Genomic DNA, 71,759 nt, shown 5'->3' with positions numbered 1-71,759 from the left:
GCAACCCAGTAAAACAAATGCCCAATAGGATTTTGCCCCTTTCTCTCCAACTGCTATAGCAGCTCCAAAATCTGCAGCTCCTCCTACTGAACAAGGATCTTTGGGATGCACCACTCTCTCTCTAGGCTAGAGGCTGCACCGAGCTACTCATGCTACCACCAGGCTCTACTGCCAAGCTCTGATACCAGTTGTGAGGACACAATGGAAGCTGAGAGGGAGAGAGGGAGCTTGAGAGACACAAGTTTTTGGTGGGTGCAGGACACCCTAATCTTCTATTTCATCCATATATATGTGTTTGAGTATTGTACATAACTGGGGTTAAGGTACAGTGGCCTTTAACCCCCACAGAAAGAACTAAACAAATCTCTGAAGGAATCAAAGAAAACCACATCTACATAAGTAGAAAATTTGGTAGAGGAAAAATTAAAGAGTTTTGGCATCACAAAGCAGTTTGTTGTCTCTGTTTTTGAGAGAGACGGAGGATGGTGATGGAGATGGCGATGTTGACCTGTGTCCCTCCCAATCTAGGCTTCCTCTCCCTCCTCTCAAACCCGAGTATGGATCTCTCCCTTCGAGCTTTTTGTCTCACTCAACATCCACTTCGCTGCATATGACACTCAGAGAGAATCCATCATTTCTCATGCATGATGTGAAAATGTCCTCTCCCCTCATCATTTTTTGTTCTACTTTTGGAAAGGATTACATGGTCCCTGGCCTCACTGATCTTGCCTCCTTCCCCCCCTAGTAGACAACTTTCCAGCTCCACCTTTGCAACATGTCGGAGACTCCCAAAGTAGAAAAAGCTGCTCAGCCCCTGCTAATTCCCAAGGAAGAACCTTCGAATGAGGAAGCTCTTTTTCCATCTCAGGTCGTGGAGGAAGCACGTTGGGCAATCCCACAGTAGGTCGTGGTGCTTTCTACTCTAGAACATTGATTGTTGGCTATGTTAGACAAATTCTAGCATCCTGCTCATCATACACGAGGGCTCTTCAACAAAGTAGAGGGGGCTTCTTCTCTGATCCCTTCAGAGAAAGACAAAACTTTCTGGCGACTCCCATACAAGAGGGAATACAAGAAGAAAAACAGGGGTCCCAAACCAATCCTACGAAGCCAGCCCAAGAGAATGGTGCAGTTCCCTCCAAGACCCCCCACAGAGGCAACTCAGACACCTCGAACCTTGATAGCCCAGCAGCTGGAGAATGAACAACTGAAGCTCCATGAGAATTTGAAGATGTGAGCCTAGGGCTTTCAGGAGAGAGGGTGCCTTCTGGATCAAGCAAAACATTATTTGCCCAGATTGACAAAGGCCTTCTTGAAGAGTCTATTGAATGGCCTAATTCTCATGCACTAATCAGATACCTGCTTTCCTTGAGAATTGGTTTCACACCAACTAGAGTCGTACAGGTCTAATAGTCACGAATGCCCATTTCCTTAGATGAGGGTACTTTATTTTCGTGATTGAAAGAGTTGATTTTGCATCAAGAGTGCTACACCATGGGCTATGGACACAGTTCACAACAATCAACCTCTGTATTTTGATAGATGGTCATTGTCTTTCAGCCCGAACAATCCTAGGTCCACTATTCTTTCGGTTTGGGTAGAGTTGCTTGACTTACCTTTCCCTGTGCAACCAAGCCGTGTCGCTATGTAGCAGCTTAGGAGAGGTGGTAAGCATTGAACACGAGCAGTTTCCTTAGATGAGGATACTTCATCTTCCTATTTGAAAGAGCTGATTTTGCATCGAGTGCTACACCATGGGCTATGGACAATTAGCAATCAACCTCTGTATCTTGATAAATGGTCACCATCCTTCAACCTGGATAATCCTAGGTCCACTGTTCTTTCAATTTGGGTAGAGTTTCTTGACTTACCTTTTTCACTATGCAACCAAGCCGCGTCGCTATGTAGTAGCTTAGGAGAGGTGGTAAGCATTGAACACGAGCAATTTATCAATCCTAGAGAAACCTGTAGGTGTGTGTTTAACTAGATTTAGTAGAAGACCTCCCAAAAACTATAGTAATCCTCAACCATAGGGGTGGGGTGATCAGGGAACAAAAAGTTATGTATAAGAACCTACCTAATTCTTGCTTCCTATGTGGGCTATCTGATCACATTGTAAAAAATATTCCTTTGAAGAAAATAAGGCCTAAGGTGAACTCTCAACCTCCTTAGGTTCCTAAGGAGAAATGGGTACCCAAATAGCATGAAGCTCTTAAGCGTCCAGCTAACTTGACAAAAATGAAAGGAGACAAAAGTACTCGGCTTGAGTCTAGGCTAGCACCGGATATTCCCATGAAGAATTCCTTCGAGGCATTGTCAAAGCTGCTCTCGAAACCAAACCTTCAACTCATTCCCAAGCACGAATCGGGAGATGAAGGGGCCAAGGATTTCAAAGACGAAGTCAAAAAGAGTGATGATATGTTGACTGAGGATTTTGATGACTCTGAATGAATTTAATATTATTTTCAACCAGCTTCAAGCTCAAAAGATGAATTTTGATGTGGAGACTAAGGCAATATCTCTCTTATGTTCATTGCCATCCTCATGGGATACCTTCTATATAGCTATCAGTAACTCTGCACCTGGTGGAGTACTGAAGTTTGATGATGCTGTGGGTAACTTATTGGCCGAGGAGATTGGATGGAAATCTATGGATGGCAACAAGTAGGATGTAGCCATAAATGTGCAAAGGAGCAGATCACAGTTCAGGGGGAAGTCCCAAGAAAGAGGGAAGTCTCGTAGCAAATCCAGGGCACAGAACATTGAGTGTTACCACTGTGGCAAGAAGGGCCATATGAAAAAGGACTGCTACAAGCTGAAAAAAGAGCAAAAGTATAAGAAAAAGAATGCAAATTGGGGTGCAAATAAGAAGGAAGAGAGTCCAAGGGAGGACTAAGGAAAAATGAAGATTGAGGAGATTAATGTAGTCATTGATGATAGTGACAATGACATTCTCTTCATGTCTACTCTACCTGTAGACTTGCTTACCACTTCAGATGATGCATATTCCCATGATTGAATTTTGGATTCTGGTGCTTCATTCCATGTTACTCCTCGTAGGGAATGGTTCTCCACTTATGACAATGGAAAGACAAGTCATGTGCATCTTGGAAATAACTATGCATGTGACATAGTGGGAGCAGGTGACATAAAGTTTTCTTTTGCAAATGGGTCTGCATTTGTTTTGAAAAATGTGAGACATGTGCCTAAGTTGACCAAGAGTCTTATTTCAGTGGGTCAGCTAGATGACGCTGGTTTTTAGACCACTTTTGGCTTTCAGAGTTGGAAAATTCAGAAGGGTTCTATGGTGTTGTCCAGGGGTGCCAAGTGTGGGACTTTATATCCCTTACATGTATCAAGGGTGTCTGATTATGTTGTTGCAATAACCGAGAAGCCAAGTACTTCTTTGTGGCATTGCAAGTTGGGGCACATGAGCCGGAATGGAATGAAACTCTTATGCCGTTTGGGTTATGTACCGCATTTGAGTTTTTCTGATTTTGAATTTTGTGAGCACTGTCTCTATGGGAAGCAAACTAAATCAGCCCATAAAAGAAGGGGAAAGAAAGAGCCTGAAAGGCTTGATTTGGTGCATTCAGACGTATGTGATCCCATGCCTACACGGTCATTAGGCGGCGGGGCTGAATACTGTGACATTCATTAATGATGCAACTAGGAAAGTGTGGGCTTATGCTATAGATTGGAAGAGCGATGTGTTCCAAGTATTTCAACAATGGTTGGCTTTGGCTGAAAATCAGTTAGGTAGAACGCTTAAATGCCTACGGATTGATAATGGTGGAGAGTATATCTCTCATGGCTTTCAACATTTCTGTGATACACGTGGGATTAAGAGGGAGCTCATGTCCCCTCGTACTCTAGAGCAGAATCCAATTGCAGAACAGATGAACCGCACCATTCAGGAAAGGTTGCAATGTATGCTTTCCAATGCAAGTCATTCTAGTGGTTTTTGGGCTGAGGCAATGAAGACTGTAGTGCATGTGATCAATAGATCACCTTGCAAGAGTTTGGATGGTGGTATTCCTAAAGAGGCATGGAGTGGCAAGAAGCCCTCTTACTCTCATTTGCATTTATTTGGGTGTGAGGCATATGCACATGTGCCAAAAGAGCTTCGGAAGAAGCTAGATCGTAAGTCTAGGAAATGCATTTTCTGGGTTATGGTGAAAGTGGAGAGATGGGCTATCGTCTCTAGGATTCAAAAGCAAAGAAGATCATACAAAGCCATGATGTGGTCTTCAATGAGAAGAAGATCATAAGACACCCATGAGGGATGTGGAAATGACGAGAATCACTTTCTAAGATGTGAATCCACCCACATATGTTGATAGATAGCAAGCTACCAATGCACCAAATGTGCAAGAAATGGTACCACTAGGTACTCCCACAGGTACACAATCAAGGGTAGATGATGGATCATCTATTGGTGGCAATGATGAGCCAAATGTGGCTGATATGTAGGTGGGATAGCAAGCTGAAATGCCCTTGAGAAGAACATCTAGAGTGTCTAGACCGCCTGAGAGATTTGTTCCAGGGGTAGACTATGTGATGCTTACTGATTGCGGGGAGCTTTCTTGCTATAGAGAGGCTATAATGCGCCAGGATTAGCACAAGTGGGAGTATGCTATGCAATCAAAAATGAGATCCCTGATAAAGAATAAAACTTGGGACTTAGTTTCTTTGCCACATGAAAAGAAAGCATTGCCATGTAAATGGGTCTACAAGATGAAGGTCACAGGTGATGATGTGCCTAAGTACAAGGCCCGTTTGGTTGCTAAAGTGTTCAAGCAAGAGAAGGGTGTGGACTTTGATGAGATATTCTCTTCGATGGTGAAGATGACCACACTTAGATGTGTACTTGGACTTGTAGCAATAGAGGATATGGAGCTTATGCAGATGGATGTCAAGACAACTTTCTTGCATGGGGATTTGCATGAGGAACTTTACATGATACAACTAGAAGGCTTTGAAGAAAAGGGCAAAGAGCATTTGGTTTGCAGCTGAAAAAGAGTTTCTATGGCCTTAAGCAAGCGCCTAGAGAATGGTATCACAAGTTTGATGTTTTCATTCGGTCCCAAGGTTTTAGAAGAAGTGAGATTGATCACTCCCTCTACACTAAAAGGGCTCAAGATAATAGCCTGATGCTCCTGGCACTTTATGTGGATGATATGTTATTGGCTAGCAAGAACACTTATGAGCTTGATGCATTAAAGGCCAAGTTGCATGAGGCTTTTGACATAAAGGATTTGGGACCTGCAGGTCATATTCTTGGTGTGCGCATCACGCATGACCGGAGTAGGAAACTTCTTTGGCTTTCACAGAAGGAGTATGTTACAAAAGTGTTGCAGTGTTTCAATATGGAGAGGGGGAAGGCAGTAAGTACTCCATTGCCTCCATATGTGAAATTGAGTCAAGAAATAGTCCCAAATCAGATGAGGAGAGGGCCATGATGACCAAGGTTCCTTATGCGTTAGCGATTGGGAGTTTTATTCATGCTATGATAGCTACTAGACCGGACATTGCATTTGCAGTGGGAGTTGTTAGCCAATATATGGCTAATCTAGGAAAGAGGCATTGGGAGGAGGTCAAGTGCATCATGAGGTACATGAAGGGTACCAAGGAGGTGTGTATCTTCTTTGGTAGAGAAGAGATGCGTGTATTTGGGTACACAGATTCCAACTATGCAGGGCATGTGGATAGCAAGAGATCCACTTTTGGTTATGTGTTCACCTTTGCAAGTGGTGCAATGTCATGGATGTCTCACGCACAGAATTGCATTGCTTTGTCTACCACGGAGGCCGAGTATGTTGCAGCCACAGAGGGTTGCAAGGAGGCTATATGGCTTGATCGGCTAGTGAGAGATTTGGGGATTGATACAGGTGTACTGACATTGCTAGTGATTCCATGAGTGCTATTCAACTAGCACGGAATCTAGTCTTTGATGCAAAGACCAAACACATTGAGGTCAGGTACCATTTTATCAGCATGAAGGTACTTGAGGACAAGCGCATAGAGCTTGTCAAGGTTCATACAGATGACAACCCTGCAGATATGCTGACAAAGAGTCTACCTAGTCAATGATTTGAGTATTGTCATGTATTGAGGGGCATTGGATAGTATGCTCATTGTGGTTGTTCTCCCTTAAAGGCACATTGGTCTTTAAGTGGGAGGTTGTGGGGTTAAAGGCCACTGTACCTTAACCCCGGTTATGTATAATACTCAAACACATATATATCGATGAAATAAAAGATTAGGGTGACCTACACCCACCAAAAACTTGTCTCTCAAGCTCTCTCTCTCCCTCTCAGCTTTCATTGTGTCCTCACACTTTCTTCTACAACTTCTATTTCTTATTTTGTTTCTTTTTCTTTTCCTTCTTCTTAGCATTCTTAGGATTGCTATTAGATGTTCCATTGTTTGAATTTGAATCTTCCTTGCATTCAAAATCTAAATCCTTCATATCAAAATCTAAGCCACTTATGGAATCAAAATTCTCCTTTCTTGACTTTCTTTTAAAAGATCCACATCCTCTTTTGGCTCGTTTTGTAGAGTCGATCAAGACATTAAAGTTGTCTACTCTAGTTGGGATATCTAGTTCCACTTATTGCACTACAAATTTTAGGTCTAAATACTATACCAAAATCTTATACCAACATTTTGATTATCTACTGTTGGATCCAATCATGCATTAGGATTTTGGAATTTCCATACATAGTTTTTACCAATAACTTTTCCTCCCTCAAATCTCTCAATTTCTTATGGGCATCTTTTGAGGTTTTCTCTTTCTAAAACCATGACAAAATTGTTATGTTCAAAGCATTGTAAGTTATAAAATATGCTAATTCTATAGGGGCTAAACTAGCTCATGGCCTTGCTACTCAATGTACCTATGAACTATTTCATCTTCTCCCGAACGTAGTCTAGAAGCACTTGTCTACCATTGTGTCTCAAAAGGGTCTCAAATTGGGCTACATGGCTATCTGAGTCTTCTTTCTTTTTACCCTTGAACTTTGTGAATTTACACTTCAAACTTGTTGCACTAGGATACATTGAAGGGGGGGCTTCTAGTAATACAGGTGGAACTACTCCTTGTGCTAGAACTTCTCCATGTGGTGGAACTACTCCTTGTGGTAAAAGTGGTGGTACTTGCACTCCTCACAATACAACGGGTGCTACTTGCACTCCTTGTGCAAAACTTGGTGGTACGTACACTCGTTGTGATACAATGGGTGGTACTTGGACCCCTTGTGGTAAAATTGGTGGTCCTTGCACTCCTTGAGATGCTTGTGATTGATTCATCTATACTGAATTTCTTGTTCTTGTATTGCCGATGGTGATTCCAACCCTCTTTGTGGGTTTGGGCTTACCTCTCGAGCTGTTGTGTGTGCTGTTATTTTCCTCCTCTTCATCAAATTCCACTCCCAAATCATCTGCTATAGCTTCCAATGTTCTAATGTAACTCTTTTGTCATTCTTCTAGTCATCAAGATCTGCTCTTGTGTTCATTATTCATCTCTCATCACTTGGAGGGGATCAAACTGCATTTGGCAATCGATCGTCCATTCTACCAATGCTAGCATTCCAATGATACCTATGAAATTCGGATCTCTTATAAACTTGCCTCCATAACTCATTGTATCTTTCTCATTTTGGTTCACTTATTCATCCACCAATGCTAGTTCATCAAATTTGAATTTGATAGTTACTGTTGATACAAAACTATGTTCTTGCCATATTTGCTCCTATAAGAGGTGCACTTGATGTTTTGTTCAAAGGATATATAATCAAGCCCATCTAGTTTGTCTAACATGCAGTCTCTTGCATTTCACTATCCATGTCACTATCTCCTCAAAAAATGCTTCAGACTGCGATGAGATTCAAAACATCACCCATTTTGACACTGTAATTGTTGAGCATTGTTTTGTTCCAAACCTTTGGATGTAGGAACTAATAGCCAATCATTCAACAAGCAACATCGATACTTTCAATTAGTGATTTTATCATTCCATTCATGAAAATGTGTGCCTTCCATTGCATTAAAAAATGGTCACCCCATATTTCATGGTTTGCAAACCGTATTGTCTCATGATTATCATGCTGACAGTAGAACCAAATTCATCGGTCCATGTCCTGAATATTCAAAGGAAACACCACTATCAAATTTGATGGAGTCTTGGAACACGTGGGATCACCAATGTCTATGCGGTACTAGGACTCCGAGATTATGAATAGAGAGAATACGTGTCAGAATGAATATGTTCATTCTTACATGTTGAGTAGCATAACTTTCAAGGAATTCATAGGAACTTATTAGAACTACATTACATTGGTTATAAAAAGATACAAGATAAAGAACAGTAACAATCAATTGCCATAAACAAAAATTGCATATTTGATTCAGAATAGTCAAAAAAATACATAATCAATAATCATTGCTTATCAATCATCAGAAGATAACTCTCTCTCACAACAATCCAATCATGAGACTTGTATCTGAGATATAATCCAAAAAGCATGTAAAACTAAGAGGTATACCTGACACATCGGTGGCTCTCCATATCTATAACTATGTAAGATATGCTTTATGGATTATTATCCAAACATTGGATATGTATTCGGCCTATGTATTAGCCATGCCCTTGAACATGGTGGCCAATAGCAACATCATGCAAAATTGTCTTAGAAATATAATCAACACCATAATTCCATCCACAAAAAACATTATGGTAATGCCTCAAAAATTCAGACACTTTAGCAGCATTAATAGCACACCTCAACACTCCATCAATTCCTTGTCGATATAGCTCTACATCAAATAGGGTGTAACATCTTCTATCCTTTTAAACCTTATTACAACTATAACTGTGTGTCTAGGTGGGAGAGAAAAGGTAGTCAAGAGTATGTTACCTTTATAGAAGCCAAGAAAGAGATAGTAGCCAAGATTGCTGTTACTATGGCAAATTAGGGCATGTGGCCAAGACCTACTACCAAAAGTAAGATTACAAAAGAGTGGAAAGATGTAGCAAGACAACTACATGTCATCAAGTAAACATAATGATGATCGAAATGAACAACACTTTATGATGCAGCGCATGGTTAACTCCATGACAAGAGATGCAACAAATTGCAAAAATGTTTGGTATGTAACTCTAGTGCCTCTAACCACATGACTAGTCATGGTGATTAGTTTGAGAAGTAAGAGTTTTTTTAAAAACTAGGTCAATATGTGGAAATAGTTAATGATATTGTGCATCCTATTGCATATGTCGTAAAATGTCACTATCTATTCAAGATGGAAAAACAAAGTACCTGGCTAACGTATTTCATGTTCTTTACATCACAAAGAACTTGGTTTTTGTTGGCTAGATGGTTGAGCAGGGTCTACAAGTGAGTTTTCATCCTCAAGCAAGATATGAAGGATCAGTGCCTCTTTGTTGCAAAAGGCAACAAAAATGGCAGGAATTCACCTTGAATGTTGGAATGCTTGAGGTGAATGATACAATCTTGCACATAGTATAGGTGTTATTGCAAATATAGATGTATGGAAGAAGTCCATTGGGCATGTTAAATACACGGCTAAAGTCAATGCAGACTAAGAACATTGTTGTAGTTTTGCCTAAGTTCAAAGTTGATGGCATGCATAAGGTATGTGAGGAATGCCAACTATGCAAGTAGGCCAAGCATGTATTTTTAGAGCATGATTATGTAAGCAAAAGATATTTGCAAGATATCTACTCAAATGTTGGTCTACCAAAGAAGCATCCATTGGAGGATGCCATTACTATGACTAGATTTATTGATGATCATAGAAAAAAGATGGGGGTCTACTATATGAAACGAAGGTGTGTTTGCCACTTCCTAAGCTTCAAGGATATGGTTGAAAAGTAGAAAGATATGCTCATAAAGCTACTAAGACTTGATGGAGAAGGAGAACATGTTTTATATGATTTAGCGATTACTTAGAGAACAAGGAATTGAAAGAACAAACTCATGCAAACCCTCAATAAAGTGGGATACAAAAAGAACTAATGGGTATATTGTACAGATAGCATGAGCAATTGTGAATGAAAAGAATATGCTAGATTAGTATTGGATTGAAGCAGTAGGAATTGTTGTTTACATTATGAACAAAACCCCCACTACAACAATTCATGGTATGAGACATGAAGAAAAGTTTACAAGCAAGAAATGAGATATTTCACATCTAAAAGTATTTTGTTGTATTGCTTTTGTGCATCTCAATGCTGAGAGGAGAAAGAAGCTACATCCAAAAGGGAAAAAGTGCATTTTCATTGGCTTTTGCTTGCAATAGAGACGGTAGAGATGCTAACCCTACTGCTCACAAAATGCATCGGTGAGAAAAAATGTATTGTTTGATGAGAACTAATGAAGGTAGCAAAAGATGTAGAGACAAGAAATAATGATGTTGCACCACATGTAGTACAGGAATCACAAGAACTTAGTGGATCAAAAGAGTCCTTTACTAATGGATCTTATTCTAGTCCATGAACGGGAAGCATAAGATTATATGCTTCATCACATGGCACTCTAGATGGTGGTACACATGTATCAAGCAAGGGAGCGAGAAAGAAAATTAGTTTTTTATGTTTGATGTGCCTATAAGGCATCCTCATGTGGATGGTGAGTTGAGTGCCTTAAAATAAAGCGTTGATGAGGGACTTGGAATTCCTTCAGTTGTTACTCCTGGTGGAAGAGAAAGCAAGAATGCATGCCTGGCAAGGATTGAGGTGCATGCAAGCCCACTCTTGTGGGATATCCAATTGATAGAATGAGATATGATTGGTAATTATGCATAAATGATCAAGGTTATACAAGAGAACGAGACCACATGCTTTGAGCAAGAACTTGGAAACTAGAAATGGGAAGATGATGTGGATGAGGAGATGGCAACATTGGATGAAAATGCAACATGGGGTTAGTTTCCTTGCCTAAGGATAAGAAAGAAATTGGATGCAAGTAGCTATATAATATGAAGCATATTGCTTGTGAGCAAGATTGGTTGGCAAGGGTTATGCATAGATGTGTGGCATAGACTATGAGGAAACATTTAACCCAATTGCAAGAATGACAATTGTGAGAGCAGTCATAGCTATGGTTGGTGTGTGATCAGTCATTTACTCGCTTGCAAGAATGGCAACTGTGAAAGTAGTCAGCAGTGAGAGAATTGCTATGGATACAACTAAGTGATGGACTTTTCAGCAGATGGATGCAAAGAATCCCTTCTTGCATGTTGATTTGCAAAAAGAGGTATACATGATGAAACCATCAAAATATGAAGTTGATGTCACCCCAATTTTGTATGCAGCTTGTAGTATTGCTTGAAGTAGGAATCACTCAAGATAGGGTAGTATCTTGTCACTATGGGCATTCAGGTTTGGGAAAGTAGATTTCTCACATTATGTGAGAAAGGCAGAGAAGGGGATCATCTTGTTGGTTGTATATGTTTGATGCTCTAATTATGATAAAATTTAGTGATGAGGACATCCTTGATGTGAATATGCTTTTGAATTAAAAAATTGAGTTGAAGGCTTTGGGAGGGTGCATTATTTCTTGGATTTTAGGTGATTAGATTATCAAGTGGGGTATGTATGGATGTTGCAGAGGTAATATGGTTTGGACATGCTAAATATGGAATGTCAATGTATAAGCCTATTTCGATTCCATTGGAGCAGAATGTGAAGCTCAATGAAGAGAAAAGAGACAAGTGAACTTTTGGAGAATCTTATTATGTACAAATACATAGTAGAAAGTATGATTTGTAAGATTATCACTAGGACAAATTTGAGTAATTATATGGCATTGGTGAGGTAAGTTCCAAGGAAGATGCCTTTGGATCCAACTAGGTGCATATTGAGGTTCGTAAAGTCCACATTGCACTACAAACATTTTGATAAGACTAAGAGACAGATACATAGATGCTAGGTAGGTTGGTAGTGTCTGGAATAGAGACCTACCAGGGCTTATGTTTACCTTGATAGTGCTATAGTTGGTTGGAGTGTAGATTGGTAGTTGGCTTGTCAAGCATTGAGGCTAAGTATGAGGGTGCAACTCTGGCTATCTATGAGCTTGATTATTACAGCTACTTGACATAGATATGGGTTAGCTAGTAGAGGATTCATTTGTTAGTTATTGTAAAAACATTAGTAGCATACAACTGCTAATCACCAAGCCTATTACGATAAAAAAATCACATTGAGTTGCATTATGACTTTGTGAGGGAGAAGGCTATAACAAAGATATTGACCTCATTTATGTCAGTACTAAGGCTCACACTTTCAAGACGGCATTCAATATAGAGAAGATTTGTAGACTCGGAAGCTCTATAGGATATAAATTTAAGCTTGAAGGGGATTTTTGAGACATCAACCTCAACTAGTGTTCACATTAATAAACCACTTTGGTGACCATTCTTCATTTATGTCATTGGCATGGTTGGTAGATGTGGAGGTGCCACTTGATTATATGGAGCTTGCAACTTTCTCGGTAGCTTTAATCCTCTCTGCATCTTTTTCTCCATCTTGATTTGAGATATCAAAAAATTTCACCTCTATTGAAGTTGAAGGAGAGCTATATACTACTAGTTGGTGATGCTTGCTATGCCGGCCACCTGGCTAACCACAACTGCTTGGGATAAAGACCTGCTATTAATTGGATATGGCCTATGGGCACACCTTCTTGTTTTATTGGCCTTAGCATGATACAAAACTCTTCAATGTATCAGTAATTTGAAGTCTAGGGTCTACATATATATAGGATCCTTGACTACTAAGAATATCACAACCTAGCCTAAAGCGCCCACTGATTACATATGATTATAGGACATTACTTAGAACTAGAGGACTTACCTAATGTGCATACTCTTGCACCAATTGATGAGATAGAATTCAACAAAGCCAAAGAGTGTAGATAAAATGTTATAGGATTGTTGATAGTGTAAGGTAGTATATGGTAATTAAGACCATTCTAAATTTTACATGAAACATGTTTCTGCCCACAATGTCAAAATAGTAAAAATTACCATGTTTCAATGCACCACCATCATGTACCGCCTCATAAAGCTCTAAAAATAAGATGATTTAATTATTAATTCCGAACATATCATTTCCTATACACCATGTTGTCACCTTTTAAAACAATACTAGAAAACAATAAACCAACATTTTTAAAAATAAGCATTGAGATACTTTGCAATGTATCCAATCATAAAAATGATAATAAGCAATGATTATGAAATTTATTACGTTGAACTTGGAACACAAACAAGCCATGTGATTTAACATTCCTCTCTAAAAGAATAAGGCATGTGATGGTATATGTTAGCATTATATATGAAGTTTGTAGGCTAGCCATTTATGCATACAACTTTGATAGAAAGGGGTCTCGTTTGCACATAACAAATCAAATCTATCCTTCCTATCTATGAGCTACCCACATCGAGCTGAAAGTGTTTACAACAGAAATAGGGAGGTGAGTTTCAAGAATCTCGCTACACATTATGTCACCTTGTCCATACATGAGATGAATTTGCAAGATGGTAATTGGCCTTTTGACATGAGGAAAGTCATTAGCTTTTTGCAACTAATGAAGTCTTCTTTGCCTTGTTTTTTTCTATCAAAACACCCAAAATTTCTTGCAACAAGATGCAACTTTTAAATAGGAGCTAGCAAAGGGCATTGAGAGAGAAACAATTGGCAAAAAAAGCCTTTCCACAATCTTAGGTGGTCTCTCTATCATGTTGTCTCACCCTCACTCTATCCTATGTTGGAAGAGATGAAGGTCAAGTTTATTAAAGTCTTCAAAAGACAAAAGTATCTATCAGACCAAGAAGACAAGGAGGCTTAGATATGATCCTACTCAAGGTGCTTTCCTTAGGATACTTCTTTGTTCATTGTTTTGAGAGACATTCATTATTCATTTGTGAAGATGAATTAAGCTTCAAAGCATGTTTTCATGGGGCGAGAACCTTCTCCTCTCTTGCTGTTCCAATCCACTTAAAAAATTTCCATTGTAACTTTCAAAATCGATGCTACTCCTTTACATTGAATATTATCATATCAAATAAGTGTAAGATCAAAATTACCTATAGTGATAGTAGCACTATGCCTTTCTTCTATATACACCCTGGCCAGGCAAATATAGGAGGCCAACAACTTTCATAGGATGATGAGACGATTACAAGATATTGGAACATCTACTAGAGTTGGGATCTAAACATTGTCTTGCTATTTATAATGCAATGACATGATGTCCACCTTCAAGAGGGATTCCTTGCTTTTTGCATGGTGAGGACAAGTCTATTCACCATTGGAGAGGAGGGATGACAATGATGGTCCACCATCGAAATCTAGCGAATGCTCCTAGAAGATTGCCTAGCTACTCTCGGTGTAAGCTAAAGAATGCCATGAAGGAAGAATGCATGTATGGCTTATACCTTAGGGTCAAGACTCTAACAAGAAGCTTAACTAGAAGTGCCTAACTTGCAACTCTAGTGGCCCAAGATACTCTTGCCATGGTGTCCACTGAACCATCTCCTCCATAGCAACTCCACAAGAAGTTTCTTTACCTATATGATGCTGTCAACATGAAAGCACCAACAACAAGCCACACACCATATAGTGGCAAAAAATACCTGGTTGAGAGCATAAGTGTTGTACCTTCCTCCGCAAGGGGGCGGAGGGTAAGGTGTACGTCCTTGCCCCTCACGATGGTCCTAGCTATTCCTTCACTATCTCTAGTGAAGGGAATGAGAAATGGACGAATGAAAATGTTTGGGAGACGATACGAGATCAGTCCCAGGAGCAAGTGCAGGACTGGATCAGTAGTAGAGCAGCGGAGCTTCTTCAGCAGCAGTGGAAGGAGGGTGACGTTCGTCTGCAATGGTGCCACATTGCCAAACGTTTTCGACTCTTGGTCATTATTCAGCCACCTCTGGAGTGGGCCTACGTGGAAGGGCTCTGCCCATGGAGGACCTCAGAGGTAGCAGGCTTCTACAGTATTTCCCTGGCAGAGGCGTCGAGCTGGTTAGAGAGAGCCTACCACCACGGGACGAAGGGCCTCTCCCCGTTGCTGAAGGTTTTAGAGGATGGGTTCGATGATCCGGCCTCTCCTTCGAAACCCTCACAGAAGCGCCTTCATCTACACACTGGACATCCTTCGACCACTTCGACTTCGTCCGCAAGCAGACAGCAGTTTGTGGCCCACCTTCCCTCCTCATGAGTATACGCATTATCTCTTGGAACGTCAACAGGTTCCACTCATCAGAAGCCCGCGGCCCTAGGAATATGGTGCTCAGACAGGAGCTCCAGCCAGCCTTGGTGGGAAGGGTAGATGTGCTCCTACTGCAGGAACACAAGCTTTCGGCTTCTCAGACCAGTATTTGTGGGAAGGTCCTCACAGGACACTCCCACACCTACTGGGAACCTTCGATTGGCAAGCAGGGGAGGAGCGGGGGTGTATGTACCTCCATCGACGCTTCTTTAGTTCAGCATGTGTGTGGTTTTGGCACTTTGATCCCAGGACGTGCGCTTTGGGTGGGCTTGAATATTGAGGGATCCCATATCGGCATCCTCAATATCTATGCCCCGACCGATCTCAGACGGAGAGCCGCTTTTTGGAGATTGTGACAGACTTGTTGCCAGAGATGGACTCTTGGATTGTAGGAGGGGACTTCAACAACCTTGAGACCCTAGAGGATCAGCAAGGACGGGGCCCAGAGTTCCTCGGTATAGCTCAGGCAGAGCAGGCAGATTGGGACTCCTTCCTTTTCGCAGTGGGAGGTCGGGACAACTGGAGGGAGCCTTCCTTTCGCAGGTGGACAGGGAGTCTAGACTTCTCTTGGGGTTATAGGAGGGAGGGAGGCAGACTTTTGGAGCGGCTGGACCATTTCTATGTCAGCAATTGGGCGCTTGGCAGAGGTGGAGAGTCAGGAGTGGTTCCAGGGACGACACTCTCAGACCATTCCCCAGTCATCCTAGTCCTGGACTCAGCCTCTCACTCCTCACCTCCATGCTCATGCCGGATCCTAGACTCTATCTACTCTCTAGAGCAGCAGCTCACAGCAGGATAGTGGACCTGTGGGAGCAGGATTGGGACCCCACCGGGGATATGGCAGTGTAGGTAGCTCAGGCGCTTGCTGAGTCTAGCCTCATTTGTCAGCAGGAGGCGATTCAGATCAGGTAGTAGTGTTGGGCAAAGGAGGGGTCTCAAACGAGATCTCGCTTCGATTCAGCGGATGCAGCAGTCTTCTCCAGGCTCTGAGGAGCTCAGACAGCAGGAAGTTCGGGCCCGAGCCATGCTAGAGGAGATCACCCAGTGCCGCTCAGAGTTCTCATTTCATGCTTCCAAGTCCTCCTGGGCTAGGAAAGGCGACAGGATGTGCAGAGAGTTCTTCAAGACTCATGGACAGAGGTCAGCAGGGGAGCAGCTCCATTCTCTTAGGGCGCAGGATGGTAGTGTCAGGATAGATCCAGACGAGGTCCGGGACTTGGCGATAGATTTCTACAGATCATTGTTCCAGCAAGAGCCCCCAGACTCTCGTGGCCACCTATGCAGGGAGGAGGTGTGGAGGTCTACACCACGGCTCGTGCAGCCTAGCATGAGTGACTCCCTTCTCGCCCCTTTCACCGTGGTGGAGATGCAGGATGCGTTGAGTGCTATTGATGGGCAGAAATGCCCAGGTGAGGATGGCCTCTCCAGAGCTTTCTTCACCACCTTTTGGGAGCAGATCCACCGGCCCTTGCTCGCAGGCTTCCAGCATATCTTCTCCAGCGGGCAGATGCCAGAGAGCCTTGCGACAGGCTTGATTTGCCTCATCCCCAAAGGGGTTGACTGTCAGGAGATCAGACAGTGGCACCCTATCACCCTCCTCCCGACCGCCTACAAAATCCTTGCCAAGATGATCAGCAGCCGCATCCGCCCCCTGTTACATGACTTGATTCATGACACCCAGAATGATTTTGTCCAAGATCATAGCATTTTGGACAATATTTTCACTTTCTGAGAGGCGACGGAATGGGCCCAGCACAGTGGCCAACACCTTGCCATACTCCTTCTCGACTTTGAGAAGGCGTACGACATGGTAGACTGGTCCTTCTTGGAAGGTACACTCTCTCGGTTCGGTTTCCCAGACGAGTGGATCAGAGATATTGCTAGCCTCTACAGGTCGGCCTCCAGTTGGGTTATCATCAGCGGCAGGATGGGGGAGATATTCACACTCGAGCGCTCGGTGCGTCAGGGCTTTCCGCTAGCACCCTACCTCTTCCTTTTTTTTGCGGAGGCCATGACCCACTTCCTTCGAGCCCGTACCACTGGTCTTCGCGGGATGTGTCTCCTGATTCGAGATGATGCAGAACTTCTGGACTCCGAGTATGCAGACGACACATCCCTATATGTGCAGGATGATGTCGAGTCACTGGAGCGAGTGAGACTGTCCCTAGAGATTTTTTGCCTTGTGGCTGGGGCGAAAATCAACTAGCATAAATCAACTGATTTTCTTACGGATCCGGGAGCCAGCTCACAGTGGGGTATTTTCCTGGGTTTCGCTGGATCTCTAGAGGACAGATGACACGTTACCTAGGATTCCAAGTAGGCCTAGACATCACGCCGGTTCAGCAGTTCTTGTCGGTCCTAGCCTCCATACGACGGAAGCTTGCTTTTTGGAGCATGGCTCGGCTATCCTTGGCAGGCAGGGCCCTTGTGGTCAACCAGGTCCTTCTTGCCACTCTTGGTATGTGGCCTTGCTGGTGTTTCTCGAGATCATGTGTAGCCCAGTTGAGGAGACTGGTGCAAAACTTCCTATGGTCTGGTTCAGACGGTTCCGACACCACCAGAGCCAGGGTCGCCTGGCAGACGGTCATTCTCCCCCAGACAGAGGGCAGCCTTGGCATCATAGATCCAGAACTGCATAGTCAGGCACTACTTGGCAAGTTAGTCATCTGCGGTCTGACCCCAGGAGGGCAGACGTGGAAGCTCTTGCTACAGCATGGTCTCAGCGCGTGTACCCCCTAGAGAGGGGGTGTTTGGCAGCCATCTATCCGGTAGATCTTCACTTCTGCCCCTTTGACTCAACCCCACTCCCCCTTCCTCCGTAGCCTCGTCTCGGTCTGGAGGAAGTTGTGACACAGCCTCTCCCAAGTTCCCCCCAGCTACCAAGAGGAGATAGACAGACAGCCCCTGATCTAGAGCAACCAGGTGACAGATGATACAGGTCGCCAGCTTGGAGAGAGATCCCATATCCCTTGGGCGCTTTGGGTGCGTGGACCCGTGTGCTCGCTCCGGGTTTGGAGGGACGTCTACAGCCAGCTGAGCCCAGTCGAGCTGGCAGCAGTAGTAGGTACGACGCGTGGGATCCAGGTTCGACGAGCGGAGATTGATGCTGCCATTCCTGTAGGTTAGAGGATTCCCATGGTCACCGGACATCTCTTCCCGGGAGATGAGAGGTGGCTAGAACAGTTCACTCCACGGGGCATTCCTTTGGTGGTTGCAGGCCTTTTCTCGAACTCCTCGATACACTTCTTTTCCGTCGCCAATGATAGAGCAGAGAGGCCGTTATCGACCCCCAGCTTCCTTGGTAGTGCCTTCGCATTGTAGGGTTGCAAGGGAAGACGTGGCATATAGACCCCCTGATTGTGCAGGACCAGGATTGGAGACTCTGGATATGGGAGGGCCGTTCCTTGACAGAGGTGGAGTGGGACCCAGGGGAGTGGCGCTGGCCACCATTGGAGACCTCAGAGAACCCTACCCCCTTCTTCTCTTACAGTGCGCGTACGGGTAGGCGTGCTCTTGGGGCTCTCCAGCACGGGCTGCCCACACAGGCACATAGTTGGTATGCCCAGGGGATATCTCTGGTGTTTCTTCGCACTTTCTGGAAGACTCTTTGGGCTAGCTGGCGGCCGAGGAAGATCTCCTACTTCCTTTGGATGGTCGCACACAAGGGGCTATCAGTTGGCAGCTGGTTGAGGCAGATGGGGCAGAAGGGGCATTGCCAGATGTGTTTTCAGGAGGAGTCGTCCCTGAAACACTGCCTTTGGAGCTGCTTGCATGCGCAGACAGTTTGGAAGGGAGTCATGGGGATCTTAGCGAGGGCTGCACCCGAGCTAGGACCGATCACTTGGGGAGCCGTTTGCTAGTGCAGCACTGAGATGGGACATCACTTGGCTTATGAGTTCTCTAGACAGGACCCCGTCTTCTTCATCACGCAGGCCACCTGGGCATACATGGACAGCTTCCCTTGGCATTTGACAGAGACAGATGCAGGAGCGATGACTCGGCACCCAGTTTGGGAGATCATAGGGAGCATTGCAGGCTGGCATATCTGGACTTCCAGATGCGCGCAGACCGTAGGAGATCAAACTTCTTCTGCTACCCAGACCCTAGCAGACATTTGGAGCACGATCGTTCATACGCTCAAGGGTCAGTGGGATCGGATTCAGGGGGAGTCCCGGGCAGGGAAGGAAAAGAGACGGCGCTTCCTTCGTGACTGGGACCACCGGGAGTTGTTCTTCCAGCACTCTACTCAGAGTCTTCAGTGGCATTACGCCCCCCCATCGTGGCTGTTTGTCCACTCTCCGACGATTATGCCCTGAGAGGCTTGTAATTAGCATTTTGGCTCTTTTCTCTCGGGCTGTATCCATTTTGTGATTACAGCCCGCTGGCCTTTAGGCCTTCTTGTATTCTCGCTTTCAAGTAATATAACTAGCACTACTTTTTGCACAAATAAGTGTTGTACCATTCAAAGAAATCCTAGCAATGCTTGGATATGGTATAGCTTTCTTTGTATGCTCTCCAACCCAAGAGAAAATAGACACATCAACACTAACCTAAAAGCCAAGATACATGGTGGAAGTATTTCTAGGAACCTAGATGAAGCCTCTGTGAGCACTCCAATCTGGAGTGTCTTGCTCAACACTTGTGTAGATACCTTTTGAGTTATCCCACGTGACAAGTCCCCCTGAGGCTACACAAAACTTCTCAATGGATATGGTAGTGATGGATATGGTAGTGATAGTAAGATACATTGATCTCCACAAATTGTCACAAGCATACCATCTGCAAACTCTATATCCAATAGCTCCTACTCCAATCTGATAGGAAGAGATAGCCCCAAGGCCAACTGGTAGCTCTTGTTCTTGTCTTGCTTGTCATTTCAACTTTAATTGGGAAGCCTATTATAGCAAACAACGAGGCACAACCTTAATCAACAAGCCTATGATTGCAAACAACTAGCACAACTTAATCAACAAGCCTATGATCACAAACATCTAGGCACAACTTTTTCACACTCAGTTCACACTTGCCCTACCAAAAACTCTTCAATGTGGAGGAATAAGAAATACGGTATATCACCAACAAGGAGGGGTGTGATTGGATGCTACTAGGTATATTGAGTTAAAAAGGAAAGACTTGAAGATCGTGAGTCCAAAAAACTATAGTGCTCTAATCCATGTCGAGAGGAGACATGGATGCTTGATAAGAAATATGATGCATGTGGGGATAGTATTGGGGCTGTTTTGCACAAGATGGTCATGTGGTTGCATATGAGAGTAGCTAATGCACAATGTTGAAACACATCTACGAGTATGAAAAAAGAACTAAGTGCAATCATCCATGCACTAACAACATGGAAGCACCATCTCATTAGGGAAGATTTCATGGTAAAGATTGATCACCAAAGTCTTGGGGCATCCCCCTATGTTTTGCATGTGAGTTCTTGAGACTCACTGTTGTACATGGAACCTGATCTTTTTTCAGAGATTCTTTTTGGCCGTGTTTCAAACCTAGGCATGCTTATACCCATTCCATGAAGGGGGGCTAGGAAGGGCAATGCCCCCTCTAGGACGTCACCAAGGGGTTCCAAGGAGGGCAAAAAATACATGAAAATTAACACAAACAAAGCTATAAGAAAAACACATTAGGTGGGAAATTTTTCTTTTTACGTTCCAATTGCAAATTTTACATACTCTTTGGAAAGCAGAATCTGGTGGCAGACCTCAAATATATAATGTCACTATCGCTTATCATAAAGAATTGGATGCCATGTGAGAACAATATTCTTTGGATAAAGACTTTAGCGAAATAGTGAGGAATGATATGTCATGACGGATGCATGATTATGTGTTACCAATTACTTAAAATGTAGGGATGTCATGCATCACCCTATGCAAGACACGGAGGAATTACCTCTACCACACAAGCATTATAATAGTATTTCTATAGGCTATGTGATTGAATGCTTGACTATTGAAAGGTCAAGTACGATCAAGAAAAAACTCCAAGGCTGCCTATGTTGCTTCTTATTCTCGGAGCACCATGGGAAAGTATTGCAATGGATCTTATATTTGACTTACCAAATCCAAGTTTGGGAATAATGGCATTTGGACCATCATTGACCAAAAGACTCTGAAGGATGATTGATGTCATTGCTCATTGTCTACAAGAATTTTATAAATATGGACCCTTTTGTTTTGTGGTGTGGATAGGAAAAAGGCATCAAACTATTAAGGTGAAGATGCGGCTCAACTATAGTGATGATTGTGAATCGTAATTTTGGTTAGTGTTGTTTGTATGCTTATATTGCACTTGTCCCAGGTGCAAATGCCCGCTTATGTTCACAAGACCAGAGGCATGGCCAACAGGTGTGACAGTGGCACTTGTCCGACGCAAGCCCACAACAAGGAAACCACAGCAAACCACACATACTGGCTCTCGCCAATGCTATCATGGGTTCTATGCCACTGCAGTCCCATACATCATCGGGACCTCCCGTGGACTTGACTCCTCTACCATCATTTAGAGGACCACCATAGTGATGCCACACCATAATTGATGGCTATAGTTATACAAGCTATGAGGTCATGGAATATGGCCTTGAGGAGAAGGTTATGATGTTTCGAGCCTACTAGACTTGTTGCTCTTGGGTATAAGGTAGGTTCAAGGTGAGTAAGCATCTAGTAGGGATATTACCTTACGCTAAAACTGACTCTAAGAGCAAGAGGAAACATAGAAGATAACCTCACAAGAGTGTAAGTTTTTCTTTAGAAGGGTTTCCGCTTAGACATGCAAAAGGAAAAGATCACGATTCTTTAAAACTGCCTCTCGCTACATGTTTCCATAATTCTGATTAGCTATAGATCTTGGTGTGCCTCCTACTTCAAGGGAACCGTTTTTACAACATTGCTCATTCACAAGTATGAGTCGTATCAGACATGAGGCAAATCTAGAAGCAGCTGATGAAACGCCAGTAATACCCTTCCCTCTCTTACTTTAAAGTTTGCTAAAGCTGACACAAACGTTGCACACAGAAAGCATGCACCCTAAAAGCCATGCCAGCAGAAGTAATAGTTCTTTACCTAATTAGTAGTATTGCCTCGTCCCTTCACTTGGCTTGATTCTGGTTTGGATAGCCTTTAGAAAAGACAAAAGTGTTGGCCTGTGTGCATCTATAAACCTTAAAAACCAAAAATATTTTCGCATCACTATCCACGACACACCCCCATTTTATAAAAAGTTATTTTCAGCTAAAACAAAGTTGTTTTGGCAATGTATTCAAGCATTAAAACTTGTCCATTCAAGGACACATCAATATCCTGTTTTATTGCGGTGGGGGCTGCTTATAATAAAGATCACAAGATAGTGATCTTCTTACAATTTAACATTGGGAGCTTCTCAACAAGCAGTTGATATAACTCCCATTTTAACACTCATCCATTATAACTATTGTAGATATTACATGATTTCACTCAACTGTGATTTTGGGTTGTTTGAATCATCCCCACATAAATATATAGATAATTTCTCCTGCAACACCCATGCAAAGTGTACCTACATAACAGCTCTCACATGAAAACAATGATGCATGTCAAGGTTGATAGTGACCTGTCACAAGGTAGTAAAAATTGTGGCTTATTAGAAAATATCATAGATGTCTCCTGTAAGAGCAATGATACTTGACCCCACCGCCAATATGACCATAAACCATGCTGTCCACTTATTACTTCTTGTAGCAATTCCATACGCATCTCTGCAAAACATAATTTGTGTATCAATACCTAAACATCAATTAAGCCCAGGTGAAACGTGCAGAATATATGTGCATTCATATATATTTGTATGTGGCTATAGCGTCCAAAATCAAGTGCTAAAAACAAAACAAATAGTGCAATTTTAAGCTTATGACAGTCAACCACAACATTGAAACCATAAAATCTATCATGCATAGGAAGAACTGACTACTAGGACATCCCCACCTCCATGATCAGCACCCAACGGTGGGTGTAGACCATGAATAAACATTTACTTTAACACATACACACTTGGCCAGACACAGAGTTACATCCATCCATACAGACATTTTTGTATCAAAGCTCCATGAAGGACAGACTCAGCCAAGATGAAGACTACCACTGAAGGAGAAGGATAATGAAAAACACAATCTGCATTCTCTTCATCCAAGTTACACCTTCTGTCAAGCTAAGATTGTTTCATTTAGTCTCCCAAAGTAGCATTTCTAAGCAAAAATTATTAAAGAGGAAAGCCGATAGGGCAACTCACCGCTAAATACAGTAAGAAATACCGCATCATTATTACTAATAACTGTAATCAATAGACAAACGACCTAAGATTTCTCATATAGAGGTTCTAATAATCCTTGAACACTAAACAGAAGGTCACAAGTGGTAAAACTAGCCCTCGTATACATGTTTTATTGAGATGTAACTTCAACCTCATGGGAAAAGGCTTGAAAATAAGCAAATTGCAAAATTTGCAAGCCCCCCTTCTTTTCCATTTTGAAAGAATGAAAAAGAAAAACAGGCGCACCAAATTACAAAGAAGCCTGACATCCAATCATGCTCTACTAAACAAATACTTGTGCAGAGTATAGTTAGACAACCATCAAACCCCAGGAAACACCTAGTAGCTGAAGTCCACAGTGTAGGTAGAAAGAACAGCCAAGCATAGCCATCCGTGCAGTCACAAATCAAATTCAAGAATTGCATGCTCCAATATTCCAGAATATCAAGCATGCCTAAAAAACAAAAAGAAGCGTAGATACCTTAGCACAAGAATTCCAGGAAAGATATAACCAAGGCAGACAGCTGAGGTAGACCCTGTGATTTGAAAGGCATCCCAAATATCCGGCACAAAGGATGCACCAAGAAAGGATAACAGAACAAGGCATGCAGTCAGCAAGAAAAATCTCCGTCTGTCCTTTGAAAGAGGTGCAGCCCTTGGAAAGACAAGCCCATCAAGATTAAGACGGAGTGAGAAATGCAGCAAGGGGAAAACGAGCATGAGATGAACAGCATATCCCACGCGGGTAATGTCTGACAATACACTGCTATAAGGCACACCAAGGTCAACATCAAAGTTGGATAGTATGTCACTCAATGTGTCATCTCCAAACAAGAGATAACCAAACAAGCTTGTTGCCAAGTATATGCTTGTACATAGAACGAGAGATGCTCGGATAACATTCTGAGAATGAGATGCCTTCTCCAGTTCATTGAGTATTGGGTGAACTGTCAAAACAGCACAAATGAAAATCAGCCATTTTGCTCTACAGAATTGTCCTTCAGACTAAAATATCAAAAAATCAATTTCTTTGCTATTCCTAAAAGATATACCGGAATGATGACAAATGTATGCTGTCACCACAACTGGAACCACTGCGAAATAATTGAAGATGGTGGATACATTAGTGTCAAGCTCTGGAAACAGTTTGGGCATACTGACACTTCCAGCAGCCAGTTTGTAGATTGCGATTGCCACCAAAATAATGACAAACAGGACAGCCAGGGCAACCGACACAGCTGATGAGAGCCTCAATGAATCTGGAAAACACAACGGCAACACATTAAAAGAGTACTTCGAGCATCCATTAACAACCGACATTAAATTAACACATGACTGAGAACAATGGCAATGAGTAAGAAAGGGTTAGAGAGATGGTAGTACATTCATAACAAAAAATATAAAATTAACACACTACCAAACAACATTATCCTGCTCTTCCAGGTAGTACTGGGGTAGACAGCATTGACATGAGGACACATTTGTTGCCAAGAAAGCTTGTACTTAAATAGGGGTAGGAAGTGTGAGAAGTCCCCAATGTACTCAGTGTTATTCTCAAAAAATAAGATAGCATATGGCCCTCAAACAGTCAAATACAATTGATTTCACTAAATTAGATTTTAGCAAAGGGCTTAGGGTGGTAAAATCTATGAACCTTATTGATCTACTGGAAAAAGCATTTGCGGGAGGGCTGATGGGGGAGGGGGAAGGAAGCATTTGTGGAGAGAAACATAAAAGAAACTTTCAGGGAGGGGGAGGAGCAAAATTAGAAATGTGCTCATACAATTGGGGCTGATGGGGACCCTACCAATTGCCATTGCTTGTCATTGAATTTTACGAAGGCACTTTGGCAAATGGCGTAGCACCAACTCTGCATGCAGGAAGAGTACGAGTAGTCATAGAACAAGGAAGAGTACGAGGAGTCAATAGAACGAGGATTCAGGAAGAGTACAAGTCATAGAATTTAGTATTTCTCTGGCAGCTTCTTTACTTATGAACCTTCAACGAGCCAAAGGGAAGCCTTCCAAAAATGTTGGCCATAGAACAGTCTCAAGTGGTCAATTGGTGGAATAATCTCAGCAGTAACAGGGACACTCTGGACAGCAAGCACGGCAGAACAAGCAGTGGCTAATGCACAAATGAATGCAGTGGACGGTGGCAATTCGTGGCATGGTCAGATTCAGCATGAGGCAGCAGTTCGTCAACCTTGTGCAATGGTGGGGAGGGGCCAGCTGGTTGGAAGTAAGAAAGCAGGTCAGATAGAGCAGGCACGTGAGACCAGGTGGGTGGTTGCATAATCCCGTCCTTGCATACAATTGGTTGAATGATGTAGTGCTAATTTTCAGGTACTTTTCTTTCCAAATTATTGGCTCTCATAAATTGGCATTCCACTGCATTTCGTGGCATGGTCAGATTCAGCATGAGGATTTGTCAAAGACATGCTCTTCTAACGAGGTAGGCAGCAGCTGACAGAGGCTGGTCGGCACTGGCAGTTCATCAACCTTGTGCAACGGTGGGGAGGGGCCAGCTGGTTGGAAGTAAGAAAGCAGGTCAGATAGAGCAGGCACGTGAGACCAGGTGGCTTGTTGCATAATCCTGTCCTTGCATACAATTGGTTGAATGATGTAAAGCTAATTTTCAGGTACTTTTCTTTCCAAATGATTGGCTCTCATAAATGGGCATTTCAAGTCTTCTCCTGAGATTTTACATTGAATGCCATTTAATCATTTTTTCCAGAAAAGAACATTGTATAAATGCTTGAGAAAAAAACATACAAATCAGCAATCCATGTGGTGCTGATCATGGAAGAGGTACTTCACCTGTAGCCAAGTCCAACATGCCAAATAAGTCTACCTCTAGTTCCATCCCACGTTCAACTATACCTTAGGGATCTATACTATCTAAAACTTCATCCTCTAATGGTGACGATGGTCTAGAGGATGCACTAGAAGGTGTACTAGCCATGGTTCTCTTAAAAGACATGAATTGGGATCTCCATCTTCTTCTACAATGTTTGATGCATCAAACAAAAGCATTGGCATCTCGGTCTCCACATCTCCAAAGGGCAGTTTATTTACCACAATAACGTGAACCACATATCGCCATCTTCTATTAAAATGATTTGACCACCTAAAAAATGCAATTATATCAAATCAGGTACTTATACATCCAGCGAATACCTTGCTTTGTGCATACATAGAAGACACATACAAGACAAGCCTTGCAAAAATGCACCCACCTCTCAATGGTCATACGAGATCCCATCGTCCCTTACTCCCATATGGCATGCAAGGTGTAGGTAATATCTTGCCCAATGGCGATGAGGGTGGCTATCCTGTCCCAAAGTGATTGTGTTGGGTTGATGGATCAACCCCCCTTGCCCAAAGGGCCCACTACTCATTTGCCCCCTATCCAAGTCTAGTAACCAATTGACCTTGGTAGGGTACGAATTCGAACCAGAGTCCACACAAGCCACGAGATGCACCCGCAAACAATCCATAAGGGTTGGAGCTAACAGCTCGCCTCCTAGCCGTAGGCTAATCATGTCAAGCACTCCCCGAGCTTGAGGTTTAGACCATTGAGAGAGCCAGATGGCTTTGAGGTCCAAGCAAGTGTCCCCTACCACATGCCCTTCACTCTAGCTACTGCTCCCAGCTATGTCCCAAGGAGAGTCACTCCTCAGGACCCCTGACACTGAGCCCCTGGGCCATACTTAAAGACTAGGCATTGGCTATCCTTAAAAGTGAGTAGCCTAAACTTTAGCATGCATGCCCAAAATAGCTTTACTTTACTTGGGAGTCATGCTTTGCCTTACTCAGCTCAGCTATGCCAAGATTAGCCATGCCATTCATAGGCTAGCTCTATTTAGCCAAGCCCTTAGCAAGCTATTTTAACCTACGGGATCTAAATCGCATCCATGCTAGCTCTAGTCTCAACCCTAGGTTATCTCAAACCCTGGGTTGGACCACGGTCACTAACCTTAGATCCAATTCATGATCCCAAGTTAGTCTAGCCTAGGCTTCAACATAGTTTAGTTAAGCCTAGGCCCTTGTTAGTCCTGTTATGGACCTAACACCATCCAATTCTAGGTCTCCGTCTGTTGTTGGCTGAAGAAGACCCCCCAGCCCCACTTTGTAATGCATGAGCAAAAGGAGACGAGGGATCAGTGCAAATATGAATCCTTAGGGACACCCCTGTACTAAAAAATTATCCATACTAGCGCATGGGAGCTAAGACTCTCTGTAAACCAACCTTCCAAGACCCAGGGATGGTGGAGTCTATCTGTAGCTGACGGCTCTTGCCCATGCCTTTGTCTCAATGTGGAGACAACTCCATGCTCCAAAAGAAATGGCCGGGCCACTGTCCCACTATGCCTAGCCAATGTGCCTCTGTTGCCCTAGCATGAAGCCCTCCGGAAGCCAAAGAAGGGTCTAGCGCTCAAACTCCTCACGACACCAAGGGCTGGCCCGGATGAGTCCCCCCACAGAGATGCTGCCAAGCTCGATGTCCTCATTAGTGGTGAACCCTTGCGGGGGGCGGGCCTTCAAGAAAATTCACCAATGAAAGACTTCTTTTGCAGGGCAAAGTTGCACGAAACGTTTCCATGTAGGAAACGTGGTAGTTTTGAAATGTGTTTGAAACGTCATTTGAATTATTAGGAAAAGGCAGAGGTAGGATGAATAACGTATGTTTGTGCTCACATACACAAGCTAACAATTAAACAAAACATGCACCATATAGGCTAGACGTGTGTGCAAGGGGAGTGTGCATGCAAGGTCACCAAGAAATTGTAGAAAGCACATGCCATCCAATTGTTGATGGATTGAGACAGCAAATACAATTATTGGAGAGCACCGATCAATCAATGGTCAAGCAATTGGATCTTGGAGGGCATGGAGCAAATGATCCTTGAAGATAAGATTCGTATAGTGCATCAAGGAATTAATTGTCACCCATGTAGATCGTCTACTCCAAGTCTTGTGTTACTTCTTAAGCGTTCGCTATGCACCCGATACATGTTTACATGCGTCACCATCGTAGAGCAGAGCTTCATTAATGCAATAGCCTGCAATCATCTCTTGTCGATACTTGCCTCGTTGCCTTTTCTTCTGGCGCACTTGTAGATTAGGTGTTTCCAAAATATTTCCAAATTTCAAAAACGCCCCAATTTCGAAAACGTAGGAAATGGGGTTTCCCAGGTTTTTGGGACATTTCTTGCAACTAAGGTGCAGGGGGATGTTCTTGAGAAGCCCCCTCTAAACCAAGAGCTTCCAAGGCTCCGAACTTGGGGTGACCTCGCACTACCAGCTTGCCCAAAAGGGCTCTGCTGAGCATCTCCGGGTCTATGATGCTGCCGAGTCCTCCCTATCCCTGGGGCATGATCACCATTTCCCAACAACCTTGACCTAGTGTTCCTTGTGCCATCCGATCCTACCCACAAGAAGTTGCACACCAAGTGCCTGGTCTGTCCTATCAACCCTATGAAAACACCAGCACGAGGCTATATAATAGGCCATGGCCAGTGGACCTAGTGGCCACAATTTCTCGTCTCGCTAGGGTTAGGCGGAACTCCAATACAACAACTTGTGAGACACTCTCAAAAGCATCTGGACAATTTGTTGCTCCGCTAAGATGTCAATGCCTACCTAGCAGCCTAAGCACCTCGTTGTCTGACCCCACGGGATCTAATGGAAGTCAAGAGAGACCCCCAAATCCAAGGAGATCTTGTGCATGAGATTTGCAGCTCATCAATATTTCTCTGAATTGATGCTACTATCCAACTGACCTAATCGTCCTATGGGGGCAAGTCTGACTATTGCCAGATCTTCGCGATGGCTTGTTGTACCCCCTCATCCTATAACAAAGCATCGAGGATCCACACCCAGGACGGGGCTGCTCCAAGTGAAGCACGATCGGGGAGTGATTTGACATCGTTGTCCCACCTAGAATACACGTGGCTCACCTCATTAATCTCCCACGTAGAATCTTCCGAGTCTCTCTATAGCAAGCCAATGTCCCATCTACTTGCATCAAATAAATTGTCCTAGGAAGTTGAAAACCTCATCCCTTTGACGAAACTCATCCCCATCCAATGTCTCAAGAAGGATCTCCTCCGGGCATGGACTCTGGGTACTCTACAATCACCCTGAGCTAGGAACGCCATCGTGTGCAAGAACCGAGGCTATTGTAGTAGGCGAGGACTCCAACACTGTACCAAAGCAACCTCCTATGGAGGACAAGATGGAGTGATACTCTGTGGACAGCCCCGGAGATGGGAACCATGGTACATGGTGTGTCATATCCATATCATCAATTGTAAATCATGATACCATAGTATGAAGGTGAGCTCCCTCGATACTACCCAAGCCCTAGTGCATCATAATTTGATTTTCCTCAACCCGCATCTGGTATTCTAATGAACGGATAGATGGTGGTGACCTTCTAAATGTGGTCACCCTCTAACGCCAAGCTTTCTTGGATCCAATCACAAACTTGGTGTGAGGCCAACCATGTAGATGGCAATCTTCACCTGCAGCTGGTTCTTTGGGAGAGAAAAATCCAAATGCCTGTGGGAGCCGAGGGAGCCGCCGTAAGAGCCCCTATAGCCAAACCAGAAGAAAGGTCACTATTAGGACTACGGTCCCTAGGATCAAAACAAAAATATGCTTCTGCTAACTGGAAGCTCCCGTTGCTTGCCTGAGCAAGGGTATGGATGGGTGGGACCCCACAAGGGCAAGCTCTCACCAAATGTTGCATCTACTTGCATTGAAGAAACTGTCCTAGAAGGTCGGAAACCACATCCCCTGATGAAACTCACCCCCCATGGGCAGGGACTCTGGGCACTCTGTGTAATGAAGGGACAAAAAGGGGCAATTTAGAGGACCTTTAGAGGGCTCTTAGGTGGGAAATGTGGAGGGACCATATAAGTCCTCATCCACCTTGGTGTTTGTAAGCAATGCTCACTGCTGAAACACTGGGTTTCTTGGAGACTGCTTCAGGCTGTGGTTTCCTGGAAAGTGCATCAGCCACGACATTTTTGTTACCCGGCACATGTACAATTTGAAAATGAAACATTGAGAGGAAGTTAGCCCATCTCATGTGCTTTTCAGATAATTTTCTCTGCATGAGAAAATATCTAAGTGACTGATGAATCAGTTTGCACATAAAAATCAGCTCCAAGAAGGTAATGTTTCCATGTGGTCAAAGCATGTATCGCCTTACTGATACGATAGGGAGATATATTAGGCGGTGAGCTTCCTGGAATTATATCAATTTGATGATCCTCGGGCCTCTTGGGAGGTAATTCTTGAGGAAGTGCATCTGAGAAACAATCCTGAAAATCTGAAATAAAAGCAGCCCTTTCTCTATCTAAAGCAGAAAGAGTAGAGCCTTCCTGAACTGGTTGGCTGTCCTCTTTGACAAAAATCAAGTACGCTGAAATATGACGCTTTATTACATTGGAAATACAAGAAGCTGAAACTACAGGGATGGACTCCCCTTTCAACTTTACATCAAGTACATGATTTTTGCCTCTATGAGTTAAAGAAATCTTCTTGTTTCTCATCTGCACATCAGCCCCCACCCTGTACATCCAAGGCATCCCAAGCAAAGCATCACACTCTGGCAAAGGCATAATGTAGAAGTCCTCTGCATCCTGATATCCCTGGATATGCATCCTCAACTTGCCAATGATAGGAGTGACAGGTGTGTCGAGTTCAGGGTTGGCCATATCACACATGCCGGATGGCCCCATTTCCTCAGGCTCGATGCCAAGCCTTCCTGCCATATCAGGAGTTATGAAATTTGCCTTTGCCCCAGAATCAAAGAAAAACAAACAATTCTGATTTCTGATTTTTCCCCATGCTCTGCACATCTCAGTCTTTTTCATTTCCTCTTCATCATGTGCGTGTGGCAAACTCCCAATCACATCTGGAAGAAGTCCTACAGAAGGTTTAGGCTTTTTGCCCTTCCTATCAGCCTGTTTATCACCATTCTTATCATCATCTAACCTGTCTCTTTTCTTGAATGGGCAATCATAAGAGCGGTGTCCCTCTCCTTTGCATATAAAACATTTGTTTTGCTCCATGAGTGACTTTTTCTCTTCATCAGATAACTTGGTACGTGGCTGTTTATTAGGCTGTCCACGCCTTTGACCAGCTTTGAATTGGGCTTTTCCTCCCTTTTGATCGTTTGCCATAATTTTTATTTTCAGATTTGATGTCCTTATCCTAGTGTTTGGCAACCCGTTTGTTGTCTTCTTTCTTGCTGTCCATAAAGCCCAAATTCTTCTCCTGCATCCATGCATATGCTGTCCTTGCATTCTCAATTAATTGAGTCATAGAACCCACCTTGGTTTTGATGCAATAATCACGTAGCTCACTAGGCAATCCACAACAGTACCTCTCTATTTGCTCTTTCAAAGAAACATGCCTGTAAAAGCTCAATGGCAGCAAAACATCCCAAAACCTCTGGGTGTAATCATCAAGATTCTTGCAAAGTTTGTATGACAAGTCATGCCAATGTGAAAGTACTTCAACTTCAAAAGTTGAAGTAAGCCAAGTAGAAGAGAACACTTGCTTAAATTCCAACCAAGTAGCAGATGCATCTCCATGAAGCATAAGGTTAGTGTACCACTTAAGTGCATTGCCTTTCAAAAATGTGGCAACCTTCCTCATCTTGGATGCTTCTGTAAACAAACCCCCAAGAAATGCAGCATCAAACTGTTGAAGGAATGTGAGGGCTTTGTACCTGTCCTGTACTCCATTATATGTATCAAACTTGACATGAGAACCACCATCCTTAAATTCTTTATATACATTTGATATTGGCTGTCCCAAAGATGGCTGTATATTTGCAGCATTCCCTTCACTAGGGAGAGCCATGCTTGGCTGAACATTAGGCATGGGAGCATATGCTGTGGCTTGCATGCCTGGCTGCATTCCCACATTGTCATACATGGCTTGCTTTCTATGCCCAATTGGCGGTGAAATCAACATAGCATCAAAGATAGAATCTGTACCAAAATATTCAGGTTGCTGCCTCAAATATGGCTGAGGTGGTTGAGCCACATTTATGGACTGCACAATATTATTTTGAGGAGTAGAAATACCCAAACCAAGGCCTTGTGCTGGCTGCTCATACTGTTGCACTGGATGTACTTTTTGTACCTCTTTCTCAAGTGCTCTTTTGGGCGATTCCTCTCTCTTGGAAGTCACTTTCTGAGTCATTTTTGATGGCTGTCCCTCATGGGAAACTGATGCATGAGTGTGCGGTCCGCCATGACCCGCCATGAGAAGCTGATGCTACTCACTCTTTCCGTGCTTGTGCTTTCTTGATTTCTTCTTCTTCTTGGCATTTGTTTGCACAATCTGAGCCAAATTTTGAGCCAACTGAGTCAAAGTAGTCACTGCACTTGCAAGCTGTGCATTCAACATAGTAGCATCATCTGACTCACTGCTAGAACTAGTATCACCGTTGAGCTCAGTTGTAGCTTCATGTGTGGCCTGCTCAAAAGGCATTTGTTGTGCTCCCTGCAGCTGTACACTAGCTGGATCATTAAGGCTTTCATGTCTTCTCCTTTGAGGAGTTGTGGAGCTCTCTTGCTCATGGGTACTCACCATGTTTATGATTGTAATATTCAGCTGTCAAAAAGTGCAGCAAAGATATCCTTCCACCAAACTACCGAGGCCCACCTCTTGAGAAAGAGTGTGTGGTATCCCGGCAATGGAACCAATGAAACCGGCCTCTAATCACTCAGAGGGCAGTGGAACTAAACCTTTAATCACTTCAGCACTTATTTACAGCTCACAAATCATATATCACAACCATTAACCATTGCATGATCACCATTTGGCATTTACCCATTTGTTCACAAACAAAACCACTGAAAAAGGGATGGAGGCTAGAATGCCCCTGCTCAACAGACATAGACAAGTGCACCCGATTGGCCCCAAACACCGTGGCGCCCCTTTCGGTATTTCTTTATATTTCACAGTGAAATGATTACAAGTTGCATTTGGGAGACCTTCCTTGCAACTGAGCACGCAGCCCCAATTCACTAAGCCTTCGCAAGGCTTTCAAGCATATAACACCATCACATAAGTGCACTTAACCCGTAGGCTCAACCCAAAGGCATTCTCTTTTCCGAGTGCGATTCCATTGGCTGTCCAGATGCAATCACACTACACCCCAACTGCACTCTCTTTGAGTGGTTTCCACATGGCATTCACAAAGCTTTTCAAAGCTCCAAAATAAAATCAGCAAAGTACCCAACCAAAGAATGACTCATGTAGCACTGCCTGGGCACCTGTGGGCCAAGAAAGAGGCGGCACACGAGGCCAACCAATAGCTTATGGCAAAAAGAAATTGCAGTAGCAAAATCACAACTCACCAGGCCCTGAAAACTCGAACCAAGTCCTCAATCGCCAAGAGGACATAGTAGCCAATGCCCAATTGCATTCTCAGCCAAAGAGGAGTGCAAAGGCACGAAGAAAGAGCATTTACAAGAGCCGACCAGCAAGAATTCCACTGAAAAATGCGAAAAGAAGCACTTCTGTCGCGAAGAAGTGGGAGTTCTTGGGCTCAAAAGAAGCGTGCTTCAGAGAGGAATGCATTGAGAATGTTTTGGAGAAGTTTCATCGCTGGAAAGTCCTCCAAAACTGAGAAAAACCAGTCAACCAGCGCGTCGGACCACTCGAAATTCAACAGAAAGCTGTAGCTTTGCAAGAGGAGAGGCCCAAGAGGCGGTAGAAGAAAAAAGGTCCTGAAAAAGCCACTTTTGCAAATTCGACCAGCAAAAGAAGTGCTCAGCTCTGCCCGTTCTACCAAACGCACGGAGGGAAAAGCATATCACTACGAAGGGGAGGCAGAGGGGAAGCCATCGGGCCAAACGGAAGTCGAGGAATCCAAACGGGTGAGGAGTTATGAAGAAAAACGGAATTCAGCTGAAGGAGGCTGAAAAACCAGTCCAAAATCTCAACAAAGGGAGAAGATGAGAGAGAAAACCACACATGTGAAGTTTAGAAGGCCCAGGAAGGTCCAGGAATGGCAAAGGAGCATGTAGAAGGCACTAGAGCCACCTGGAACTCTAGGGGGGCCACTGAAGGTACATGGCCCTCTAGGGGGCCCATTAAAAATGCCACATCATCATTTCCCAACAACCACTCTTTTAATTCCTTGGAATGCCTTTGGGCCTAGGGATTAATTACGCTATGTGCTAGGCACCATGCCGCGTTTAATTACACATTATTAAGCCCACGCTTGGACTTTTAAAACCAAATTTGTCACGGTCTTGTAGTACATTAAAGTACCTAGAATTTCACGCCCCCGTGACAGCCGCAAAGCATCTTCTTGCAGGATGTCAGGCCATCTTTTGGCTCACACTTTCTCCATCCATGCAGGCCGAGCTGTCTCTTTTGGGTCGACCAGTTGGAATGCATCCAGTTAGTGTTCCTTTCACCGCACCAGCGAGTATGCCTGGAGCTGGTTTTGGTTTATTTGGTAGCCCATACCCTGGTGATAGAGGTCAGTCCTCTTCTCAGCCCTATGGCATGCCATCATTCTGGAGAGATGCATTTGGCAAAGAGGCCCAACTAGGGGTTCATGTACCTATTGCTCCACTAGTGAGCACATACAGCTAGGCGCAGCTAGTGCATCAGATGGTAGCAGCTACTACGCAGCAAGGGGTTAGTGGTGGGCAGCATACCACTTTTGATGAGATGCGGGTAGATTCCCTACCTGAGGCCATCAAACTTGAGATGTCTTTCTCTGATTATGTGAACCTCAAGAGTGATGATGCTTGCACTTCTGGACATTACACACACAAAAATTTTACAGCCAAGGATGTCAAGGACAAATTCATAGTGCATAAGTTCAAAGGGGACACTCACACACCTAATGAGCTGGAGGAGTGGCTTACGAAGCCGGAAGATTGCTTCCGCTTCTACCCAAAGCAGGATGAGGACTGCATAATCTTTGCGGGTATGCACATGTAGGACTATGCACATACTTGGTGGCGGTATATGAGGGATTCACCTCAAAGACCAACCACATGGAGGGGTTTTAAAGAAATGATGGTTACTACCTTCGTATCCCCACTCATCTTGGATCAGCACTCGGCTGAATTCTATACATTGTCACAGACTGGTACAGTCTAAGATTACCTGCACTGGTTTTGGATACTTTCCTTATTTGTACAGGACATATCTGAGAAAGAGAAGTTGCATTTCATCCAGGGATTGAGTCCTTCCCTGGCCGCTGCACATGTGAAGGCACATAACCCTCAAACAAATGAGCGTGCAACCCAATTTGCAGAGGTGTTTGAGCCCAAATATGCCAACAAATATAAGATGGCAGTGGGCAGTGCATATGGAAATGCAAATAAGGCTGAGAGGAAGCCTAAGGTGATTAATTGGCATGATAGGAAATCAGCAGCAGCACCATTTCCGAGGTTTCCCACTGTTACAAGCAGTAAGATGCCATATGCTAAGCCATACATGTCATTTGATGCTAAGCTAGGAGCTAAGCCAAGTGCTGGAAACAAAAAATCAAAATTTAAACAACACAGGGGCTATTATGGTGGACAGCAGAAAGCGGGCAAACTTATGCTTTTAAGTGTGGTGAGAAGCGGACTCCTGCGCATCGGGAAGTTTGCAAAATGCGTAACGATGGTACTGCAAAACTTAGCATGATTATTGAGATATCAGATGATGAGGATTTAATGGATGCTTCTGAGACCTTGGATGCCACTCATGATGATTCAGAGGGTGCACAGGATGTGGAAGAAGCTCCAGATACTAGAGCCACGAAGGGTGCTGATTTTCCCTTTGATCCCGGTGGTACTATTGAACATAATATGCATGGTATACAATCCAATGACACTCAACCCACCTGTGGCATGCGAGGCCGTTGGCCTACAGTCTTTCATGTGGAGCATCAGGTTGCTATGCCTTTTCATGCGCGAGAGGATGCAAGTGGAAATGTTCCTGTAGACGAGGAGGAGATCTATTGGGATGCGCAGCAAACAATTTATGCTATCTCTTTTCATGCCTTGATGGGTGCTAAAAGTGCTGAAACTATCAGATTGAAAGGGCAAATTAATTGCAGGACTGTTCACATGCTTGTGGACAGCTGTAGCACTCATAGTTTCATCAATTCTAAGACCTTACAGAAGGTGGGACTGATTGCTACTGAGATTGATCATAGGCTGAGAGTAGAGGTGGCAAATGGACAGCATTTGATCAATAAATTTTGTTGACAAAATGCAAGGATCAAGTTCTCTAAGGAATATGAATTTGCTGGGGATCTCTTGGCAATGGACATGGGCCCGATAGATGCTGTCCTGGGCTACGATTGGCTAAAATCTTTGGGTAAAATCAGCATGGATTTAAATGCCCTATCACTCAGCTTTGTCCAGAAGGGTAGAACAATACCATTGCATGGCATTGCCACTCCTAAATTGCAGGTCATTTCAGCAAGGCAGTTGGCCAGACAGCACAGGATGGAGCATGCCCTCTATGCATTGAATGTGTCATTATCTCAGGGGGGTAGCATTACCCGTGTTGAGAATTGTGATATGCAGCAATTGCTCTTGGAGTTTGCTGATGTATCTGCTGATATGCCATCCCAATTGCCTCCCAAGAGGGATGTGGATCATGCCAGTGTCCTAGAGCCTGGCAGTAAGCCCATAAACAAAGCCCCAAACTAACTCTCTAAGGTTGAGTGGGAGGAAGTGGCAGTACAGGTGCAGGAATTGCTTGAGAAGAACTTCATCTCTCATAGCACTTCTCCTTTTGCCTCCCCAGTGTTTCTGGTGAAGAAAAAAGATGGATCGTACCGCATGTGCATTGATTACACAGATTTAAATACGGCCACTATCAAGAACAGGTTTCCAATCCCCAAGATAGATGATCTGTTGGATGAACTCAAGGGTGCTCAATAGATGTGGTTACCATCAAATCAGGGTGAAAGGAGGAGATGAGCACAAGACGGCCTTCCACATAGAACGAGGCTTGTATGAATTCAAGGTGATGCCTTTTGGATTGACTAATGCACCGGCCACCCCAAGCACTGATGAATAAGATATTGCAGCCACTAAGCATGTGAAGCAGGTGTTGGAAATTTTGAGGATGCATCAGCTTTATGCAAAAGCCAACAAATGCACTTTTATGGCAAAGGAGATTGAGTACCTGGGGCATATTGTGAGTAGACGTGGCATTCAGGTGGATCTTGCAAAGGTGAAATGCATCATAGATTGGCCACATCCACAAGATCCGACCCAGTTGAGAGGATTTTTAGGTCTTGCTTCCTTCTACAGGCGCTTTATTCGCAAATTTGCCAAGAGGGCAGCTCCTCTTACTGACCTCTTGAAGAAGGATGCTTTTCAGTGGTCAAAGGAAGCACAACGCAGCTTTGAAGACCTGAAATTTACTCTCACTCAAGCACATGTCATGGTATGCCCTGATTTTTCACGTCCTTTCATTGTGGAGGCAAATGCCAGTGGCAAAGGATTCCGGGCTGTTCTGAGGCAAGAACACGGGGTAATAGCCTTTGAAAGCATCAAGTTTAATGCCAAAGAACTCAACTACCATGTTTATGATCAAGAGATGTTGGCTATCTTAAATGGCACCACTATCTGTATAGGAGTAAAATTAAGGTGAAAACATATCATAGGACACTCAGATTCTTCCTCACCCAGCCAAATTTATCCTATAAGCAGAAGAGATGGTTGGCTGCAGTCCAATCCTATGATTTTGACGTTGAGTATAGAAAAGGGAACGAAAATGTGGTTGTAGATGCCTTGTTCAGAATGTGGGCTTGCAATTTGTCTGCTATCTCTACCATATATCAGGAGTGGATTCATGGCATTCAAGAAGAGTATATGCAGAATTCTAAGGCAGCTCCCATATTTTCAGATTTGCAGAAGCCTTCTAGTCAGGGTCATCCGGAATTCAAATTGCGTTATGGGCTGTTGTGGTGCCAGGACAGAATTTATTTAGTGTCAAACTCAAAATATAGACAGCTGGTTTTGCAAGAAATGCACTCCTCTACCATGGCTGGACATATAGGTGTCACTAAAACATACGAAAGAATCAAGCAGAGCTTTACCTAGGAAGGCATGTGGAGGGATGTGGTTAAATACGTGGCTGAATGCTTGCCTTGCCAATAGAATAAAGTGGACAGCAAGTTAGCCACAGGTCTTTTGCAGCCATTACCCATTCCAGAGGGAAAATGGATGCACATAGCAATGGATTTCATCACAAGATTGCCTTCTACAGAGAGGGGATGGGACAGCATCTTTGTTGTGGTGGATAGGATGACAAAACATGCCCATTTAATACCCACTAAGACTCAGTATTCAGCATCATAGGTTGCTTGGCAGTTTATTGAGCATGTCTTTAAGCATCATGGTTTCCCTCAGGAAATTGTCAGTGAGACAGAGATGCAAAATTTATGGGTCACTTTTGGCAGGAGTTATTTACAGCAATGGGTACGTTACTCACACCTAGCACTGCTTACCATCTTGAGACTGATGGATAGTCGGAAAGGGTGAACAAATGGGTGGAGGAATATTTGAGGCACTTTTGTCATGACACTCAGAAGTCTTGGGATAAAAGGTTGGCACTTGCTGAATTTTGCTACAACAGTACCAAGCATCTCTCCATTGGCATGAGCCCATTTGAGAAAGATGCAAGGTAAGGATGCCTTCTTCAATTGCTGATATGGTGAAAAATCAGCAAGCATGGAATGACTTGCAGAGGATGGATGCCCTTCTGCAGTTGGCAAAAAAGAATATGCAGGATGCCCAAGCCAAGCAGAAGAAATAGGCGGATGAACGTAGGAGATATTTTTCTTTCAAAGATGGAGATTACGTGCATTTGCGTCTCCATAAGAACCGTTATGCCTCGCTGAAAGGTAGTATAAACACAAAGCTTGCTCATAGGTATTACGGTCCTTACAAAATCATCCGCAAGGTTGGAGAGGTAGCAGATCAGTTGGAGCTACCCAGTACCTCCAAGATCCATGATGGTTTCCATGTGTCTTTGCTGAAACCACATGTGGGACAGCATGTCCATGTTCTTCCTAAGTTGCCACCTATGGATGAAGAGGGCCACATCCTCTATGTTCTAGAGCACATCGTGGGTTTTAGAGACCATGTACTCCGCAACAAGGTCTACATAGAGTATCGGACCACACCTATCTCCAACTGGCTGATTAATAGTTGTTGTTTGTTGCATTCTTTTTTGGACAGCCATGCTGTAAAATTTTGAGGGCAAAATTCTATGGGAAGGGATGGCTGTAATGAAGGGGGGGGAAAGGGGCAATTTAGAGGACCTTTAGAGGCCTTTAGGAGGGAAATGTGGAGGGACAATATAAGTTCCCATTCACCCCTATTTGTGTTTGGATGTGACATCTAATCCTATCTACTCCCACCTCCTTCCTCCTACATGTTGCCTACACTCTCTCTCCCAACCTCTCTCTATCTGTCTTCCCCTCACTCCCTTTCTCTCTCTTCCTCTCCCTCTACTCCTATCTCTCTCTCTCTCCTCTTTCCTCTCCCCTCTCCTCTTCCCCCTTTCTTGCCATCTCTGGCCTTCACCAATTCAGCCCCTGCCTCCTTCATTGCACTCTGCAATCACCCTAAGCCATTGAGCCCCATCATCTGCAAGAACAGAGGCTAGTGTAGTAGGCAAGGACTCCAGCACTATACCAAAGCAACCTCCTATGACGACAAGATGGAACGATACTCTTCGGAAGCCCCAAGAAATGAAGTGTCACTCCAAACCATGGCACATGTGTGCCGTATCCATATTGTCAATTGTAAATCCATGATACCATAGTATGATATCATAGTTTTAAAAAGGAGGAAAAAAGGGGGGTTTTGCAGGGTGCAGCTTCTCAAAGAAGTCCCCAAGCACAGGAACTATAGCAAAGGCAGGTTGCCTTGCTTTAGTCCCGTGGAGCTTGGCAGCCATCAGAGTTAGATCGACTAGGGAGAAGAAAATATCTTGTAGCCAAACGCAGCAGTGACCATGACAAAAGTGGGGGCAAAAGAAACCCATAGGCTGCTCCTCGAGCAACACTCGTGAGCAAGGGGTTGGGGGAAGGGCCACAAGCAACTGCGACAACAGCCAAAAGCCGGGGAACAACAGAAAAGAACAGCAAGCAGCTGAAAACGGCATGGGGAGAATCGCTCACGCACGCAAGAAGTAGATGGGGGTAGAGAGCATGCATGGTGAGGTGTGGGCGAGGAGGAAGGCGCAAGGGGATGGCAACCAGTAGACGAAGGGGAGGGACTTAGTAGGAGAGAGTAGCAGGGAGAGCCTTCTCTAATATCCTGGCTAGACTGAGGCGCCAGAACATTCTGAGACCTTGTTCACTGTCCAAATCAAAAAGCTTTTAATTCCTCAAGCCTAAACCCTAGTATCTTTGGATTATAAAATATATTTATATCAATCACTTGCCAAATAGTCCTATAACCACTGTAGTTCACTGACAAGAGTTGGACTCCTTGGAACAAACCACCTGAGAGTGCAAGTGTTGGTGTGTACAATAAATCATGAGACTTTTGTTCTAGAGGGACCATTTGCAATGACTACGGTCTAGGGAGGCAAAAGGTGATCCATATAGGAATAGACCTATCTGGATGGGGACACTACGTTACGGTGTCATGATCTGAAATGTCAATGCTATCATAGGACCATGCAAGAACACAAAGATCACAAGAAGAGAGTGAAAGTGCCAAGTGAAAAGCAAGCACATGCTCAAGGAGAAATATGACATTTGATTGCAGGATACCAATCTACTATATAAGATACCCTCAATACTCAATATCTTTTGCCATCCGAGGTCAGATTTTTCTTAGACCCCAAATCTTAATGGCTACTTATTATGTATCTTGATGCTAATCCTTGGATTAGTGGACTTAATCTGGCAGGGTTAGGGGGCATTGGGATTAAGGGAAGCAGGCTATAACTTGGGACTAGAGGTACTGAACATTAGCAAAGGGCCGACTGGCTATATTTTTAGCCATGATGCTTTTTATACAACGGGATGTTCTTCTATGTAGAAGCGGCCAAGGCTATTGTATTGGCATTCAGTGTGTACACACCACTGGCAGATCACAAGATACTATGCTGAAGGTTCTGGTGGGATGCCAGAGCTATGGGCATAGCCTTGTGGGAGTCTGAACTCTAGCCCATGTGCACAAGGGTGACTGGGACGTGAGTCGCCTGCTGATCTTTATTATGTTTTCCTGATTGTGTTTAGACTGTGCTTAGGGTTAGATCCAAGTGGGGATGCAACAGTTGGTATCATAACAGCCCTCAACACAGTGAATCAATGTGAGATATGCAGTTCAAATGGTGTCAAAGTATGTGTTCTGGTAGTCGAAGTGTTTCTGCAAGTTGCTGAAATCTTATGAGGTAGGAATAATTCGATTGATGAAGTATAATGTAGGGAACAATTAGCAGCAGACTTTTGTGCAAGAACAGCGAAGGGATGTGACACCTGCAAGAGGGAAATTACACAAATTAAGTGCGAGTGGCTATTTGCGAGTTGCAGGGTGCATTGCAGTAGCAGATTTGCTGTCACAGGAGGGCAGTGAACTGGTAGAAACCAGTTCGCATCTCCTTAGGTCTTAATTAGCAGGTGTTTGGTGGTGTCTTGCTGTAAAGATCGACTGGTTGTTGAAGTTAGAGCCCCCTAGGTTGATTGCGATTCAAGGTGGGTGAGTAGAACAATCAAAAGACTCTGCGATCTGCTGTACGATTCACTTAGGTCATGGCCAGACCAAGGTAGACCAGTTATTGCGCAGGAATTGTTGCAAAGATTCCGTACGAATTAACGGTTGTACACTTACCATGTATATTCGCTGTGATGATGTGGGTTTTTGAGTTGCTGAATAATCCCTCTAGGGTGCAGTAGCTTGCCGACCTAGATGGCTGGGACATGGGGTGGGGCTTGCAAATTCCTTGACAGGAAAATTCGCAGCATGTAGCCTGGGCTGAAGGCTGAAAAGCAGGGATGAAAAAAGCTTATAGAGCTTTTGAAAAAGCTTGTCCAAAATCAGGAATGATTTTGGAGCTTTAGGGAGCCTCCTTGCCAGAAAGTAGGGAGCCATCATCCTCGCCCAGGCTGCTGAGCTCCCCGTCTTGCCTCTCCCTGCTGCCCTCCGTCCTGCACCCCTCTCCCCTCCCTCTCAGCCCTTCCCTTCCCCTCCCTCCTCTCCCTGCCAGCCCCTCCTCCCGGTCTGCTGCCCCCTCCTCCCGCTGCTGTCCCCCTCGCTTCCTCTCCCGCTACCCTCCCTCCCTCCCTCTCTCCCTCCCTACCCCCGCTACCTCCTCTCCCTACCCCCGCTACCTCTCCCTCCCTACCCCGCTCCCTCTCTCCCTACCCCGCTAGCTCCCCCTCCCCTTTCTGCTGCCTCTCCCTCCCTACCCTGCTCCCTCTCTCCCTACCCCGCTAGCTTCCCCTCCCTTCCCCACTACCTCTCCCTCCCTACCCCGCTCCTTTCCTCTCCCTTGCTGCTCACCCCTCCTCTCCCTACCCCAGGGACGAGCATTTTTTGAGCGAAATCTTCCGAGCATCCGAGCGAAGGAAAAAAAAAGCTTCCAACTATGCAAAAATATGGCAAAAATGTATCGGAAGAAAACATAGTTTCACTTAGAAATATGCAAAGTATTATATCAATGCCTATTTTATACACGAATATTTACGTGAATCTTTGGGAATGGTGAGAACATAATGGGATGGCTTTTGAAGAAACCCACATGTAGACTTCTCTATGAAAATTCCCTTATGATCCTTCTTACAACTTTTACCTAATAGGAGGTGACATTGAAAAACCTCTCTCAACCTATCTTCATGAAAGGGTTTTTCCAAAGAAAACTGATTGAAGCAAACCATCAAGGTAGTTTCGTTAGCGAAACCCCTTTGAAGTAGGTCTTCCAAGGTAGTTTCGTTGGCGAAACTACCTTGGACAACACTTTTAAAAGTGACATAACTTTCACATCCAATGTCCAAATATAGTCATTCAACCACTCAAATTGATCGAAAAATCCCATTTGAGCACATCAATGGGGTTATATTTTAGAAAATCTTGCATATATAGTATTAAACATTACATGTATTTTATGAGAGTGATATAGAAGCCCAAGTTAATACTTATTTATAGTAATTTAAACTTCTGTAGAAAGATGTCCATAAATATCTTGTTATTTATGCTATAAAAACAATAGAAAGATATTGCCATATGATATAAAAGTGTTTAATAAGTAATTATATATGTATAATATTATTACATTGAAAGTGATTATGAGGGATATTTCTTAAAGGAGTTATTTTTCAACACTTTTTTAAGGTGATAACAGGGGTACAAAAGAATGTCTATGAATAAGAAAATTTATGTTATGTAAAAATGAATGAGTGACTAGTCTATATATTTTTATGATAAAGGGATCTAGTTTCTAGTAAAATAAAAGTGTAAAAACCATGTTTCCTAAAGAAATATAATTTTTTAAATCTCTTGAAAAACACGCTCGGATAAACCTGCTCATAGGTTTTTGCTCGTAAAATTGACGCATCCTCCCTATCCCCCCGCTGCCCTTCCCTCCTTACCCCTTGCTCCCCATACCCCGCTCCCCCTACCCGCCTCTACCTCCTACCCCGCTCCCCCTACCTGCCTCTACCTCCTACCCCGCTGCCCTCTCCCCTCCTCTCCCTACCCCCCGCTGCCCCTCCTTCCTCTTCCCCTTCTCCCTCTACTCCCCGCTCCTCCTACCCCGCCTCCCTTCCCCTCCCCTGCCCCTTCCTTCTGCCCCTGCCTTTGCTTCACCACCTCCCTTCCTCCCTCTCCCCCCTCTTCATCCCCTAACGGAATAAGAGAGAGATTTTCTCTCTCTAGCAGCAGGTTGCCAGACGAACAGAGCATCCTCGTGTTCGTGTCGGCCCTTCCACCTTGATTGATGAATGGGTTCCCATTCAGCCAATCCTCGACCGCTTCCACCGGCCAGCAAAAATAGTTACCTTTTGCAAGGTGGGCAGTTGTCCCCGTCAGATGTGGCTGCATCCCTCACTAATATTAGCAGCTTTTATCATTCTGTTGCTAGTATTAGGAGAGATGAGATTCGCAGGAGAGAGATTTCCATTCGACAGCAGCTGGTAGCTCTTTAGAGAGAAGAGCAGAAACGGCCTACAGATGCTTGGATTCAGGAGCGCCTTGCTGCAGCAAGGACTCATCAGTAGACACTTTTAGATCAGAGAGTAGAGTAAGCCTTTCATGCCAGAGAGTTTTTCTGGACGCAGATCGGAGGTAGAGTCAACAAGCAATTCTTCTCTACTCTCGGCCCTAGACATAGTAGAGAGAGTATTTTGTAGCTTGTTGACTCAGACGAGATACTTCAGACACATCCAGATGCCGTCATGCAAATTGCTTCAGATTACTATGTCTCCCTTCTGACTGCAGATCCTGATGCACAGGCCAAGCAGCATATTCCTATGTTGGTGGATAGAGGTATGAGAGGCTCACTTGATGCACGCTTCACCAACATAGAGTTCAGGACCGCTCTTACTGCCCTTCATAAGGGTAGTTCTCCAGGGTCAAATGGGCTTACACCTCCTTTTTTCATTATTTTTTGGGATCAGATTGGGGATTACATCACCTCAACCCTACAGGGCGTTTGGGACTCGGGTGAGATGCCGGACTCTCTCTCGGAGGGTCTCATTCATCTTATCCCGAAAGCAGGTTGCAGAAATTTAGTGTCTCACTGGAGACCAATCACCTTACTGGGAACTTTGTATAAGATCTTGGCAAAAGCCATCAGCCTGCGATTGCAGCCCATCCTGCCAGATCTTGTACATGACACACAGACAGGCTTTGCCCATGGTAGAAGCATTTTTGATAATATATTCTCCTTTTGGAAGGCTTCTGAGTGGGCTATGCATGAGGGCCATAGACTGGCAATTCTACTCCTGGATTTCGAAAAAGCATATGACAGGGTAGATTGGGGTTTTCTGGAGGAAACCCTTCTTCGCTTTGGATTTTCAGATTGGTGGATTAGAGGGGTTTCTGCTCTTTACAGGTCAGCCCGTTCTCATTGGTGGAGTCAGGGGAGACAGGTTTCAGATATCCATATCAGTCCGACAGGGATGCCCTCTAGCCCCCTTTCTATTCTTATTTGTGGCTGAAGCTATGAGCCTCTATATCAGAGCTCAAGGTGATATTTTTGGGTTGAGACTTCCATTGAGACAGGAAGATGAGTTGCTGGACAGTGAGTTGGCAGATGGCACAGCTATTTTTTTGGATGCCACTCCAACAAACTCAACTCTTTCAGGACAGCCTTGGATTTATTTTGCATTGCAGTAGGGGCTCACATTAACTGGAACAAATCCAATGGTTTCTGGATTAGTGATGAGGACACTTCAGATTGGGGTGCTGATATTGGATTACTTGGATTCAGAGGGGTGTCTCCGTCAGGTATCTTGGATGCCAGGTTGGGTGGGGCATTTCTCCAACACAGTAGTTCGCTCCCATGTTGGAGAGCATCAGGAGAAAACTCCTATTTTGGAGTTCGGCCAGACTTGACCTTGCATCTAGAGTGGTGGTTGTAAACCACGTACTATTGGCTACAGCCTGATTTGTTTGCTCTTGTTGGTGCCGATCTACAAGTAGTATCACTCAGCTCAAGAGACCTATCAAGAATTTTTTGTGGAGTGGATTAGACGGCACTTCAGATGTGATAGCCAGGATGGCTTGGGAGACTCTTATTCTACCCGTTGAGAAAGGGGGCCTCAATATTATTGATCCAGACTTGCAGTGTAGAGCCTTGCTCTGCAAGATGGTGGTCATAGGTTTGATGCCTCGTCAAGAGCCTTGGAAGGATTTTTTCTTACGCAGTATACAGACATGCACACCTTCTCAGGGAGGAGATTGGATGGACAGCCCCACATGGATCTTTACGTCAGCCTGTCTCAGATCTCCTACTTCCCCTCTCATGGGCCATTCTAAAGGCTTGGGATAGCTTCATAGGTACTCTTCGGAGAGTTCCACCCTACTCTCGTGAAGAAATTGACAGGCAGCCCATCATGTGGAATGATTGCATACTAGATGAGCATGGCAGATCACTGGGCATGTCACATTATATGCAGTGGTCTAGATGGGAGTTGGGACCTGCATCCACGGTCAGTGCTTGGAAAGCTTTCAGGATGCTTCCAAAGGATCAGAGAGCTCGTTCAGTTAGTCATCTCAGAGGAAGTGCAGCCAGGATGCAGCAGATAGATGCAGCCATACCAGTAGAGTGGATGGATACATACCATTTGCCTATTTCTGAGTCCACTTGGTTGGGGGCTTTTTCGAGGACAGGTGTCCCTTTGCAGGTTATAGCCTTGCGGGATGCAAATGAGGATACCCTCGTCTTTCAGGTTCATGCAGGAGGCAGACTCCACAAATCTTTAGAGGATATTCTTTTGGAGGCTCCTTTTCAGCCTGTCAGGATTGCTGGATACATGGAGATGGGTAGAGACTCACACTGGTATCTTGATCCAGACCCCGTTCTCTTGGCTATTGGATCTTGGAGGCTTTGGCTGTATGGAGGTTCCCCTATTAGATCCTTGCAGTGGGATATAGGGGAATGGGAGTGGATAGTTGCAGGGCACCGAGAAGAGCATCCCCTTCTTTCGTTACACGGTCAGAAATGCTAGGAGATTCCAGCTTAGTTGTAGGGGCTGGAGGCCCTCTAGAGCTCCTCATTGGGATACTTTTCATATTTCTGCAGAGATGCATAATAACTTTTGGAGGAGGCTTTGGAAATCCCTCACGAATAGGAAAATCACGTTATTCATCTGGCTTACTATTCATGGAGGGATTGCAGTGAACCTGTGGAGATCCAGGTTTGGGGCTAACCCTACATGTCCTCGATGCCACTCAACAGTTGAGTCAGTGCAGCACTGCCTTTGGGAGTGCACTCAGGCGAGGACTGTTTGGAAGGGTGTTGCTAGGATACTTTGCACTTTTCATAGAGCACCCTTCTTCATGACTTGGGGATCAGTTGCATGGTTGTCACTCACTGATCCACAGGCTTTCTTTGAGGGACATGACATGGACACATCTTTCTTTGTTCGACGACATCTTGTGGAGTCATGCTCCCTCTGGGATATTCCGTTTACTCCATTCAAAGCTCCCCATGCTCCTGTAGACACATCTTGGGAGATTCTGGCTACTATCACAGCATGGCATATTTGGACAGCCAGATGTACAGAGGCTTTGGAGGACTCCCAGGTTCACCCTTCTTAGACTATGGCCAGTATTTGGGCAGATACTATACACACTTTGATGGCCATTTGGGCGAACATACAGGGAACCTCCAAGACTCCTACTGCTAGGAGGGTTGCTTTTCTCAGAGTCTGGAAGGATTGTCCTTTCTTCTCTGACTCTCCTTCAAGGATGAGGTGGCATTTTCAGCCGCCACTTGGGATTTTTGTTTGCTCATTCTGAGCTGTTTTTTCTCATGCTTAACATGATGTACTCGCGCACTTGAGCTTGCTCTGCGGTTTTTATTCAAACTTAATGAAGTACTTTTCTTGAAAAAAAAAAAAAAAGAAAGCAGAGAGACTACAACACCATGAAACCCATGTGAATTCTTGGTACAGCCATAACTAACTAATCAGCATATGGACTGTGGAGTGCAGCCCCTCTCCATCATCGACAAAAGATTTCGAAACTGTAAGCTCTTGGAGGTGGTGGCCTTCACCCCTCGGCATGGTTAATTGAAGAATTGAAGAGGGGGGTTTGCATGCCTTTGACACATGTATTGAGAAGAAACTAATCCCATAAGCATATGGGGACTTTGAATATCCTTGGATATAAAAGGCTTATTTGACCCTCCTCTCTCATCCCTCCCGAGACCTTTTGGGGGGGAGAGGAGGTATGATGTGGCTAGGAGGCGGGGGATTGAGACCCCCCGCACTCGGCGTCGCCTGGGACACGTGGCAGACATGCAGGGCTGCCAACATGGTATCATAGCAATCAATCAGGCTGTGGACTGTGCAACTTTTGGGCGCGGCCCATACGTGGGTGACACGTGGTGGCTGCATGTTCTTTGGCGGCGGAGGTGTCGCTATCCATGCCGGTAATTAAGTGCCACTTGATGGTGTCTTTCGGCAGCAACTCCTCATGACCGTGTGCCTCCTGTGGACTTTGGCACATGTGCTACCCGTGGAATTTGTGACAGCCGGTCTTTGTGGTTGCCATGGACTTTGGGGCAACTTTGGTTTGTTGACCCCCATACCACGTCGCCTTGGTTTGGTTCGATCAGGCTCGTCAGTTTGGTTTACCTAGGGTTTGTCCACAGGGGGGTGTTGGATGTGGTGGCCTTCGCCTATCGGCATGGTTAATTGAAGAATTGAAGAAGGGGGCTTGCCCGCATTTGATACGTGTATTGAGAAGAAACTTATCCCATAAGCATATGGGGACTTTGAATTTCCTTGGATATAAAGGGCTTATTTGACCCTCCTCTCTCATCCCCCACAGGACCTTTTGGGGGGGAGAGGAGGCATGATGTGGCTAGGAGGCGGGGGATTGGGACCCCCTGCACTTGGCGTCGCCTGGGACACGTGGCAGACATGCACATAAGCCAGGCCCTAGAAGTCATTGAACCATTGTCAAGTGCATCGCAGCAGATCAGGTTCGTGATTGGATGCTTGTTGGACAGCGAATTGTTGCTACAACCTTCCTCAAAGCTACATCAGAGCTTCAGATCTGTTGGGACAGCGTTATCCTCTACAGAGCCCTTCTCTTCCTCTCTCTTTCTGAAAGCCTACTTCTGCATAGATTCCCAGCTGCTCTCTCTTCCATTCCTTCATCTACTTGTTGAATCCCCTCCTCTTTTTTATCCTCACATCCCTCTCCCGCATGCTTGAAGACCCTGAAGACAGTGTGCCTCCCCAGTCCACTCAAGGAGCTCAACAAGAGGAGGGCGATGAGCTTGATTTTGGAGCAGAAAACATCATGACAAAGAAGCAGCATGCAGAACTGAAGGCTACTTCGAAACTCAAATGAAGGACTTAAAGTACTAGTTACAGCCCAAACGAAGACGATTGTGTTGCTACAAGCCACAGTTATAGGCTTGGTAGTGGGAACTGGTGGGATTATACCCGCGGCGTCCTCCTTGAACCTTGTAACAAGAAGGAACGCACTCCCAAATGCATAGATGCATGGTTGCGCCGGTGGCAAGTACACTTTTCTTTCCATCCCCTTTCTGATGCTTTGAAAATAAAATGGCATAAGGTATGTTCAAAGGCAACATTAGCTTGGGGGTGGGAATTGAAGGAGAAGCCAAAGATTTGGTCTGCTTTTGAACAAGTGTTTAGAGAGGAGTTCCTTCAGCCCGAAGATGAGTTTGACCTCGTCACCAAGTTTACAAATTTGAATATGGAAAAGATACCATTCGATCTGCATAAGTAAATTTTGTTTTCATTTCAACAAGTGCTTGTGTTTCCCATGCATCCAGCTTAGAAGATTCATTCACAATACTAACTTTAGATGCCAAAGTATATAACACATATATATACACTTCATACTCAGAAATTGCCATCATATATATTACTTCCAACAAGAGGGCAAAGTGGGACATCAAATCACCCTACAATACATAGTTCTTCGAAGCCCTTTGACAAAACCTGACCCTGCCAGTCAGTTTGAACATTCAGCTTATGCAACCATTCTTCACTCTATCTGAATTCATTAACATGAAGTCTAGATCTTCAAAGTAATTCTGGATAGTGAGGGGAATCTACGTTGCACGTCGATCCCATAGTTGGTTTCCCACTGCCATGTCCATATCGTAGACATGGTCACTTGGCTGCATTGGAACCCCTAACTTCCGCACAAGTTTAGCGTTCAAGAAGAACTTCCTCATTCAACTAGGATGTGCACTGTTCTATCCATGATCGACGACCCATATATATGTTCAAGATAATTGGGTTTGAACACATCCTTATTAAATTTACAATTTCTCTTGCAACGACTTTGACTTGAAATTCTGGTATAAACGGAAGGGAGAGTGTTACCTTTGAGTTTATTCAAAGTACCCATCTTTGCCTTGCCCTCCAACTTTGGACATTGCATCTGCATATGGTCCAGCACGCCTCTCGATGGTCACCTTGGAGCCTGGAGTCCCACGCTCCCAGGTGGACCGTAGAGTGTAAATGATATTCTGCCAGATGGCAACTAGGGTAGCCGAGGGTGGAACCGGGTCACAAGACTGCAACGAGCCACCCAAATGTTCCAAGCCGTGATGCTGGCTACCACCTCCCAAACATTGTCCTCCCTAGGAGGAGGAGGAGCTAGGCTGTTAGGAGGGACTGCTTCATGGAGTGCAATCCTCTGGATGCTTTGACCCTTTATCCGGTAGGCTGGGGAGATCTCATCAATCTGAAACGTGTGTCCTCCCTCTGTCAACCAAGCCACCATCCCCCAGGTGTAGTCTCTATGAAGACTCTACAAGCGTGTCATGATCCTGAGGGCTCTCATCCAAATCCTTGCTGCGCTACGGCAGCTCCATAGGCAATGCGGGATAGTCTCCAGGACACCCTCGGAGCAGCAACGGCACTGCCCCTCCACTCGCATCTGCTCCAACCACGGTTCGATGGGCAAGCCTCCATGGGCGGCCAGCCAGAAGAAGTATGGGATCTTCCTCGGCCGCAAGCTGGACCACAACCACATCCAAAACCTAGAGCGCCCATCCCGGGGCACTCTCTGAGTCACCCAATGTCTCTCCCTCAAGAGGGTCCACCTCGACGAATCCATCTGAAGCCTCTTGCCAATCCGGGTGGTGTAGGAAAAGAAGGGCACCTCATCCACCTGCTCAGCTAGGCTGCCCCTGGAGGGCCAGAACCACTCTCCCGGGTCCCACTCGACCTCCTCAGGGGTCTACCCTCCCACAGCCAAAGGCACCATCTAGAGGTGTCCTGCCTGAGATACTGGGAGGGTCAATGTGCCACTCCTTCCCCAAACGTCCTACCACTCTGATCATCTGCCAGTGTATCCCATCAAGACTCCCATCCATCTCGGGGTCCCTCTCAGTGAGTGGCTGAAGAAGGCCTCCAAGTCCTACACGGAAGAAGCCAGGGTGTGTGCTGCCGCGCTACATCAACATCCTCAAGGGAACACCAGTATGGGAAAACTGCCCCAACCATCTGCTGTTTCTCCAAACGTGAAGTCCTTCCCACCAGGACTCAGGAATGGCTAAGTCAATCTCACCCATCCATTGTCCCGCCCCTCGCAGATGTGCTAGGGCATCAAGCCTCACCTCTGTCTCCATAGGTAGTCTGCTCCAACGGCCAAAGGACCCTACTGGAACACTCCTCTCTGCATCTGGGCGAAGCATGGATGAGACCCCCTGCCAGTCTTTGCCATACGCTGTGAAGACTCCTCATCAAGGGGGAGCACTTTCCCATAAGGGGGACCTCTGAGAAGATCCATCGATGTGAAGGCTGCCAATGTCCCCTAGTGCGTGGGGTGTTCCTCAGAAGCCCTCGCTGTAAGAGGAGCTTCCAAGGCTCTGCACCTGGGGTGAGGCCACGAACCACCAACTTGCCTAGAAGGGCCCTGCTCTGCATCTCCAGATCAATGACACCCAAGCCTCCCAGTGCCTGCGGCGATCACTGTCTGCCAAGCTGCTCGGGCCCTAGTGTTCCTTGTGCCATTTGAGCCTGCCCAAAGGAAGTTCCGTACCAACCGTCGGAGCTGCCCAATGCATCCTCTATGAAAGCACCAGTCGGAGGCGATATACCAGGCCGTGGCAAGAAGAACCTGGTTTGCCACTAAGGCGCGACCTGCTAGAGAGAGTTTGGCCAAGCTCCAATAGAGAAGCTTGCACCGAACACTCTCAAGGACCGGGGCAATCTGCTACTCTGCTGTAATGTCATACCCACCTGGCATCTGAGGTATCTCGATGTCTTGCCCCGCGGTATCCATCTGAAGCCAAAGTCACTCCCCCACTCACGGATCTCCTGTGTCTCCTCAAAGCCTGTGAAGAAACCTATAGATTTCGTCCAGTTGATCCGTGCTCCCGAGGCCTCACAGTAAATAGCCAGGGCGCCCCTGACTCTCTCCAGACTCGATGTGGTGCGCTCAACATACAAGGCCGTGTCATCTGCAAAGTAGCTCCTCCTCCTGTCTAATTCAGAGCCTCAACCCTGTGAGACCCACGGCTGTGACTCCTCCCTGAACCAATCCACTGCCTCCCAGAACGTGAAGATGTTGTCCAGGATGCTGCGCTCCTAGACAAACCCAGTCTGTGTGTCATGGATGATGTCGGTAAGATGGGACTGTAACCGCAAACTCAAGACCTTGGCAAGGATCTTGTATGCATTATCAAGCAGAGTGATCGGCCTCCACTGTCGGATGTCTAACCTATCTCCCCCTTTCAGAATCAAACAAATCCACCCCCTGCTCAAAGACTAAGGGAGAAGGCCTGTGTCAAAAATCTCCTAGCAAGCTAGACGGAAAGGGGTGGAGATAATCTCCCAGAAGTGGAAGAAGGCCGGAGTCAAGCCATCCTCACCCGGGCACTTTCGGGTCCGGAGAGCCTTGAGGGCTTCCCAGAGCTCATCATCTGTGAAAGGCTCCTCAAGTCTGCTGCATAAGTCCTGCAAGACTACTGGCGGAACATGATCCCAAACTAGCTCTCGGCCCACAAGACCAACTGGGTTCATCCTCTCCGTCTAAAAGAGCCGGCTGTAAAAACCCGTGGTCATGTCCAGAATCTCTTGCGGGTCAGTGTGCATGATGCCCTACGAGTCCCAGAGACGTTGTAGTTGTCTGCTTGCCGATCGGGGCCCAGTGGTCTGAAAGAACTGCTTCGCCATCATGTCCCCCCATCAGGCCCGGGAGGAATGATAGGAGAACTCAGCCCGCTGCACCTTCGTGTCCTGAAGCTCGAGATGAGCGCTCTCGAATCTGTCACTAAGCCACTGAGACACTGGGTCTTGCTCCCTGAGCCTCTCGATGGAGGCGAGGTCTCTTCTCAAAGCCCGCTCTCGCTCCTGAAGGGTCCTCCTCCGCCTAAGGGCGTGAGCCTGCAGCTCCTCACTGCTCCTCTGAATCGCATCAACCACCCACGCAGCCCAGCCCTCACATGGTACCGCCTCTGACTGCTCCAAATCTCTACCATGACCTGTTGAATCTCCTCGTCTTGTAGGAAGTACCACTGGAGAGTGGTCTGACATCGTGGTACCTACCAGAATCTTGGTAGATCCGCCTCTGTGTAGTGCCCAGTCCCCAACATAAAAGCAGTCTAGTCTCTCTAGCAATCCATCATGTCTCCTCTGTCCAAAGGAGAAGAGAAGGCTGCCAGGTGTCTTGCTGAAATCTGGCTCTCTCCACGGGTCTCTGCCACTGATCATGAAAATGAACTGCTCCTAGATGCTACGCTCTGCTACTGGCATCTCAGAGAATGAGGCTCCACCGTGCTTGTCTTCCCCAAACTCCAGGTTGTTGAAGTCACCTCCAACAATCCAGGAGTCTACATCCAGAAGACACGCTGACAGCCTCCTCCAAAAGGCCGGGCGGTGCTGTCTACACGCTAGGGTTATTCATGTTTGGGATCTTGATCCTAGACTCTCCCGTCCGAACCCCCATCCAAACTGCTCGTCCTGGAATGAGCTCGCCCTGATCGTAGACCTCTGAAGCCAAAGTCTATGAGATTGAGATGCAAACCCCTCCACTTCGTCCTACCGCACGGCACCACTCCTTTGGACCTCTCCCTGGGAGAAGGTGATGGCGTTGTCTGATGTCTGGAGCTGAAAACATGTGCTCCTGAATCATAAGGATGCCCACTGCCCACCCTACCACTTCCCTCTGCAACTCCTGCCGGAGTATCAGGTATTGCGGCTAGCTACGAATACGGTCGTGGAGCCTGTGTACTTTCCAACTCACTATGGTCCAGCTCATGAGGACGGGGGAGTCGGAAACAAGGCTCTCCTGTGAGTGGGTGCCTATCCCAGAAAGACTGCTTTGTGTGATTTTACCGGGGGTTTAGAGGGCGAGTAGTCAGTATCTGTGTGTTGCCGTACTAGTGTGGATACCAACTCAATACCGAACTTCCGTGCCCACTTCATCATGAAGGAGGCTTCCACCCCGAACAGCTCCGCACACTTCTGGAGGGGCCAGAAGTGTGCCTGCTCCACCTTTGCCTCCAGCGGCAATCTGATAACTCCTGTCACCAAACCACACACTAGCTCCTCGCGCGTGAAGCTCAACTGAAAGTTCACCTCCGCACCATGGGCGTACCAAAGGTCTAGTCCATGTGGCCCCATCCACTCATCCATCATTAGTGTAATCTGATTCCCCAAAATAGCATCGAACACCTCCGGGGACCATTTCTCCAACCCTGTGGAGGCAAACAGAAATCTCCAAATGGGGTGTGTCGAAGATCCCACTGCACTGATCAAACCCCCCTTTTGGGGCTGAAGGACCATGAGCGTTACCTCCAATGGTAGAGGATAAGAGTCCGGAATCTCTAGATAGTTCCAGGTCCTAACCTCTAGAAGTCCCGTGGTAAGGGATGCCCAGGCTGGAGTTTAGGAACTGCTGACTAGGAAGACAAGCCTCGTCCCTTAGGATCCCTCCCTGAACGGACCTGCTGCTGCAATGAGGAAGCAGAAGGGGGCGTCAATGTTTCCTTGCCAACTGGTAGGGGTGTCGAAGCGGAAGAACCTGCTGCTGAAGTGGAGAGGGGGACGGCAGGAGAGGGAGCGGTAGGGATGCAGGGGATAGAGGGAGGGGCACGGGTGATGAGGGTGACTATAGGAGGGAGGGCTAAGGGGGGGGGAAGGGGGCGGGGGGAACTCTGGAGGGGGAGGGGGAAGTGAAGAGGAAGAGGGGGAAGGGTCTGGGGGGGAGGGGGAGGAGGAGGGACAAGGACCACAGGGCCCCCTTGCTAATCAGGCTCGCTGGGGCTCTGGATCGGCTCCTCCGCGGCCACCATCGGGCTAGCATTTGTGATTTCTGCCATCGCCGCATCTGGAGGTTCCTACTGTTGCAAGGGTGGACGCGGAGGCTGAACCTCCGAAGCTGGAGGACCGCCTAGATGGCCCCTGCTGCTGGAGGAGGTGGCTCCTGCTGTTCCTCCTTCGGGGCCTCTCGGTCAATCCTGTCCCTCTCTCTGCAATTGGCCCTCTACCTACGGTGCTTGCGGGCCTGCTTGCTTGCTTTCTTTTTCTTTTTAACTTGGGTCCAGTCCCCTTCTGAGGGAGTAACCCAAGGGGTCTGAGACTCCTGTTGCTCTTGCCTGAGAGGACGCTGGGCTTGGGCTTGCTGACTCTGTCTACTCTATGGAAGGGGGGGGGGGGCACGAGGGAGGCCACGGGGGCAATCTCTGGCGAGGTGACCCATCTGTTTGTACCAAAGACACTGGCCTGGTAACCCAGAAATCTCCACTCTTTGGCGAAGTGTGCCCCCTTCAAGGGTCTCGAGAAGGATCAACTCTGGGAGAGACTCTGGGCTCTCAACCACCAGTCTGAGCCTGGGGACTCCATCATCTGCTAGAACCGAGACGGCCGACTCTGGCGGGAACTCGAGCACTGTGCCAAATGCTCGACCAATGGAAGGGAGGATGGCTTGATACTCCTTGGGGAGCCCTGGTAAGCGAAGTGTAACCGGGAAATGTGGAACATGGTGTGTCGTATCCATGTCCTCCATTGTGAACCCATGATACCAAGGAAAGAGGTAAACAAGATGTGGGCCAAGGAGGATGGGGCTTTGCTCCACAAGTGTCGAGGCAGTGTCGGGGGAGCTCAACTGGATGAGGAAAACGCCTCGTCCATAGATGGTGACCTCCTGGATGTGGTCTCCTTCTAATGCCAAGCTCACCTAGATCCACTCTCGCACCTGTCTCCGTGTGGGCGTGAGGCCCACAATTCTGCCCACAAGCGCTTTGTTCTAGAGGGACTGAACTGCTTGCTGTACCTATTGCTTGTCAGGTGGGGAAAGAAGAACCTTAACGGCCGTGGGATTCAAGCGTGCTGCCATAGAGTCCCTCTGGCCAGACCAAGCGTCACCACCAAGGTTTTCTTTCGCCTTGACAAGCGCAAATGTTCCCGCTGCAGGGAGGAAGAAGAGAAAGGGGAGAAAAGCATCAGAGGGGAAGGCGAAGACGAGGCGGAGTGAGGGGGGTTAAGGACGGAAGAGGAAGGAGGAAGGCAAGGAGGGCGGAAGGCGGAGAAGGAGGGGGGGGGGACGAGAAAGCGAGGAGGGAGAGAAGGCAAAGGCAAGAGGCGAAGAGGAGGCGGGAGAAGGAAGCCGGCGGGGGGGGGGGGGGGGAGGAGAGGAGGACGCGGAGGGGGGAGGTGGTAGGGGCGGCGGAAGGAGGCGGGAAGGGGCAGCGGGGGAGGCGAGAGGAACAGCGGGGAGGGGAGGAGGACGGGGAGCAAAGGAAGCGGAGAGGGGAGGCGGGAGGGGGCAGTGCGGGGAGACGAGGCGGGCGAGGGGAGACGGGGAGGGGGGGGCGGAGAGGTAGAGGAGGAGGTTGAGGGAGGAGGCGGCGAGGGGGTTTGGCCCATAGCCATCCGGGATCATCTAAGGCTCCAAACGGGCCCCGCAGCCCGAGAGTGGGCTGCCCCGAAAAATGCTCCGTCTACCCTCAGTGCGGTCAGTCAAGGGATGCCTTCCCGCACTTGCATGTAGCCTAGTTGGCCGTGTGCCAACTCTATCTGAAGCCGTCCAGCCATCAGGCCACACATGGCCCCCATTTGGTGTCCAAACTAGGACCTACCGGATAACCGAGCTACTCAAATGCCTTCTCCTCATATGGGGGGACTTACAAGTAGAGTTAGTTGGTTCCCGCGTAGTTACACGAGAGTGGAGCATTGATATCTAACACCCCCCCTCAATGTCCACCCGCAAGTGAACTTACTTTTTCAGCCCAATGCCAAGTCGATGAAGATGCCTCTCCAGCAAGTCTCTTCCAAGAGCCTTCGTGAAGATGTCCGCAGCATTCTCTGTAGTCGGACAGTACACCAAGTCGACCTCTCCATCCATGATGAGCTCGCGTACAAAGTGATATTGAATCTCAATGTGTTTTGTGCGAGCGTGGAACGCCGGGTTCTTTGCAATCGCCATGCAACTCTGATTGTCACATGATAACTGCGTAGGCTTGTTCTGCACTGCACCCATGTCTTCCAAAATCCTCCTCAATCACACTACCTCGCAAGAAGCAAAGCATGCAGATTTGGTAGAAGAAAGAGCAACTATGGGTTGCTTCTTGCTGACCCATGACACAACTCCAGATCCAAGTGAGAAACAGTACCATGTCACTGATCTCCTACTGTCCACGTCTCCTGCCCAATCCGAGTCACAGAATCCGGTCAAGATGTTGCCCTTGGTATAGGTGATGCCATAATCAAGTGTGCCTTTGATGTATTTCAGCACCCGCATCCCTGCCCTCCAATGGTTCTCCCAGGGCTTATTGGAAAACCTGCTTAGTACACCAGTCGCAAAACTGATGTCCGGCTGTGTGTTGCACAGGTAAATCAAGTTGCCCATAAGCCTTCTGTACTTCGCTTCGTCCACCAGTGGTGATGAATCCTCGTTTGAGAGCTTCGCGTCAACCTCCATAGGGGTACCAACTGTCTTGCACTCAGCCATGCCAAATGCCTTCAGTATCTCTCCAGCATACTTCAGCTGTGAAATGAAGATCTGTTCGGCTCCTGCCAAATTTCAATCCCCAAACAGAAATGCATCAATCCGAGGTCTGTCATTTCAAACTCTCTTCCTAGCAAATGCTTCGTCTGCAAGATCTTCTCTTCATGGTTCCCTGTTATGACAAGGTCGTCCACATAAAGGACCATGATCATACACCTGCCTCCTTCTCTGAAGATATACAAATTTGCATCATATGGGCTCCTCTTGAACCCGTTTTGCAAAAAGTAGGCATCAATTCGCTGGTACTACGCTCGTGGGACCTATTTCAACCCGTAAAGTGCCTTCTTCAATTTGCAGACTTTACCTTCTGAACCAAGGATCTCAAAACTTGGTGGTTGTTCCATGTATACCTCCTCCTTGAGATCTCCATTCAGAAAGGCGGATTTCACATCCATCTGAAACACGGGCCAACTTCCCTGGGTAGCTAAAGCCAAAACACTGCGAATTGTGGTTGGGAGCAAAAGTATCTTGATAATCAAAACCATGTAACTGTGCCAATCCTTTTGCCATGAGCCGAGCCTTGTACTTACCCAACGTGCCGTCGGACTTGTACTTGGTCTTGTACACCCACTTGGTTCCGATTACCTTGCGTTTTGGTGGTCGATCCATAAGGTCCCAAGTGTTGTTCTTCATTATGGAGCCATACTCCGACTGCATAGCCTCCATCCACCTATCATCGCCCTGTGCCTCTTCAAGACACTTGGGTTCATCAGCACGGATCACTTCTGTCATCAAAGCATAGTTGACCAAGTGTTCCAGCGCCCTTCTTTGCTCCTCTATCTCTTGGACCGGCAGTGTTTGGATGGTTCCTCCTCAATGGCTGGAGGTTCTCTGCCGTTCAAAAGCTGCTTTACCCACTTCGGGAATGGCCGTTGCCGTTGTGGTTCTGCAGGCTCTTCTTCATCTTCTTTGTCTTGAATCCTCCCAAGCACCGTTGGGGGAGTTTGGTCTGCTACTGGTGGCGGTACTGGATGGATATCCTGGTCCTGGTTGTTTGGGAAGGAAGCATTCTCCTCCAATTGATGCGGCTATTCTGAGAAGACCACATCGCGACTTACAATTACCTTCTTGGTAACAGGGTTATAGAGACGGTAACCCTTCGCCTCTTCACTGTAGCCCAAGAAAATACACTTCCGGCTCTTCGGTTCCCATTTGGTCCTAGTAGCATCAGGGACATGCACAAAACGGTCACATCCAAAAACTTTGAAATGTGCAGCTGAAGGTTTCTTACCAAAAAAGGCTTGCAGTGGAGTCATCCCGTTCATAGCCTTCGTGTAGCTACGATTCAGGATGTAAACTGCAGTGTTACATGCTTCAGCCCAGAAAGTCTTTGGCAAATCTTTCCCTTTCATCATACTCCGGCCCACTTCGCAGATGACGCGCATCTTGCGTTCTGCTACTCCATTTTGCTGTGATGTATGTGGCGGGGGTTTCTGCCTCTTGATTCCGTGACTTTTGCAGTAACTTTCGAATTCAGTTGATGTGAACTCTCCACCTCTGTCTGATCTCAACTTCTTCACCTTCCTCCCCGTTCCTTTCTCGACCATTACATGCCATTCCTTGAACCTACTAAAAGCCTCGTCTTTAGTCTTCAGGAAGTATATCCATATCCTTCTACTGTAGTCGTCGATCAGCGTCATGTAGTAGTAGGAACCACCCAAAGCTTCCGTCTCCATCTTTCCGCAGAGGTCCATATGAACGAGCTCTAGAGGAGCCTTTGCCCTGCTGGCCTCTTTAGGAAAGGGATGCCGATGCTACTTGCCCATCATGCAAGCTTCACATACATCGGGCAGATCTGAAATTTCTGGTAGGTCTGCAATCATTCCACTTTTATGCATCTCCTTCAAAGAACTAAGTTTTAGATGACCAAACCTCTCATGCCACAGCTTAATGTTCTTCACATCCGCTCGAGCACTGAAAGCTGAGAGTTCGTAAATGTTGTTGCGCCGTGTACCTTTACCAACGACCTTCCCTTGAAGATCCAGAATCTGTGCACCATTCTTATCGAATTGAACTTTGGGGTCCCAATCCGTGATCGCGGAAACGGACAACAAGTTCCTCTTGATATCTGGCACATAAAGAACATCGGACAACTGTTTTACAACTCCATCAGACTTGAGAGCAATCGTACCTTTTTCTTTTGCTGGACATTTTGCATCATTGCCGACTGCTACCAGGATGTCATTCCCTACCGCCTATAGAGAGGTATACCAATCCTTCCAACTGGTCATGCGGCGCGATGCACCACTATCAATGATCCACGGTTCATCCGCAGGTACATGAACTGCCTCCATGCAAATCTCCTCAATTGCGACGAACAGATCTACTGGTACTGCCTGCGCGCTGTTGTTGGACTCTTTCTTTACTCCGTTCTTCTCATCTGCAAACTTCTTTCGGCACTCATTCTGCTTGTGCCGTGCCTTGTTGCAATAGAAGCACTTGATCTTCTTCTTTCTCTTTTTATCATCAGAAGAAGATGGGTTACCAGAGTCCTTACCCTTACCTTTCTTTGATCCGGTCCAAAAAGCCGAATCTTCTTCAGTCCTCGTCTTTTGACGCATCTCCTCCTCCAGAAGCATCGCGCTGAAATCCTTAAAGTTGAGGGGCAGATTTCTGTTCTGCGTATTCAGCGCCGTAACAAGACCGTCGTACTTTAGTGGGAGAATCCGTATGCACCTTCGTGCTAGATTCTCGCTGGTGATGGTGATGCCAATCGCAGTCATCTGATCGTGCAGATTCTTCACCCTGGTGATGAACTTCTCTGCCGCTTCAGACTCAAATAACTTCTCGTTCGCGAGTTGAGTCTCCAGATTCTGAATCCGCGTCTGATTCGTGGTCTCGTACTGATTTTTCAAGACCGTCCATGCCTCCTCCATTGTGGTGATATGTTGAATTAACGCCATGACGGAATCACTAACAGTGCAGACAATAGAAAACACTGCATCTGCATTTCTTCTTGTCCACGCGAGAATCTCATCCGCAGTTGGTATTATCTGTTATCCTGCATTGGCTAGATCCGGTCTCGCAACCGGCCTCACGTCCACCCCAGTAGCAGTGTCCCAAAGCTCGTATGCGCTTCGGATGGTCTTCATCTTGAACTTCCAGAGTGGATAGTTAGAGCCGTCCAACTTTCCGCTTTCGCCGAACGGTGGGATTCGCAGTCTTGCGGGCTGGGCCATCTCTCATAATCTGCTGGCAAACAGAAAACACACTACCAAATCTTCTTGCTAGAGTCCAGGCTCTGATACCATGTGAGAAAATAATACAACATCTGTGCTCAACAGATAACAGGATCTCGTACGCAAGAGAGAAAACAAGATAGTATGGAGAATCAAAAATTTGATTACTGTAGAACTGATACAATAGATGGCGCTGCCTCCCAACCGTGCACTCCTGTGAAAGAAGCTTCGATGGCGTGCTGGAAACGGTAGAAGACGGAGGCTGGATGCTAAGGAATCAGGGTTGCTGTAGCCAGTGATGAAATGGGCTTCACGGGCTTGCTCTTATATAGCCACCAGTCGTAGTCGGTTAGGCTCAATTGGGTGACCGACCCAGTCCGCCCAAAACGGTCGACTGGGGGTCGGTACCGAAATAGGCCACTGACCATACGATAGAACCGGTGCGCAAAACAGAGCAACTAACCTACGGACTCCGTTCGGCCCACAGCCATCCAGGATCATCTGAGGCTCCAAACGGGCCCCACAACCCGAGAGTGGGCTGCCCCGGGAAATGCTCCGTCTACCCTCAGTGCGGTCAGTCAAGGGATGCCTTCCCGCACTTGCATGTAGCCTAGTTGGCGGTGTACCAACTCTATCTGAAGCCGTCCAACCATCAGGCCACAAATGGCCCCCATCTGGTGTCCAAACCAAGACCTACCGGATAACCAAGCTACTCAAATGCCTTCTCCTCATATGGGGGGCTTACAAGTAGAGTTAGCTGGTTCCCGCGTAGTTACACGCGTAGTTACACAAGAGTGGAGCATTGATATCTAACAAGCATTTAGAGGAGGCAGTGGGCAATTCACCAAGGTCATGATATCAGCCTAATCTGGCTGAGTGGCATCATTGGCTTTGGGAATGGGAAGGACGACATCTTCCCAAGATTCAGTGGTATTTGGGGAGTGGCAATGGACAGCCCACACATCACAAACTCAGCCCCCTTACTTCTCTTTGCATACACCACACGTAGCATGGACTTGAAGCCTCTCCTTAGAAGAAAGACAATGACTGCAGCAGGAGATTTCCAGCCATACCCTTCTATGTTTAATCCACAGACCTATGTGCACATCATCTCTCTCAGAGCTAACTGCCAAAGGAGGGCTACCCATAGCCACATAGTTTCAGCACAGAGAGAAAACAGCTGCCATTGCTACACGCTAGGTTTCCAATTGGACAGGCCACTGGAGATGCCAGTCGGCTCAGCAGGTTTGGAGAAATGCACTGCGAATCGTTATGTTTTTCTAGAGAGCCCACGGTAGTGACCTTGCCACACACACAGTAGCCTTGCTCAGAGACAGAGAGAGAGAGAGAGAGGTCCGTGAGTGGTTCACAGGCCTACATGCTGCTTTGAGGTTACCTGAGCATCCTAGACACCTTGGTAAAAAATTTACCCTCCATTGAAGGATGACACGTGGAAGACGTATCTAGCCTGGTATATCAGTTACTCACTGCAGACTACTAATGGGGAGACAGCAGATCCAGCCAATGGCCTCCTTAGTCAGTATTTGGCTATTTACACCTTGCAATTCTGTATGGAAGCATGGCAAGGATGTATCAGGCAGGACATCTGAGTATCATGAATGTTTTTGCAAAACTTTGCCTGCATACACTTTTGACAAATACAGGTCAAGGTATGTAAGGGTTTCAAAGACCCCCCCAACTAGCTCCTTGTGGCTGCTCCAAAATTCTTGTAGGTAGTAAACCAGGTACCATGTGAAGTAGCACGCGATTGGTCTGGCATAAACAGCACCCTAGCAGATAACTGATTTTTCTTATCCCTTTCTTGCAAAAATGAAAGGACTCATGTCCACGCATATATCTTTAATTATAAAAGAGAAGCCCAAAAAGCTTACAAACGTTTCTCCATGGGACCACCTAAATCCCATTGTATAGAGCGAAGTCCAGTTGTGCAATAGAATGTGCAAATTTGCTGACTCCGAAAAAGTGATTATCTGGCCCAAAGCAGTAACAATATTTCTTGACAACACTAGCTAAGATTCTTGTGCGCAAATTAACACCATTTCACATATTTGTGTTCGAAAGGACATTTTAACAGGGCTCAAGAAATGCAAATTGTTCAAGGTGAGACGTGTACCAACATGCCGGAAAGACACTAAGGGGGCCAGAATGAACACCGTTGTGAGAAGCATCACAACAGTTCGACCATTCCACCATGTTTCACCTCCTGCCCATTCCTCGAGGACCCCGCTGTGATGAACCGAGGATGATGTTGACCCAGACAACACATCAGCTGTAACAAACAGAGAAGCCCCCGCCTCAATTTCACAATACGACATGGCTTGCACTATGGAGAACGAAACACAAAATTTTTTTTTGCCATTTTACACACTTCAGCCCCGGAAGCCGTAATGAAGAGACAACGACAGATAAAGGTAAGTTATAACGAGAATTTCAAAATTGGTGCTATACCGATGATAATGAGATACACGACGAGAAGTCCAAAATTGTTGATTATTATGCAGACTTGCAAAAGGATTCTTCCGATGCGTCCAAACGAATCAGCCATGACGCCTCCGTAGGTGTTAACCTTGCCAGAATTAGAATATTTCAACATGAAATCAATAGAGGAATTTGTGAGGAACCCCACAAAGACGATAAGAATGAGGCCGGGAACCAAGCCAATAGTTCTCATAGTGGCTGGCAAGCCCATGATGCCGGCTCCAACAATGCTTGTGGACAAGCTAAAGACAGCACTGGAAAATGAAGCGGCCTTGTACCCGTCGTGCTGCTGCTCATCTTGACGTTTAACAGGGAGTAATGGAGAATTTACGGATTCTGTTGGTTGTGGACTTGACGGTGTAGGGAACGCGCCGGGCGCCATTTCTACTGCTGCTGCTACTACTCGGAACGAAAGCACCGCAAATGCTTTACCACAACCGGAGGTGACCTTATGAATGTAGAGGACAGAACAGGTTGATGATGCTGCTACTGTTCTCCGCGTTCAGGTACTTTCTGCGCCCTCTTTCCGTTTCATCGGAAGCAGCAGATAAAGTTGACAGAAAAAGAAGAGTTCGAACAATATGCACGAGTCTCTCTTGCGAAAATGTACAAATTTGGCAGGAATCAAGGAGCCGACCGAGCTTTGCGCTTTTTGATCGTCGTGTCGCTAGAGCATCGAACACCGTCACGTTTGTAAATAACTCCCAGATTTTTTATAGAGCAGGACGACGACTACTTTGCGATGTGCAATCTATGAAAATTGGGGGCTACTTTTCTTCGAATTGTGTTCCGTCCACAGAATGGAAATGTACAGGTACAAGACTTTTCACACGTAGCAGCTTGCAATCATCGAGCCAAAAATACTAGAATGCATAATTTCCCACGCATCACGATCGACAGAACAAAATGCGCGATCGAGCCTGAAAGGCGTGTGGTTGCTGACAAGCGCGAATCGATTCAGGGACGGAATCAATTCAGGGGAGCAATGGGGTCGCGGATCGAAAGGGTGTTGTTTTCCGCAGGAAGAATCGATCGAGCTAATAAGAGTAAGAGAGCGAGTGGATGTTGGTCAAAAGATGGATGATGGCGAAGCAAATGAGCAGAAAATGCAGGGAAAAAAAGCGCAGAGAGGACAGGAGAGCGAAATGAACGAAATGCTTGGAATTCAGGACAACATGATTCAGAATCTCTAAGAATTTGAGGTTGAAGAAGAAGAAGAAGAAGAAGATGAAGAAAATTGAATCTCTTTAAAGAAAAGAAATCCGAAGCTTCAAGAATTGCTTTTTCCTACAAACAATCAATCACGTCTATTATATGTTTTTTCGGGTGTGTCCACCACTGTTCACAGAATACCTCCACCCTATATACAATTATCCTGCAACATTTTCATTTTCACCCTTGAAAATAATTCTCTCAACTTTGTACACCCTACTAAATTTCAGATCATTTAGTTATATTTTCGTTTAACAATCGCCACATTCTCAACAAAAAAAACTTCAAATTTTGAAACCCCAAGTTTTGTGATTTGTTGAGAAAAATGTTTTCTCTAAACTCTCTCTCTCTCTCTCTCTCTCTCTCTCTCTCTCTCTTTGGGGGACGGCAAGGTCTGGATGTGTGTGTGAACGTGTCTTCCAACTAGCTCACCCTAGGCACCCACCACCTGTGCACAGATGATGGATCGACAAGATTGCCTTCAACCCATACCCCATATGCATTCAATGCACCATGGCTGGGCATGGCCACTGGTGAAAGTGTTCCTTTGTCGAAAAACTCGAGGTTTGACTTTGAATTATTTAGTGCTCCTCAGGGTTTCAATTTCTTATAGCCTCCCAACTCTTTTGCCTAGAGCTCCTACTTGTAATTCTCACCTTTTGTATTTCATGTTAGGTTTTCACCTCTTTCTGAGGTTTCCCACATGAGTCATAAGAAGTATTACCCTGTCCCCACTAAAAAAGTTTCCCTTCTCCACAAGCCATTACCTACCAAACCTCTCTCTCTCTCTCTCTCTCTCTCTCTCTCCCCCCTTCCATGTAACCCACGAGTCAATCCGGATGTCTTAATGCCTTACATCCCAACTACATGAACTACTAACATAGTGCCTCTATGCATGTGCATCGATCATGTGTGTCTATAGACTTGTGCATTGTATGCATGTGTGTGACACATGTGTTCATGTCAATGCACATAGATGCACACATGTGTGTGATATGCAAGCATGGGTGCACACATGTAGGTGTGCACGCACATTCTCTTACATGGCACACAATGGTCATACCAACTAAGTTATGTCCACCCCATGTGTCTACAACCCTAGTAATCCCAACCATCAACATACGATTTCTCGGGTTTTCATGTGCAGAACTTATCCTCATAAGCCCAAATATGAGAAACTCAACACTCAGATATAAAAAATACAACGCTTTCCACAATTGATTGAGAATTAGTTTTGCATGTGTGAATCAACAATAAGATGAATACAAAACATTATCCTTGTGAGAATCAATAATTACACATGCATGCAAAGCCAAAGGATGCAAACATAAAAAATGTGAAAATGATTAGACCTAGCAATTCATCAATCTTTAGCTGTATAGTATGGGTCTTTACTTGATATGCTATTTCATGAAGAGCTCTAACTACCCTTCTCTTGCCACATCAACTAAATTCGATTCTCTTCTCATGTATATCCAATGCCACATCAATTACATTCGATTCTCTTCTGTAAAGCAACTCTCATACAATGAATGAAAAAGTGCATGTGACTTTATTCCAAAATTCCATAGGTGCATGCACAGAATTGCTCTATTTTATTAGCAAAATTAGACTTTCGAGAGGCGTGTCCCATGAGCTTTTTAACACATCGAAAAAGGATACGTGTGTGAAGCACCATTCATCTCATTTCTTTAACGTGTGACTCATACTCTTCTAAAACACATACGTATACGAAGCATCTTATTCCAACTTTCCAAGGCTACATTGAACATTTTTTTACCATTTCTTTGAGACGTACAGACATTATTGCGAGATTATTGAATTAACCTTGTAATGCCTCCATTTATCCCTCATATCTAGTGATTAGTTTGCATCAATTTCTAGTTGTAGTTCCTTGCTTAAGATAAGTACTTCTTTATTAGATTACATGCATGCTAACCTCCATGGTGGGATGTTATGATAATGAAACTAGCTCCTTCCAAGTGGTCATTTGCATGCATGATTCCTCTCCCTTTCTTGTTCACCTCATACGTCTTGCACCATGCTTGGTTCACGTTTCATCTAACCTTAGCATTACTAGAAAGGATGATGCCTCCCTAGAGTAGTAGACCTCACTTCATTATGGCCCATCATTATATGTGTCCTCAAGATAATGACTTTATTAGCATTATTGCTAGGTGAAGCTTGACATTATTTGTGGAGGCTCCCACCCTCTTCAAATTATTGCCATGTTTCTTCTAACGGCTCCCACCCTCCTTCCAATAATTTTCATTTACAACCTTCTTATTGTGTTACTTTCAAACTAAAGGAACACCAAAATGTTATGGTTTATAATTGTTTCCAAAGCCTCATCTTAGGAGCTAGAAATGTGATGCACATAGATGAGCACCATGATGACCTCATTAAACTAGGAATGAAAGGTGGAAGGAAAAGAACATCTCAAGTGCTTGACGATTCATGCAAGCCCCCCCTCCTCCTCTCTCTCTCTCTCTCTCTCTCTCTCACGCACGCACGCACGCACACATGCACATGTGTGCATGTGCATGTGCGCACGCGTGCACACCCACACACACAGGTGCGCACATGTACACAAATGCGGGCACATGCACACACTCGGGCATGCACACAGACACACACACATGCATGCATGCCCATATATACTTGTTCGAATGTATATTAAGGAACGTGGTCCTCAAAGGATACTCTATAACATTTTACATTGATGAATGAATGTAAGAAAACATGACATTGCCCCATTTGGCTTGATATATTTGCACAATTACTTATCATAGCAACTTGACTGACTTTATGTACTGTAGGTCTTTCAAATGGTGCAAGCCAACCTTTCTTGAATTCCTTTTTGTGTTCATCTTGAAAATTATATTCATCAAAGTGCTACATAAACATTGACCAAACCGAGTAATAATAGATGCCTTATTGCAACTATTAAACTCATAGAACTCTTAAGTAGAATTGAAGCTAGATTGATAAAATGCTTAATTTACTATTTACTATTATTGTCGAAGTGTCAATGATAGAAATGAGATATAGGTGATATCTATGTATTTGTTCATGCCTTGATTAAGGGTGCTTTAGTATTTTGTGCCATTTTCAAAAAAAATGATGTTCATACTTCCACGGATGAATTAGTTAAACTTTTTCAACAAAAGGATCCTATAGACTAGAATATATTGGTTGGCCATTCCAATCTACGCTAGCAACAACGACTTATCATCATCATTAACTATAACATAAGAAGCCTATTTGTTGCATCATTTATGCTAGTTAAGGAGGCATCATCATCATTGATCACCCATTGAGCCTACTTGTTATATTATTATTAACTCTCACACAAGAAGTCCTAGTTTTAACATACCCACTTAAGCTATGTTATGCTTTAGAACTTGATAGTTTTTCAAATCCATATTTGAAATTTGGTGGGAGGGAAGGGTGGCTACCCATATTACAAAAGGAAAGCATTTGACACTTTCTCAATGTCATATTACAAAAGGAAAGCATATGACACTTTCTCAATGAATTTGATCTCAACAAGATGAAGAACTTTACACCTCAACATGTCGGCCTTTTCCATGGTTGTAATGGGGGCTATCCATATCACAAAGGGAGCTACTCCTTAAGTACTTTTTAAAAGTTATGTCTCATTCACTAGGTATCTATTTTGAACCAGTTAGTGTATGATTAACTTTGAAATGATTGGTTTCTCCACAAAAAGTTATTGCTTAACTTTGTACTTTAGTTATGGATGGTTGAAAGAGCACTTTTCTACCTTTTTACTCAACTCCCTTTTATAAATTATGTCTCATTCACTAAATAACTATTCTAGAACAATTTTGAATGTATGACTATCTTTGAAATGATTACTTTCTGATCAAAGAGTTATTGCTTAACTTTCCAAGTATTTTTTAATTTTCTATTACTATGTTGTTCTAGAATTCATCTTTTGCTGCATTGTATTTTGTTTTACTAGTCACGTGGCTCACCAACATAGAACCTATGACAAACATCAAGCAAACTCTCTTAGAAATCTTTTTGTACCCACGTATGATTATGCCACTCAACTCATTTCTACAAGTTATGCCTTATTTATATGAGATAAGTATTCTAGACTAATTAATTTGAATGTATGATCATCTTTGAAATTGTTGTATTGTTCTCAAACGGTTTTCTCCTCAAAAGGTTATTGCTTAACTTTCTATGCATATGTTTACCTACACATGCTTGAAAGAAAGCTCCTATTGCTATGCTTAACCGCTTGCAATGTTCCCATTATGTTTTGCTTAACCACTTGCAATGCTCACCAGCATAGGTGGTGTTAGAAATAGCAAGCTAGCCTCTTCTAGATACCTTTCTGTAACCACATATTAGATATATTGTTTAAACCAAGATCTTTATCTTGTACAATAATTATGAAAATTTTGGCTATTAAACCCATGTACAAGGCACAGTTGTGCATAGCAACATAAAAGAGTGCTAAAAAAGCAAAAGGGTTGGAAACACTAACCTTGACCCTAACCCTAACCCTAAAGTGGCTTGTACATGTTCTTGAATGAACCGAGTGTACAATTAGTCACTTTTGGTGTGCTCTCTCTACTCACCTCTACTTTTGTCCCCTCCCTCTTCATATATGTTCATGGTATCGGAGCATTCCTTGCCTTCCATTGAGGCATTGTGATCCTCTCTTCTTGTGAAGAGATTGAGTGATTTAATTTTATCTTTTCTCTTGAGAGTGAGAGTGTGTGCATTTCTTTATGAGAAAGTTTTTTAGTGAAGGTTGAGTGACTCTATCTTTTGCTCCTTGTGAATAGTTGTTCATTTTGTCTTCTACCTCTTGAGAGATACATTCTACAGTCTAGCTTTGACTCTGATATCATGTAATATCCTAGTCTATCTAAAACAACTAAAGAAGCCACAAACGACTTTACAAATTTCTACAATAAAGCATACTAGCCACAAACGAATTTACAAATGTCTACATCAAAGCATACTAGCAACAAATACAAAGCTCAACATGCAGCAATGCAATGTCTCAACAATCATTGTACATTATAGAGAAGCTTTAGCATTGCAGCAAAGCTCTTATATGATACTTAAAGATGCAAATGACACAAGACTCCAATGACACATGACTTCAATGACTAGCATTGCTGCAAGCTACAAATGACATGTGACTTCAACGACTAATGACAGGCTATTTGCAATGAGAGATGCAACTAGACATTTAATGGTGTGACCATGCAACAACTAAAATAGCACACAACCTATGCAACAATAAGGGCGACTGATTACACAAAGGGAAATAAGAAAAATCCAAAAAAAGACCACAATGTCTTGATGTTACAAACAAAGACCACACAGGTGGAACGCATCATCTGTAATAAATACTGTTTTAATGTTGATCAAAGTAACAACAAACAAACTTGATGCAAACAGTAGACAGTAAAGGTAAGTAGACGTGAGCTTCAATGCCATACAACTACATAGGCTAGCAAAACAATTACAACCAGACACCAGATAAGCTCCAATGCAAGTGACAAAAGAAATGTACCTTGGTGGATGATTGCTGGTGACAATGATGGACAACATCTTGCACCCACATAATCATCTTCATGAAGATAAGCCATGTGCCATTGACATGTGGTACGGGTACCTAAATTTTAGACATGTGGCATGCCACCTGGAAGGATATGAGTCCATGTGACATCTACCACATCACTACATCATACTCCACATGGCATAATGACACCTTAGCACTACCACATGGCACATAGTACACACACACTACCACCTCAAGAGTTCATTAAACACAATCACCATATCATCACAGACTAGCACACCACCATAATGTGAGCTTCTACTAAGTAGACTCTGCACACTACATGTGCACAGACCTGCCACATTAGTACGTGTGTTCCATAGAAACACCTCTTCATAAGCACATACTTTGCACATGCAACTGGCTGCCATATCATCCATTTCCCCCCCTATTCTTGATAAAAGTTTGGCAAGCCATAACTTTTGATGTAGGAAGCTTTTGCATGTGGTCAAAAATGGAAAGGGATTGGTTTTTTGAGCTCTACTTACTCACCACATCATGCACAAGTTTCAACACTTGCATCTTACAATTTTGAGGTTTTGCATATTGAAGCCTCTCCATTAAGCATCTAGACCTAGCACTTTAAAAAGAACTAACAAAAGAATTATTTATTGCTTTTCATCACAACTATGATGGTCTACCTAGAATAGATTAGCATAGATGAGCATATTTGTAGAATATATTGAAATCCACCTAGCAAATTAATCCCTTTCTTGAACTAACCTGCAAGGCTCATGGCATACAAAGATATTGGCATTTTATTAGTGAGAAGATTGCATCTTTTTCATGCTACAACTCACATGCCTTCATCGTAAAGCCTTGTTGGCTTTTATTCGGCATTGTGTGCACACTTTTTAGCCTTATAGGGTCTTCTAGACTATTCTTGGCATCTTTTACTATATCAAGACTTGTACTAGATTGGATTACATTGCATTTTCTATCTTCACCAATAGAAT

General features: G+C 45.1%; 1 protein-coding gene across 1 annotated transcript; it reads right to left on the bottom strand.

Annotated features, from left to right (window-relative positions):
• Window positions 1–22,573: 22,573 nt before the first annotated feature.
• On the bottom strand, window positions 22,574–65,231 carry LOC147898220 (amino acid transporter AVT6A-like). The gene is made up of 5 exons (XM_087379414.1): window positions 63,948–65,231; window positions 63,613–63,768; window positions 24,653–24,859; window positions 24,082–24,547; window positions 22,574–23,049 (listed from the first exon to the last, which is right to left on the bottom strand). The coding sequence occupies exons 1-5, from the start codon at window positions 64,357–64,359 to the stop codon at window positions 22,935–22,937; spliced, it is 1,356 nt and encodes a 451-aa protein (XP_087235540.1). The 5' UTR covers window positions 64,360–65,231; the 3' UTR covers window positions 22,574–22,934.
• Window positions 65,232–71,759: the final 6,528 nt, after the last annotated feature.

This window comes from Dipteris shenzhenensis, chromosome 9 (genome assembly GCF_047967505.1).
Source record: "Dipteris shenzhenensis isolate YYH24624 ecotype China chromosome 9, Dip_SZ_1.0, whole genome shotgun sequence".
NCBI classification, from domain to species: Eukaryota; Viridiplantae; Streptophyta; class Polypodiopsida; order Gleicheniales; family Dipteridaceae; genus Dipteris; species Dipteris shenzhenensis.
The sequence above is the reverse complement of the archived record's forward strand: the minus strand, read 5'-3'. Positions and strand labels throughout refer to the sequence as shown.

Excerpts from the sequence above, each read along its gene's own strand:
- LOC147898220 (XM_087379414.1), bottom strand. The coding sequence starts at position 64,359 with ATGGCGCCCGGCGCGTTCCCTACACCGTCAAGTCCACAACCAACAGAA. Across the intron at positions 63,769-63,947 it reads CGTGTATCTCATTATCATCG|CTGATGTGTTGTCTGGGTCA; the intron begins GTATAGCACCAA and ends TGTTTGTTACAG. Across the intron at positions 23,050-24,081 it reads CCTGGAATTCTTGTGCTAAG|AGATGCGTATGGAATTGCTA; the intron begins GTATCTACGCTT and ends TATGTTTTGCAG.